At 44.5% G+C, this 64,288-nt stretch overlaps 1 protein-coding gene across 1 annotated transcript; it reads left to right on the top strand.

The window, feature by feature from the left end:
- The first annotated feature begins 3,738 nt into the window (after positions 1-3,738).
- LOC126993010 (uncharacterized) lies at positions 3,739-11,556 on the top strand. The gene is made up of 5 exons (XM_050851831.1): positions 3,739-3,864; positions 5,389-5,501; positions 6,130-6,222; positions 10,133-10,245; positions 10,598-11,556. Exons 2-5 carry the CDS (start codon positions 5,420-5,422, stop codon positions 10,676-10,678), a joined length of 369 nt encoding a protein of 122 aa, XP_050707788.1. The 5' UTR covers positions 3,739-3,864; positions 5,389-5,419; the 3' UTR covers positions 10,679-11,556.
- Positions 11,557-64,288: the final 52,732 nt, after the last annotated feature.

The following is a 64,288-nucleotide window of genomic DNA, read 5'->3' as shown; positions in this document are numbered from 1 at the left end:
TCAGCACATGCAATATCACGTTCATGAGTCCACCCTGAAAAAGATCACCTAATTCTCGTGGAACAGACTTTTTATAGCAGTAGGTTTGCTATTATACTACTACTTCTAGGGTAAATATAACAACGCGTGTTTCATTATCTTTATTAATATACATCAGTAAGACGTATAGGCACCACCTGCAGCTAAGACAGCATTCAGCCGTTTAGGCATGGATGCCACCAACACTAGTTATATCTTGACCAGGTGGACGACGGAGGTGCTCCCATGCTTGCATTGCACTTCTGACGACAGCATCACGGTTCCTTCCCCTGTCCTGCTCAGGCATATGTCGGACCATTGCTGCCCAGACGTGCTCGATGGGGTTGAGGTCTGGTGATTTGGGAGGATGTGGCATCAGAGTGACGTGTGGATGTCGGCCAAACCACTCTCTAACAACCTGGCATGTGTGGATTGGGCTGTTATCCTGGAGAAGGTGAAAGGCTCCCCGTCGGGAACAGCAATGCCTCTACCGTGGGAAGAAGGACCTCCTCCAGGATTTCAACATACTTATCACCTGTTAAATATCCCGGTCCAACATCAGCCAACTCTCCAACGCCACTGGCATGCATCCATCCAAATAACCCAGCAGAGACACGCCCGCTCCTCCTGGTAGCAATTACATTTCCAATGTCGTATCTGAAACATTATAACTATTTATGAACTAGTCACATAAAACCTTCTGTAACCGGTAGTGAGTAGTTGGAGTCACGACAGACACCACACATCTGTTCGGGTGGCTACAGGCACCTGTAGAAACAACCAACTAGTTTAAGTGTCCATGAGAGAGAGAGAGAGAGACTAACCTGGTGCCACATTTCCGCTAAACATATTGTGCTGCTGATGTGCCATCTGAGTAGAAAGTCTTTTCATCAGAAAAGACTACATTCTCCCAAAAGTCTGCTGGCATGTCAGCATACTCGAGCGCATACTCCATGCGCTGCTCCATGTTACGCTCGCTTAGTTTCTGCTTTGTGGCTGGCCTCCGACCTCGGAAATTCCTGTTGTGAAGCCTGTTCCGAATGGTCTGAGTGCTGCACTGCAGACCCTGGTCACGGCGAATGTTGACAGCAGGTGTGAATGAGTCCTCATCGATGGCGTTATTTATGGCCTAGATATAAAACCACAAACACCCAATCAGTATGGTAAGGTGAATGGTGAACAGCAACACGATATATTATATTACAACACATTACCCTATCCAGTTATTGTCACCATGTTACTATTTACATTATTAGTACAGACTAATATTCTACTACAGAATGTAATATTCTACTGTAGAATATTATATCCTTAACCTGGTCTTCGGCTGCGGAGGTGCAGCGTGGGCGCCCGACTCGTGGCATGTCCTCTGTAGCACCAGTGTCTGCGTGCCGCCGAATCCACCGTGCTGCTGTGTTCCGGTGAATACCAAGCTCACGGGCAATACCAGTTATGGTAAAACCCCAAGCATGGAGGGCTACGATAGCCCCTCGCGTCGCCTGCGGTGTTTCCATGTTGACTGGCATGGCCATGGTACGAAGATAACCACATTAACATCCTGTCAGTCTTTGAAACGTTTCGGATTTGGGTTGAAATGTTTCGGATCTGAGTTATGAAACAATCGCTTGTGGTTCGAATCTTGCAGAGAAGCCACAGTCAGGCGTGCCAACCCTCCCACAATATCAGCGGATGCTCGAATGTTTACAGTAGTCATCGCACCCCTTATGCACCGATACTTTTTGTGACGACTGTACCCTCCCGACATGAGCAAGTGCTCTTTATCGTCGATCTATGGGTACTGCCAGGACCCCCTTTGCTCAAGGGGGGATAGTATCCACTCCTACTAAAGGTTTCAGGGGCCGTGTTCCCCTGTTTTTCGCAAATAAAACTTTAACACAGCGTCGGAGAAGGATCCTATTTTGGGAGTGGAAGTTTGAGACCCCGACCTAATGGGAAAAATATGATTTGGTGTCACGTGTGGATAATGAAGCACTTATAATAGCAAAATTAGGGTAAACTTGGCTAAAAGTTAAAGGTACTGTGAGCGAGGCTAGCCCCGCCAACGACAAAGGTGTTGTTGGGTAGTTGGGTGGGGATGATTGTGTGAGGAAGGAAAGGTTGGGTATGGGGGAGGTTGGTGAACCAACAAGGGATGAAACCAGAAACTACTGCTCGCTTACATACATGCAGCATGTACTACCAATAGTCACATTTTTCATGTAAAGGATAAGTAATTTCCTTCGAGTAAAACTGTTTCTCCCCAACTGATAGTCCATATACGGAACATCCATATTTACAGTAGATTATATTGCTACAGTGTGTGTGTGTGTGTGTGTGTGTGTGTGTGTGTGTGTGTGTGTGTGTGTGTGAAGCATTAAGACCTAATTCCCGGTTGGATGGATGATTACTCATACGTCAGAGCTAAACGTCACATCGACGTCACGAGAAGATGAGCCGGGCGGGGCTAGCCTCTCTTACAGTGCCTTTAACTTTTAGCCAAGTTTCCCCTAAATGTACTCCTATAAGTGCTTCATTATCCTCATGTGACACCGAATCATATTTTTGCCCATTAGGTCGGGGTCTCAAACATCCACTGCCAAAATAACATCCTTGTCCGACGCTTTGTTAAAGTTTTATTTGCGAAAACAGGGGAACACGGCCCCTGAAACCTTTAGTAGTCAACGAAAAGAATCCGGCCTGAGCGGGCTCGAACCGTCGCCCTGTCAGACCGTGAAGCCTGGCAGTGTGTGTGTGTGTGTGTGTGTGTGTGTGTGTGTGTGTGTGTATTTCATTTAGCACAGCCCGAGCTCGAGTCTCTCTCTCTCTCTCTCTCTCTCTCTCTCTCTCTCTCTCTCTCTCTCTCTCTCTCTCTCTCTCTCTCTCTGTGTGTGTGTGTGTGTGTGTGTGTGTGTGTGTGTGTCTCTCTCTCTCTCTCTCTCTCTCACACTCTGTGAGAGAGAGAGAGAGAGAGAGAGAGAGAGAGAGAGAGAGAGAGAGAGAGAGAGAGAGAGCAACAAGCTGGCCGTGCAATAAGCCGGAGAGCCTTACTGCACCCACACCTCACCATCACTTGTCATCCTCGTCCATGTAGCTATCCAGTCTACTCTTAAACCAAGCTATCGTCGCTGCACTAACTATGTGATTGCTTAGTCTATTCCAGAGAGAGAGAGAGAGGCGGGCCACACCTGTCATGGAGGTGGGCGGAGCTTGAGAGCCAGCCGGCAAATCAGCGAGGAGTGCGGCGCGGGGCTGAAAAACTGTACCTACCTTCGTAAATATATAAATAATGTATAAAGGAATTGTACTGTACTGTAGTCATGCCCTGCCTGTGGTTCTCCGTCTCTTCCCTGCTGCAGGATAATGTCTGAGGGCGGCAGTCGGGCGACGTGGCAATGAGGGTGATCGCGAACGTCCACAGGCCGGGGTCACGCCGGAGGAGATGGCGGCCGGCTACGACGAGTGGTCCGAGAACTACGAGGAGATGGTGAGAGAGAGAGAGAGAGAGAGAGAGAGAGAGAGAGAGAGAGAGAGAGAGAGAGAGAGATGCCTTCGGTACCAAGTGCCTACACAGAATCATGGGGTATCGCTGGAATGATTTTGCGTTAAACCGGCGACTACTCCGTGAGGTCCGGGAGTGAAGTGATGCGGCCCCTGGGGTACGCACCTGTAATCACCCACTTCCCCGTCCCCTTAGATGATCTGGAAAGGCGAGTACCGTGGCCCCGCCATCACGCTGGAGGAGGCGCTGCGTTGGGTACCCCCGGAGCGGCGAGCCAAGGCCAGGGTGCTGGACGTGGCCGCCGGGACGGGCTGCGTGGGCCGCGAACTCCACCGGGAAGGCTTCAGGTGGGTGCCGCAGGGCCGCAGACAGGGGAATGTCCGGTCACCATACTTAAATATCCTCCAGTCCACTGCCTCCTGCCTGCCAGTGCTTCAGCCTCAACACGAGTCCAGCGCCAAGAGATGAAGATGATGTGTTGGAAATTACAGCAGCTTGTGTAGAGGCAGGGCCGCTGGGTGGGAACTGGGAGCGGGCAGGAGCGGCATTACTATAGTCCATCGACTCTAACTTAAAATTGAGCCCTGAAGCTTGGTCCGGGGAAACCCCCATTGTTTACAGATCTAGCGATGACCTGCGCATGACGTTCTGTCTCACTGTTAGTCTGTACGTTATCTATTTATGGAATTTACATACATTCATAATACGACTGCGTGCTGTTATGAATGGCTTGGGATTAGAGGGAAAGACAACGACTCAGTAAACCTTACATATCACTTGGCAACGTGGCTCATGCAACGTTGCCGCCTGACGGACCGTGGCAACAGGCGCCAGGCCGCACCATTCAACGTTACGCCACAATGGACAAATGAAGTAGATATCACTCTCGCGCCCTGCGCAGCCATGCAGAGAGAGAGAGAGAGAGAGAGAGAGAGAGAGAGAGAGGTAGCCACCCTCTCTGAGGAGAGTAATGGAGTGATGTGGCACCAGCGCGGTCTCGTGGGGAATCCTTGTGTCGCGCCCAAGGGCTCAAGTTAAAATCGATAGACTATACTATGTTAGGAATTTGGCCAGTTAACCGGGGGACTAGACAAATGAACTATTTCCCTTATGGAACTAGTCTCGGGCCGAGAGTTCAAGCCAACTATGAGTATCGTCTGAGCTCAAATAAGCCTTGGATGGTACTTAAATACTTCGGTCATCGGCTCCCAAACCGAGACAGAATTAACTTATTCACTGCCTGAAGACTAACCATATTTACCATGAAAGGAATAATAATAGTGAAGTGTTTCCTTTCATGAAATAATAACTAATTGTTCTTGCTGAATTAAAATTAAAGAGCAAGGATAATTTAACCGATGGAAACAGAGAGGAAAGCCACACCATCTGGCGAGAGAAATTAAAAATATCGCTTCAGAGCCATGTGGTTGGTTTTCTCTCACTCCACCACCGGCCTTCACAAAGTAAAGACCAAGGCACTGCAGCCCACCCATTAACTCGGACGCAGTGTGCCTTATATTACCTGACTGAGGGATACTACACCCGGCAACGAGACTTCAGAGACAACAATATCTTTTGAAACCCGCTTCTCAGCTAAGTGCCCCCAGCAGTTATTTGAGACAGATAGATTTTACTACACGGATCCGGTAGGATTATTATTTGTTCGGCTGTCTGGAGGTGCTTGTTGGATACCTTCACCACCTAATAGCTGGTAAGCACTTGTTTCTTTGGGATTGTCTGACGGGTGCGTTATTCACTTTGCGAGTGACCTAACTGTTGGGTAGGGTAAATTTACTGATTCCCAACAACTACTACTACTACTATAACTTCTACTACTGCTACTACTACAACTACTACATCCACTCCCACAGGCACATAGACGCTGTGGACCCGTCGGAGGGCATGATGAAGCAACGGGAGACTGGCATCTATACCAACGACTTCCTGGAGTTTTTCGGCAGCGGACACTCCACCGTGCCCAAAGGTATTAGTAGTTTTTTTTTTTTTTTACATCAAAGGACACGGCTCAAGGGCAACAAAAAGAGTACAAAAAAAAGCCTGCTACTCGCCGCTCCCACAAAAGATAAAAGTAAAGAGTAGCCAAAAGAGAGGTCAATTTCGAGAGGAGAGGTGTCTTGATACACTCTTCTTGAAATAAGTCAAGTCATAGACAGGGGGAAATACAGACGAAGGAAGGTTGTTCCAGAGTTTACCTCTTGCATAAGGGTTTTGGATAGTATAGGGATGAGCATGAGTAGAAAGTCGTGTGCAGCGGGGCCGAGGGAGGGAGGGAGGCATGCAGTTAGCAAGTTCAGAAGAGCAATCATCATGAAGATATCGATAGAAGATAGAAAAAGAGGCAACATAACGGCGGAATTTAATTAAGAGCTAAAAGGTTGTCAGTAAGAGGAGGAGAGCTGATGAGACGAGGAGCCTTAGACTCCACTCTGTCCAGGAGAGTTGTGTGAGTGGAATTATTGTTATTGTTGTTGTTTCATATGTAAAGATTAATATACGTATTTTTCTTTTACATCTCTCTCTCTCTCTCTCTCTCTCTCTCTCTCTCTCTCTCTCTCTCTCTCTCTCTCTCTCTCTCTCTCTCTCTCTCTCAGACACATACGACCTGGTGGTCACCTCGGGCGGTATGGGCGAAGGTCACATCCCACTCAGTGGCCTCGACGACGTTGTGCGCGTCGCAAAGGACGGTGAGTGAGTAAGTGAGCCTGCGTGCCTGCGTGCGTGCGTGCGTGCGTGAGTGAGTGTGAGTGTGAAAGTGTTTTTACAAAAAAGGAGACAGCTCAATGGCACAAAAAAAAAACAATAATATAAAAAAAAGCCCGCTACTCGCTGCTCCTGAGAAAAAGAAAATCAAAAGAGGTGGCCGAAAGAGAGGTCAATTTCGGGAGGAGAGGTGTCCTGATATTTTCCTCTTGAATGAGTTCAAGTCGTAGGCAGGAGGAAATACAGATGAAGGAAGATTGTTCCAGAGTTTACCAGCGTGAGGGATGAAAGAGTGAAGATGCTGGTTAAATCTTGCACAAGGGGTTTGGACAGTATAGGGATGAGCATAAGTAGAAAGTCGTGTGCAGCAGGGCCGCGGGAAGGAAGGAGGCATTCAGTTAGCAAGTTCAGAAGAGCAGTCAGCGTGAAAATAGCGATAGAAGATAAAAAGAGAGGCAACATCGCGACGGAATTTAAGAGGTAGAAAACTATCAGTTGGAAGGAGAGCTGATGAGACGAAGAGCCTTAGACTTCACGCTGTCCAGAAAAGCTGTGTGAGTGGAGCACCCTCCCCCCCACACGTGAGATGCATACTCCATACGAGGGCGGACAAGGCCCCTGTATATGGATAGCAACTGTGCTGAGGAGAAGAACTGGAGGAGACGATACGGAACGCCCAACCTCAAGGAAGCTGATTTAGCGAGAGTGGAAATATGAAGTTTCCAGTTGAGATTTTGAGTTAAGAATAGACCGAGGATATTTAGTGTTGAAGAAGGTGACAGCTGAGTGTTGTTGAAGAATAGCGGATAGGTGTTTGGAAGATTGTGTCGAGTTGATAGGTGGGGAAATTGAGTTTTTGAGGCATTGAAGGACACAAGGTTTCTTCTACCCCAATCGGAAATGATTGCAAGGTGTGAGGTTAAGCGTTCTGCAGCCTCCAGTCTGGAGGCGTGTACTTCCTGTTGGGATGGGCTTCTATTGAAAGAAGTTGAATAATGCAGAGTGGAGTCGTCGGCGTATGAGTGGACAGGACAGTTTGTTATTGAAAGAAGATCATTGATGAATAACAAGAGAGTGGCTGATAGGACAGAGCCCTGTGGAACCCAACTGTTGATAGGTTTAGGGGAAGAACAGTGACCGTCTACCACCGCAGAGATACAACGGCCGGAAAGGAAACTGGAGATAAAGGAACAGAGAGAGGGATAGAATCTGAAAGAGGGCAGTTTAGAAAGCAAAAACTTGTGCCAGACTCTATCGAAGGCTTTCGATATGTCTAGCACAACTGAGAAAGTTTCACCGAAATGGCTTAAAGAGGATGACCAAGAGTCAGTTAAGAGAGCAAGAAGATCGCCAGTAGAACGTCCATTGCGGAACCCATACTGGCGATCAGATAGAAGGTTGGAAGTGGAAAGGTGCTTTTGAATCTTCCGGTTAAGGATTGATTCAAAACCTTTAGATATACATGAAAGTAAAGCTATAGGGCGGTAGTTTGAGGCATTGGAACGGTCACCCTTCTTAGGCACAGGCTGTACAAAGGCATACTTCCAGCAGGAAGGATAGGTAGATATTGATAGGCAGAGACGAAAGAGTTTGACCAGGCAGGGTGTCAGCACGGAAGCATAGTTTTTAAGGACAATAAGAGACTCCATCAGGTCCATAAGCCTTCTGAGAGTTGAGGCCAGAGAGGGCATAGAAAACATCATTTGGAAGAATCTTAATAACGGGCATAAAGGAGTCAGAGGGGGGTGAGTAGGAGGAATATGCCCAGAATCGTCCAGGGTGGAGTTCTTACAGAAAGTTTGAGCCTTAGAGACAGATGAGACGGCAGTGCTGCCGTCAGGGTTAAGGAAAGGAGGGAAAGAGTAAGAAGTGAAATTGGAGGAGACATTTTTGGCTCAATGCCAGAAGTCACGAGAAGAATTAGAAGAAGCAAGGTGTTGACATTTTCTATTGATTAAAGCAGTTTTCGAAAGTCAGATAATAGAATAAATTTAAAAGCCATAGTTAGCGGGAGTTCGAAGGCTCTGGAACTTTTTGTGAGCTGCCTCTCTATCTTTAATAGCACGAGAAGAAGCACGATTAAACCAAGGATTTTTAGTATGAGGAGTAAAAAAAGAACGTGGAATGTATGCCTCCATTCCAGAGACAATCACCTCTGAGATGCGCTGGGCACACACAGAGGGGTCTCTCTCCTGGAGGCAGTAATCATTCCACAGGAAATCGGAAAAGTACATCCTCAGGTTGTAACGGTGTAACGCTTGGTTGCGGGGACTTGCGGGCGTGAAGGGAAACTCTTGCTGTCTTAGAAGAAATATATTCTTACCCTAAGATACAGCGTAGCGTGGGTGAGAGAGACGAGACGCTAGGTGTGTGTCGTGCGAGCTCTCTCGAAGGAGTGACGATTTACAGAGTGGAAAATAATGAAGTTACAATTGGTCACGTATGTCAAGGTGACCTCTAAGCTTGATGAAATGCTTTGTATACAAACTGAGATGGTAAACACTGACAGCTAACATTCCTACAAGGTGGCGTGATCTATCTGTCGTGTTCTTTTTTCCATTGATATACTGCAATTACTATAACAAGGTCATCCCACCGAGCTGAAGCAAAATGCCAGAAGCATCGCCTCTTCGGTGGGTCCAGAGGATGTACAGGAGCGATAGGACAGGAAACAGAAATAAGGTTATGGTCGGAGGAACCCAACGGAGAGAACAGTTTGACAGAGTAAGCAAAAGGATTAGAGGTAAGGAAGAGGTCTAGAATGTTGGGCCTGTCTCCAAAACGGTCGGGAATACGTGTAGGGTGCTGAACCAACTGCTCTAGGTCGTTGAGGAGAGCAAAGTTGGAGGCTTGTTCACCAGGCTGGTCTGTGAAAGAGGATGAGAGCCAAAGCTGGTGGTGAACATTCAAATCTCCCATGATGGAGATTTCAGCGAAGGGAGAGTGGGTCAAGATGTGCTCCACTTTAGAATTCAAATAGTCAAAGAATTTTACATAGTTAGTAGAGTTAGGTGAGAGATAAACAGCACAGATGTATTTAGTAATAGAATGACAATGAAGTCTTAGCCAGATGGTGGAAAATTCAGAAGAGTCAAGGTCGTGGGCACGAGAGCAAGTGATGTCGTTGCGCACGTAGGCGCAACATCCAGCTTAGGATTAAAATTTAGGATAGAGATAGTAGGAGGGAACAGAGTAGAAGTTTCTGTCAGTAGCCTCAGTAACCTGTGTTTCGGTGAGGAAGAGAAAATAAGGTTTAGAGGAGGAGAGATGGTGTTCCACAGTATGAAAATTAGAACGAAGACCACGAATGTTGCAGAAATTGATAAGGAGGAGGTTCAAGGAGTTATCAGGACACCTCTCAAGTCGGCAGCCAGAAGGGGAATTTATGGTCCCCCCCCAGGCGGGGACTCCGAGGCATTGTTATTTTTCGCCATTTTGAATTTTCAATTTTGTGAAAAGGTGTGTGTGTTGTGTGAATGTAGTGTGGTGTAGAAAGAGAGAGGAACTGTCTTTAGAGAGCATGCTGAACTGCTCTCTGGTGTTGATGAGACAAAAGGGAAACGGTTAGTGAGGACATGGTCTTTGGAGGGCTTCAGCACCCTCCTCGCTTCCCATATATCCTCACCGAGAGTAGGTCACGCCCGTTCGGTAGGGGTCTTCCTACCTACTCCTACTATAGGATCGCAAAACAGTTCATGGTAATCCCAGCAACTTTTACGAGAGGCTTTTCAAACAGGCGAACTTAGGCGCCGTTTAGGATGGGAAAGAGCCTACATAGAGACTTCAGATTTGCCTGGAGTAAACCTTGAGGCGGTCTTCCTAGGGTGGGCTAGACGACGCTCCCCTAGCGTATGCCCCATTGATTAATTTATTTCCTCCTCTCCGGTACTCCAGGAGGCTTCGTGATCATCGTGATGCGCCATGAGTACCTACAGACCGTGCCTTCCTACAAGGACAAGCTGGAGCCTTACATGGACCAGCTGGAGGCGGACGGGAAGTGGAAGAAGGTAGCACCGTTGCCAGATTATCGTACTCAGAGCATAGTATTTACTGTTTTTTGACACCGAACTATTGCCAAGAAACATCAGGAATTCACTATTTTAACGATAGATATAAATGAATCTAGTTATTGAGCCCCAGGAGACAGTTTTGGGGTCGGAAGTTGGTAAATATAAGAGGCTGAGTACAACTATCTGGCAACATTGGTACAAGAAAACATTTACTCTAATCGAGGTTTCTGTCTGGCGGGGCTGTTCACTGTATGGGCGCCTGTCACGACACTCTGGTATAAGGAGATTGGCAGGAGCTGGCCATGGGGAGAAGGTCACGTATTTGAAATGATGGTCATAATTCCTTCAGGTGGAGCGGCGCATCGTCCCAAACTATTTCTGTGACAAGGAGGGTCTCGTCTTCGTCTTCCGCATCACTAAGCCTGAGTGAGGAGGAAGAGGAGGGAAGGGAAAGGAGAGAGATGAAGAGGAGGAGTTATAGTGGTGCTGTGCCAAGGCCGTCTCTGTGTAACAGCCTTGGCTTTCGTCGCGGCACCCGAGACTGAGGTGTGAATTATCGTGGTATCATGGCGTATACGATGTTATATGATAGTCTACGCATAGGGCACATTTGTCAGTATTAATCATATTATTGAAATTGTCGTAAAAATCTGTTTTAGTTTATAAGACTGAGGCTGCAGAATCCTTAACCTCAGACCTTGCTATCATCTCCGATTGGGATAAAAGGAAACTTTGGGTTTTTGTGTCCTTCAATGCCTCAAAAACCCAATTTATCCACCTTTCAACTCGACACAATCTTCCAAACACCTATCCCTTATTCTTCAACTACACTCAGCTGTCACCTTATAATTCTTCAGAACTAAATATCCTCGGTCTGTCCTTAACTCAAAATCTTAACTGGAAACGTCATACTCTTCTTTCACTAAATCAGCTTCCTCGAGGTTGGGCGTTCTGTATCGTGTCCTCCAGTTCTTCTCCCCCGCACAGTTGCTCTACATATACAGGGGCCTTGTCCGCCCTCGTATGGAGTATCCATCGCACGTATGTGGGCGGCTCTACTCACACAGCTCTTCTCTACCTTTCGGCCACTCCTCTGTTGTAAAAAAAATAACAAGGTCGCTAATTATGTAACTGTATGTGTGTGTGCATGTGTAATGGCAAGTTGCCAGAGCACGATAACGAAGACCTCAGACTCATGTGCTGCGACTATAGTATACGTTTAGGAATGCTTGGTCTGGGTCTTGGGGTCTTGATGATGTACAGACATGTATATATATATATATATATAATAAACGGGTGCCTACTTCCCCTCAGAATCATGTTAATCTTTGTTTGTTTCTCAAGTTAATTTAAGTGATTACTCTTCCTAATTTTAAATGCGTCTGCTGTTCCTAATTTATAATGCTTCTGCTGTTCCTAATTTTAAATGTGTCTGCTGTTCCTAATTTTAAATGTGTCTGCTGTTCCTAATTTTAAATGTGTCTGCTGTTCCTAATGTATAATGCGTCTGCTGTTCCTAATTTATAACGTGTCTGCTGTTCCTAATTTTAAATGTGTCTGCTGTTCCTAATTTTAAATGTGTCTGCTGTTCCTAATTTATAATGTGTCTGCTGTTCCTAATTTTAAATGTGTCTGCTGTTCCTAATTTATAATGTGTCTGCTGTTCCTAATTTTAAATGTGTCTGCTGTTCCTAATTTATAATGTGTCTGCTGTTCCTAATTTATAATGTGTCTGCTGTTCCTAATATATAATGTATCTGCTGTTCCTAATATATAATGTATCTGCTGTTCCTAATGTATAATGCGTCTGCTGTTCCTAATTTATAACGTGTCTGCTGTTCCTAATTTATAATGTGTCTGCTGTTCCTAATTTATAATGTGTCTGCTGTTCCTAATTTATAATGTGTCTGCTGTTCCTAATGTATAATGTGTCTGCTGTTCCTAATTTATAATGTGTCTGCTGTTCCTAATTTATAATGTGTCTGCTGTTCCTAATTTATAATGTGTCTGCTGTTCCTAATTTATAATGTGTCTGCTGTTCCTAATTTATAATGTGTCTGCTGTTCCTAATTTATAATGTGTCTGCTGTTCCTAATGTATAATGTGTCTGCTGTTCCTAATTTATAATGTGTCTGCTGTTCCTAATTTATAATGTGTCTGCTGTTCCTAATACTCACCTCAAAACAAAACAACGTGACTGAGAAAGATTAAGGGAGGAGAGGGAGAGAATGTAAGGGAGGAGGGAGGTGGGAACTGGGAAGGGAGGAGAGGAGGAAAAGGAAGGAGAGGGAGATAAAGAGTAAGGGAGGAGAGAAGATGAAAGAGAAGGGAGGGGAGAGGGAGAGAAAGGAGGGGATGGAGTGAAAGGGAGGAGAGAGAGAATGAGGGAGGAAAGGAGGGGATGGAGGGAGGTAAGGAGTAAGGGAGGTGATAAGAGGGAGAGAGGGGTGTAAGTAAAGGAAGGTGAGGGAGAGAAAAAAATAATGGAGGAAAGGAGGGGATGGAGGGAAAGGAAGGAGGTGAGGGAAATGAGTAAGGCGAGGTTCCCACTATTCTGTTTTGACGGATCCGTCGACGTTAATAATGACCTCAAAATGACGTCAGCGAAATAGCGGCCGCTCTGCACGGATGATCCACTCCGTCGGTCCATCGCTCATCATTTGTTGACAAACATATAGACAGCATTAACCACAATGACTTCTTGTATATGTTTCTATTTCATATTTTCATGATATCTAGAATACATAATTTTCATTCTGTGGAGCACCATCTCTCCTCCTCTAAACCTCACCTTCTCTTCCTCACCGAAACACAGGTCTCTGAGGCTACTGACAGCAATCTCTACTCTGTTCCCTCCTACTATCTCTATCCTAAATATCAATCCAAAGCTGGATGTTGCGTCTACGTGCGCAAAGACATAACTTGCTTTCGTGCCCACGACCTTGGCTCTTCTGAATTTTCCACCATCTGGCTAAGACTTCATTGTCATACTATTACTAAATACATATGTGCTGTTTATCTCTCACCCAACTCTCCTAACTATGTAAAATTCTTTGACTACTTGAACTCTAAAGTGGAGCACATCTTGACCTACTCTCCCTTCACTGAAATCTCCATCTTGGGAGATTTCAATGTTCACCACCAGCTTTGGCTTTCATCCTCTTTCACTGACCAGCCTGGTGGATAAGTCTACAACTTTGCTCTCCTCAACGACCTAGAGCAGTTGGTTCAGCACCCTACACGTATTCCCTACCGTCTTGGAGACACGCCCAACATACTAGACCTCTTCCTTACCTCTAACCCGTCTGCTTACTCTGTCAAACTGTTCTCTTCGTTGGCCTCCTCCGATCACGACCTTATTTCTGTATCTTGTCATATCGCTCCTGTTCTTCCTCTGGACCCACCAAAGAGGCGATGCTTCTGGCATTTTGCCTCAGCTCGGTGGGACGTCCTGAGGAAGTACTTTTCCGATTTCCCGTTGAATGATTACTGCTTCCAGGAGAGAGACCCCTCTGTGTGTGCCCAGTGCATCACAGAGGTGATTGTCTCTGGAATTGAGGCAAACATCCTACGTTCTTTCTCTACTCCTCATGCTAAAAAGTCTTGGTTTAGCCAGGCTTGTTCTCGTGCTATTAAAGATAGACAGGCAGCTCACAAAAGGTTCCAGAGCCATTGCACTCCTACTAATCACAAACTTTACATTTCAGCCCGGAATCGTGCCAAATCTATTCTCCAACTTACCAAAACCTCTTTCATCAACAAAAAATGTCAACACCTTGCTTTATCTAATTCTTTCCGTGACTTCTGTCACCTAGCCAAAAATATCTACACCAATTTCACTTTATACTCTTTCCCTCCTCTCCTTAACCTTGACGGAAACACTTCCGTCTCATCTATCTCTAAGGCAGCTCACAAAAGGTTCCAGAACCTTCGAACTCCCACTAACTTTGATCTATACATTTCAGCCCGGAATCATGCCAAATCTATTCTCCGACTTACAAAAACTTCTTTCATAAATAGAAAATGTCAACACCTTGCTTCTTCTAATTCTTCCCGTGACTTCTGGCATCTATCCAAAAATATCTCCTCCAATTTCACTTCTTCCTCTTTCCCTCCTCTCCTTAACCCTGATGGCAGCACTGCCGTCTCATCTGTCTCTAAGGCTGAACTTTTAGCTCAAACTTTCTGTAACAACTCCACCCTGGACGATTCTGGGCATATTCCTTCTACCCATTCCCCCCTCTGACTCCTTTATGCCTGTTATTATGTTTCTTCATAATGATGTTTTATGTGCCCTCTCTAGCCTCAACTCTCAGAAGGCTTATGGACTTGATGGAGTGCCTCCTATTGTCCATAAAAACTGTGCTTCCGTGCTGACAAACTCTTTCGTCTCTGCCTATCAACATTTTGTACAGCCTGTGCCTAAGAAGGCAGACCGGTCCAATCCCTAAAACTACCGTCCTATAGCTTTACTTTCCTGTCAATCTAAAGCTTTTGAATCAATCCTTAACTGGAATATTCAAAAACACCTTTACACTTCTAACCTTCTATCATTCTGATCTCCAGTATGGGTTCTGCAAGGGGCGTTCTACTGCCGATCTTCTTGCTCTATTAACTGACTCTTGGTCATCCTCTCTTAGCCGTTTCGTTGAAACTTTCTCAGTTGCGCTAGACATATCGAAAGCCTTCGATAGAGTCTGGCACAGGTCTTTGCTTTCTAATCTGCCCTCTTTCGGATTCTATCCTTCTCTCTGTTCCTTTATATCCAGTTTCCTTTCCGGCCGTTCTATCTCTGCTGTGGTAGACGGTCACTGTTCTTCCCCTAAACCTATCAACAGTGGTGTTCCACAGTGCTCTGTCCTATCACCCACTCTCTTCTTGTTATTCATTAATGATCTTCTTTCCACAACAAACTGTCCTGTCCACTCATACGCCGACGACTCCACTTTGCATTATTCAACTTCTTTCAATAGAAGGCCAACCCAACAGGAAGTACACGACTCCAGACTGGAGGCTGCAGAACGCTTAACCTCAGACTTTGCTATCATTTCCGATTTGGGTAGAAGGAACCTTGTGCCCTTCAATACCTCAAAAACTCAATTTATCCACCTATCAGCTCGTAACAATCTTCCAAACACCTATCCCCTATTCATCGACAACACTCAGCTGTCACCTTCTTCAACACTAGATATCCTCGGTCTATCCTTAACTCAAAATCTCAACTGGAAACTTCATATCTTCTCTCTCGCTAAATCAGCTTCCTCGAGGTTGGGCGTTCTGTATCGTCTCCGACAGTTCTTCTCCCCCGCACAGTTGCTATCCATATAAAGGGGCCTTGTCCGCCCTCGTAAGGAGTATGCATCTCACGTGTGGGGGGGCTCCATTCACACAGTTCTTCTGGACAGAGTGGAGTCTAAAGCTCTTCGTCTCATCAGCTCTCCTCCTCCTACTGATAGTCTTCTACCTCTTAAAGTTGCCTCTCTATCTATCTTCTATCGCTATTTTCACGTTGACTGCTCTTCTGAACTTGCTAACTGCATGCCTCCCCCCCCTTCCACGGCCCCGCTGCACACGACTTTCTACTCATGCTCATCCCTATACTATTCAAACCCCTTATGCAAGAGTTAACCAACATCTTCACTGTTTCATCCCTCGCGCTGGTAGACTCTGGAACAGCCTTCCTTCATCTGTATTTCCTCCTGCCTACGACTTGAACTCTTTCAAGAGGAGGGTATCAGGACACCACTCCTCCCGAAATTTCGGCCACTTCTTTCGATTCTTTTTTTAGGAGCAGCGAGTAGCGGGCTTTTTTTTTTTATTATTGTTTCTTGTATTTGTGCCCTTGAGCTGTCTCCTTTGTTGAAAAAAAAAAAGTGTTTTACGTTGTTCTGTAGGATGTTTTGTACCAATATACAGGCGGAGAATCCAATTGGCTGTTGTGAACCATATGGAGTGGTTTAGGTTTCCAGAATTTCTCCTTGACAGTGTGTCAGGAACAGTCCCGTTAGAGATTGCTTTTCCCAATTGGTCCTGCGAAGCCATATGGCCCACTTGTTTTACCATCAAGTTTTTCAAATAGGTGACGTAGTGACAGCTCATTGCCATGGAGCTGATAAATGAACCAATGAACTGGGTGAGCAAGGCTTTTCTCGACTTGACAAATCACCCCAGATTTATTCCCGGTATTTACAGCTGTACCATCACATCCAATCGCCAGTACGTTTTCCGTGGAAATTCTTTTTCTATTAGCAAACTGTTTTAGCTCAGTGGCAATACTCTTTGCAGAACCAGTGGCAGGTGAATACTGGCCTAGATATTCTGAACCTGGTTCAGCCACTATAGCAATTTGCTCTTCAATTACCTTTCTCCTATAGTCACTATTTCCAATCTTCTCAGTAGTAAGAGTTTTATCTTTCCTTCCATCAAAGTAGATGCCTGCAACTTATACTTTCCCATGTGCATCCTTTGTCAAATTTTGTCCGTTTGATTGCCTCGATCTCCGTACTTTGTTCCTATCTATGACTTTGGAAGGATCCTCTTTTGTAATAACCCCTAAATCTTCAAGGATTGCACTAGATAGTAATGCAGCACCACGATCAGACAGTCCAACCCAGTCACAAACCTCATGGAAAGAAGAGAACAGACGTTTTTGTTCTCTATTTTTTTTCTTTTTCATTTCTTCATTGTTGTCCCACAGCTCCACCTTCTTTTGGTTTTCTATGATGGAGCTGGTACTTGGAAGGGGTGTATTCATCTTCCGAGTCAGTCAAATTTGAGGACGAGGTATCACTTTGAACAAGACATCCTGATGCTTGTAACTGGCTGATGGTCTTGCAGCATATTGATTTCCTCTTTCTTCCCTTCTCCTAATGGCTTCAGTTGTTCGGTTGTCCACTCCTCCAATGAACATTTTACGTTCATTTATTTGGTCCTCTACAAATTCTTGTTCTATTTTGGGGACTTTCTTCTGTCGAGGACAGGCACAGTACTGGAATTCAGGGCACCTGCAAGCTGTTGCTTCAAATAATCTAGCAGCATCTCTGATGAACTCTTTAACTTTGTTATCATAACTTGGGCATTTTTTTTTTCGGTCTTTGAAAGGTTTCAGGAAGTTCCTGTATTTGTTGTGATAGGCTACTAATTTGTCAACAATGCATTTCTGACTGATTATGGGGATGTTTTCCTGGCTGTAAATGCTAACTATCTTTTCTGCAACACACTTAGATATCATGTGAACTGAAGGACTCTTTGATGATTCAAGCAGTTTATATTTATGCCACAGAACACATGATAGAACATCTTTGTATGTAGGAAGTTGGTTTTCTGGGAGATCATCCACTTGCTTAAAGATAGGACACATGTCTGCTTTGTCTAAACGAACACAGTGTCGTTTTTGTGTTTGACCTTGGCTGTTATGGGACATCTTGATTTGTGGTACGTCAGCAGAGGCCGAGGAGCAATACAACCATCCTCTACGTCTGCCAAAGAGAAAATGAGCTATCACCATACTTCAGGTGCCCCAGCAGCTTCTAAAAAGTGTTATATGCTCTTTTGAACTTGTTTACTGCATACCTCCCCCCTCCCGGCCCCGCTGCACACGAGTTTAATCAAGCTTATCCGTATACTGTCCAAATCCCTTATGCACGAGTTAACCAGCATCTCTACTCCTCCGCTCCTTACACTGGCAAACTCTGCAACAATCTTTCTTCATCTGTATTTCCTCCTGCTTATGAGTTGAACTCTTTCAAGCGGAGAGTATCGGGATGCCTCTCCGAAATTGACCTCTTGTTTGGCCACTCTTCTAACTCTTTTTATAAGGGCAGTGATCAGGGGGCTATATTTTATTCCCTTATGATTTTTTTTTTTTTGCCCTTGAACCCCCCCACAAACACACACACACACACAGGTATACAGAAACAACATAAACACGGGTAGGAAACTATTGATTAAGCCTAAAACCAGAGTGAGTTTTGTGATCTCCGGAAAACCTATTTTGTGGAACCCGGAATGACGATAGCTATTACAAGAGAGGGATCCTATAAAACATAGAGAAAAACGGCAGATATCCCAACTTCTAGTCTACAAAGTGTCTAGGCTGCACCAGCAAAATGAAGGAATAACACGTGGAACAGTCTAATGAAGCGATCGAGAACGGCGTCAGCAGCGCCACCTGGCCACAGGTAGAGGAAGATGCCGCCAGTCCCACACCTCATTCCTTCAATGCGCTTCGACAGAGACTGGAGGAACCTTCTCAGGGGAAGGAGGGGGGGAAGTAAGGAATGTGCACTAGTCATTCCGGGTTCCCAAAAATAGGTTTTTCAGAGATCAAAACCGTCATTTTGTGAACCCTTCATGACTAGTGCACGATAGCTAACTCCCACTTGGAGCTGGAGAAAAGGGAACTCTCTCGAAGTACCACGTACTTGAGTCTACATCTGGGTTCCGCCAAGTTGGTAAGTATAGAACCGACTGAGGTTGTTACCCTTTTTAAGTGTTACTTTTAAAGTGGTTGATGTTAAGTGTTAAGTGGCCGGTGTTACCGTGGCCAGCTTCACAAGTTGATTGTAGTAGGTGAGATAACACAATAGCCTTTAGTTAAGTGAGGTGTGTGGCCGAGCGGTAGCCGTTATAAGTTCACTTTAGTTTACTTTAGTTCTCTCTCTCACAGGGACATTAAAAGGTGTGATGAATTTTAACTATATTAACAGTTTTACACAATAGTTATGTGAGCGAGTCGCACGAAACGAGAGCCAGCCACACCACAGAGCGCGGACGGAGGATATCACCGTCCGCCACCCGCTGCCCACTGTCTTCTCTCCTAATCTCTGCGTCATCTCTACTCCTCCGTTCCTTAAACTGGCAAACTCTGGAACAATCTTTCTTCATCTGTATTTCCTCCTGCTTACGAGTTGAACTCTTTCAAGCGGAGAGTATCGGGACGCCTCTCCTTCCGAAATTGACCTCTTTTTTGGCCACTCTTCTAACTCTTTTTATAGGGGCAGTGATCAGGGAGCTATATTTTCTTCCATTATGATTTTTTGTTTTGTTTTGTTTTACCCTTGACCACCCCCCTCCCCACACACACATAAGCACACACAGGTATACAGAAATAACATAAACACGGGTAGGAAACTATTAAGCCTAAAACCAGAGTGACTTTTTGATCTCTGAAAAACCTATTTTGGGGAACCCGGAATGACGATAGCTATTATAAGAGAGAGATCCTCGCTCTCGCGATAAACCCTAGAGAAAAACGGCAGATATCCCAACTTCTAGTCTACAAAGTGTCTAGGCTGCACCAGCAAAATGAAGTAATAACACGTGGAACAGTCGAATGAAGCGATCGAGAACGGCGTCAGCAGCGCCACCTGTGCACAGGTAGAGGAAGGTGCCGCCAGTCCCACACCTCATTCCTTCAATGCGCTTCGACAGAGACTGGAGGAACATTCTGAGGGAAAGGAGGGGGGGAGTAAGGAATGTGCACTAGTCATTCCGGGTTCCCCAAAAAAGGGTGCACGATAGCTAACTCCCACTTGGAGCCGGAGAAAAGGGAGCTCAATCGAAGTACCACATACTTGAGTCTAGAAGTTGGTAAGTGTAGAGCCGACTGAGGTCGCCCGGACTTACCGTAGTGTCAAAGTTAAGTAATCCACTCCGTTACCCGAGAGAAATACCAGCAGAATACATCTCCAAGGTAGTCGTGAAACTTCATTTGACCCAAATAGTAATAACAAAAATAGGCACAACGATCTGTAGCGTAGCACAAAAAAAAAAAAAAAAAAACGCAAGGGAGAAAGAGGAACATATATACAAGGAGGGAAGAGGTAGGAGTGCACCTTTACCCTCCGTTTTTTTACCTTGCTGCCGAGGAGTAAAAAAAAAAAAGGTTAAATTTCTTCCTATTCCATCTCCCTCGACGGGGGAAGTCCTAACCCAACGCAGGGGGCGTCGTCCACAGACGGAGAGATAGCGGGTCACAAAACAAGAAGTAGTGCTCCACTGGAAGCTCTCCTTGACCCGGTCCAGGGAATGGGTCCTAAGGAAAGCCAGGGAGGCAGCTACCCCTCGGACATCGTGAGCGCGCTGGTCATGTCCCGGATCTCCATCCTCTATGACGGTCCTTAGGAGGCCTGCAATCCTCCTGATTGACAGAGGGAGGGCTGAAGCGGGATCACATAAAAGGTGATGTTGATCGTGCGCCGTAGAATTTGTTATGTAGTTCCTTAAGGCTGACACGGGGCAGAGTGGGTGAGACTCGCTTTGCAGGCACCAGACTGGTATGACCACTGGTTGGAGACGGTGGTCGAGGCGCTCATTCTTGGCTAGCGATTTTGGGGAGGAAGCTAAGGAGACTGCAGGTCCATCTGTCGTGAATGTAGTGTACCTGGGAAAACGCGTGAGAGTCCTGAGCTGCGAGGACCTGAACCCAGAGGCGAGGGCGACGAGGAACAGGGTGCGTATTAGGAAATCCATTTCTGAAGGTCTGTCCTGGTACCTAGTGGAAGATAGAGACGTTATAACCAAAACGGATGTCTCTTCTAAGGGGAGGATCATGGTGAAAGAGGCCACGTTTAAGGAGCTGAACTGAGCGGGGTCTAGGACAATTCCCCAGCCATATTTAAGAGGGTCAGCAAGGGCGGCAAGGTGAGTTGCAATTGTTTGTGGCGCCCTCTTTTTCGTGTGGGAAAGAACAGAAAGAAACTCCAAGACAGTGGCCTCGGTGATTCTGTCTACACGCCTTTCTTTCACAAAGGATCGGAAACCTCTCGAATTAGATTCATATTGCCTTACTGAGGAAGGACGAAAGGCAGACAACATGCCCTCTACAGCTCTCGAGGGATTGAGGCGTCCTAGGGAGACCCGGAGAAATTCCATGCGTGAAGCGCCAGCGTGGAAAAGAGCCTGCCATGGCGAATCCCCTCGAGAGTATAAGGTTCTAGCGGGAGAGGGGAGGGACACCGTTTGTGAAGTTCCGCGAACCAGGGTTGTGCCGGCCACCACGGCGCTGCCAATATTACCCTGCCTCTGAAGGACCTCAGACGATGCAGTACTTTCAGAAGGATGTTCGTACATGGAGGAGGGAACAGATAAATGAACTCCCACCTGTTCCATCGTTCGGTAAATGCGTCCGGACCGCTCTCCGTTGTCCGGACTCCTCTGGCGAGGAACTTGGGAAGCCTGACCGATGTCTTGGAGGCGAAGAGGTCGATCTGCGGTGTTCCCCACCTCCTGCATAGGTCGTCGAAATACTCTCCTCTGAGGGTCCATTCTACTGAGGAACCCTTGAAGCGGGAGAGGGCATCCACCCACTCGTTGTCCTCCCCTGGCAGGTGCATGGCCGACTGGGAAACGCGACGAGGCTCCGCCAGTTCAAATATCTGTTCCGAGAAGGACAGGAGGGTTTCTGAACGGGTGGTGCCCTGCCTGGCGAGGCAGTGGACAGTAGGGTGGATCGTTTTTATGAAGATCTTAAGTTTTTTTTTCAGAAAGTTAGCATGGGGAGTCTTATTTCTTTGAGAATTGTCCCCAAAAGCATTCCTATGACATTTCAAATATATTCTTCAACATTTGCAGGTGCCCCAAAGCATTCGTCTTTCGTTTTATGTCAAAATGTTGAATTTTCTTTACATTTTTTGCCTATCCCTATGCCTTTTTCTTCAGAAAGTGAGGATAAGGAGTGTTATCTCTGAGAATTGGCCTGAAAAGCACTCCTATGAAATTTCAAAAATATTGTTGAATATTTTCAGTTGGCCCAAACCATTAGTATTTTAATTTCATGCCAAAATGTTGAATTAACGTAATACTTTTTACCTATACGTTCCAAATTGTTTTATATACTGCATATGGGTAGAATACTTGTTTCAACATTGGTTCACAAACAATGCCTATGATATTTTAATGTTTGTCATTTTCTAGGGACGGTCCCATTATAGTTTGAGGGGAAATTGCACAAAGAAATAATTTATTTAGTTTTGTTATGTAATATTGTTTATAATATACAACAGCTTACCCACATTTCAAGTAATCATAAGAAATTAAAGTTTGTTGATGCTCTAAATCTAGCTCTTATTTGCAGTTTAGCTGTCTTAGTGGATTACAATTAGTAATGAGAAATTAGAGTAACCCAGAACTCACCACGTGGAGGTAGCTGTTATGGAGTTCCACCCTAGCCCAACCCAGCCACCCTATCTTGTGAAGGCTAGTTAGTATTTACTTTGGTGTATACTGTTTTTTTTTAGTCAAAATATGGCATGCGTTTGCGTGAAGTCAGTCGGGACCTGATCCAGCCATCTCTACGATCAGAGTCACAAACTGCCAATGATGCTTCTGTCACAAGTTTAATGTCTTTCAACTGTTTGGGTATGATTTGGGAATTTTTCATGTACAAAGAATTTTCCCGTCCTGATGTTGTCAGTTATGTCAGCATCTGAAAGATGCATTGTCATCGGAGGTTCTGTTACTTTGGTGTCTTGCCAGTCAATCATTTCTGTATAATATTGACAGTGAAATTTGAGTGTTGGAATTATGAACTGCCGTACATCACCTTCTTGGAGATCATTTATGGCTTTTAGGATACGCCGCCATCCAGGCATACGCAATATCTCCCTCTCATCTTGAATAATTACAAGCAACAGGTTCTCTGAGTGTTCAAAGAAAGCATTCCGCTGAATTACAGGTAACACCACACACTTCACTTCATCATCAAATGTTTGAAGCAAGTGCAATGTCTGAAACAGATGCTTTGGTCCAAATTCAACCTGGGGCTGCATTTGAATTTTGAACCACATCGGGGTGTAGGCAACCATTACAAAATGTACCAGTGTTTTACGTTGTTCTGTTGGATGTTGTGTACCAGCATACAGGCGGAGAATCCTATTTGCTGTTGTAAGCCATCTGGAGTGGTTTAGGTATCCTGGATTTCTCCTTGACAGTGTGTCAGGAACAGTCCCTTTAGATATTGCTTTTCCCAATTGGTCCTGCGAAGCCATGTGGCCCACTTGTTTTACCATCGAGTTTTTCAAAAAGGTGACGTAGTGACAGCACATTGCCATGGAGCTGACAGATGAACCAATGAACTGGGTGGGCAAGGCTTTTCTCGATTTTACAAATCACCTGTTGCCGCCACCACAAAATATCTCAGAGGGGTTCAACTTGCTCACTGTTTCTGTATTTCACTCCCCGCTCACCAAGATCACAAGTGGACAAACTAGAACAAAACCAGGGAAATCAATGTTTTTCCTGTTGTGTATTCCCCCAGTGAGCATGCATGGTGGACAGCACTGACACTTATTTCTGCCAAGAGGTATTTCTCGCAACACCGGCCCGTGTAATGGGCCACCGCCGTCATGTCCCTTCCTGCACGGCATATTTTCGTCGCCCCGCAGTGTCGAATAAATTTAAACTACTCCAACCTAACTTGGCTGACCTAGCTAACAGGGTTCTTCCCTCTCTCGAATCCCATGGGTGTTACGCTCTCCCTACCAGCCCCCCCTCCCGCATTGCGCCCGCAAGAAACTAACTTTTAAAAAATCGTTTGTGCGTTTCTAGCCGTTTGCGACGCAGATATATGGGGTTCAAAATACATAGAATAATGTTTGAGTGGAGCCCCCCCCACACGTGAGATGCATACTCCATACGAGGGCGGACAAGGCCCCTGTATATGGATAGCAACTGTGCGGGGGAGAAGAACTGGCGGAGACGATGCAGAACGCCCAACCTCGAGGAAGGTGATTTAGTGAGAGAGGAGATGTGAAGTTTCCATTTAAGATTTTGAGTTAAGATTAGACTGAGGATGTTTAGTATTCAAGATGGTGAAAGCTGAGTGTTGTCGAAAAACAGGAGATAGGTGTTTGGAAGATTGTGTCGAGTTGATAGGTAGAGAAATTGGGTTTTTGAGGCATTGATGGACACAAGGTTCGTTTTACCCCAATCGGAAATGATAGTAAGGTTTGAGGTTAAGCGTTCTGCAGCCTCCAGTCTGGAGTCATGTAATTCCTGTTGAGAGGGTCTTCTGTTGAAAGAAGTTGAATAATGCAGAGCGGAGTCATCAGCGTATGAGTGGATAGGACAGTTTGTTATGGAAAAAAAAAATCATTTATGAATAACAGGAAGAGAGTGGGCGATAGGACAGAGCCCTGTGGAACACCACTGTTAATGGGTTTAAGGGAAGAACAGTGACCGTCTACCACAGCAGAGATAGAACGGTCGGAAAGGAAACTGGAGATAAAGGAACAGAGAGAAGGATAGAATCCGAACGAGGGCAGTTTAAAAAGCAAAGACTTGTGCCAGACTCTATCGAAGGCTTTCGATATGTCTAGCGCAACTGAGAAAGTTTCACCGAAACGGCTAAGAGAAGATGACCAAGAATCAGTTGAGAGAGCAAGAAGATCGCCTTGCGAAACCCATACTGGCGATCAGATAGAAGGTTAGAAGTGGAAAGGTGCTTTTGAATCTTCCGGTTAAGGATTGATTCAAAAGCTTTAGATATACAGGAAAGTAAAGCCATAGAGCGGTAGTTTGAGGGATTGGAACAGTCACCCTTCTTAGGCACAGGCTGTACGAAGGCGTACTTCCAGTAAGAAGGAAAGGTATATGTTGATAGGCAGAGGCGAAAGAGTTTGACCAGGTAGCACAGTTTTTAAGGACAATAGGAAGCACTCCATCAGGTCCATAAGCCTTCTGAGAGTTGACGCCAGAGAGGGCATAGAAAACATCATTCCTAAGAATCTTAATAACGTGCATAAAGAAGTCAGAGGGGGGATAATTAGGAGGAATATGCCCAGAATCGTCCAAAAGTTTGAGCGAAGAGTTCAGCCTTAGAGATATATGAGACGGCAGTGCTGCTGTCTGGGTATAGGACGGTAGTTTGAGGATTGGAACGGTCACCCGTCTTAGGCACAGGCTGTATGAAGGCATACTTCCAGCAGGAAGAAAAGGTAGATGTTGACAGGCAGAGGCGAAAGAGTTTGACCAGGCAGGGTGACAGCACGGAGGCACAGTTTTTAAGGGTAGGCGGTGGCCGAAGTGATAGCGTACTGGACCCACATTCGCCGCGTGATGGACGACGCGGGTTCGAATCCTCACGCTACCACTCGGATTTTTCAGTCACCGCCGAGTGGCTTAAAACTACCCACATGCTGTCCTGAAGACCACCCATCAACCCGGACTCTTGAGGAAGCCGTCCAAGCGAATCAAGAACGAGTTCCGGGGGGCAGCATGAGCCAATGCAAGATGGCGCCACTATAAACACTCGCCTGCGCCAGAACGGGCTGGGCCGACCATCAGGCCCCACCTGGAAGAAGCCTTGGGCCGACCATCAGGCCCCACCGGGAAGATGCCTACCGGCGCAATAGGCAACAACGTAAAAAAAAAAAAAAAAAAAAAAATAGGAGGCACTCCATCAGGTCCATAAGCCTTCTGAGGATTGAGGCCAGAGAGGGCATAGAAAACATAATTTTGAAGAATCTTTATAACAGGCATAAAAGAGTCAGAGGGGGGATGAGTAGGAGGAATATCCCCAGAATCGTCCAGAGTGGCGTTTTTAGAAAAAGTTTGAGAGAAGAGTTCAGCCTTAGAGATAGATGAGACGGCAGTGTTGTCGTCAGGACTGAAGAGTGGAGGGAAAGATGAAGAAGTGAAGTTGGAAATGTTCTTGGCTAGATGCCAGAAGTCACGGGAAGAGTTAGAGAAAGCAAGGTTTTGGCATTTTCTATTAATGAAAGAGTTTTTGGTTAGTCGGAGAATAGATTTGGCACGATTCCGGGCAGAAATGTAAAGTTCATGGTTAGCATTAGTTCGAAGGCTCTGGTACCTTTTGTGAGCTGGCTCTCTATCATTGACAGCACGAGAACAAGCGTGATTAAACCAAGTCTTTTTAGTGTGATGAGTAGAGAAAGTACGTGGAATGTATGCCTCCATTCCAAAGACAATCACCTCTGTGATGCGCTAAGCACACACAGAGGGGTCTCTATCCTGGAAGCAATAATCATTCCACGGGAAATCGGAAAAAGTACATCCTCAGGTCGTCCCACCGAGTTGAAACAAAATGCTTGATACATCGCCTCTTCGGTTGGTCCAGAGGGTGTACAGGAGCGATAGGACAGGATACAGAAATAAGATTGTGATCGGGGGAGCCCACGAGCATAAGCAGAAGGGTTAGAGGTAAGGAAGAGGTCTAGAATGTTGGGCCTGTCTCCAAGACAGCCAAAGCTGGTGGTGAACACTGAAATCTCCTAGTATGGAGATTTCAGCGAAGGGAGAGTGGGTCAAGATGGTTGCTGCCTATTGCGCCGGTAGGTATCCTCCCGGTGGGGCCTGATGGTCGGCCCAATGCTTCTTCCAGGTGGGGCCTGATGGTCGGCTCAGCCCGTTCTGGCGCAGGCGAGTGTTTATAGTGGCGCCATCTTGCATTGGCTCATGCTGCCCCCCAGAACTCGTTCTTGATTCGCTTGGACGGCTTCCTCTAGAGTCCGGGTTGATGGGTGGTTTTCAGGACAGCATGTGGGTAGTTTTAAGCCACTCGGCGGTGACTGAAAAATCCAAGGTAGCGTGGGGATTCGAACCCGCGTCGTCCATCACGCGGTGAATGTGGGCCCAGTACGCTACCAGTTCAGCCACCGCCTACCCTAACTTTAGGGTTTAAGTATTCAAAGAATTTTACATAGTTAGTAGAGTTAGGTAAGAGATAAACAGCAAAGATGTGTTTAATAATATAATGACAATGAAGTCTTAGCCAGATGGTGGAAAATTCTGAAGAATCAAGATTGTGGGCACGAGAGCAAGTGATGTCGTTGTGCACGTAGGCGCAACTTCCAGCTTTGGATTGAAATTTAGGATAGAGATAGTAGGAGGGAACAGAGTAGAGATTGCTGTCAGTAGCCTCAGAAACCTGTGTTTCGGTGAAGAAAAGAAGGTGAGGTTTAGAGGAAGAGAGATGGTGTTTCACATAATGAAAATTAGAACGAAGACCGCGAATGTTGCAGAAATTGAGAAGAAAGAGGTTTGAGGAGTTATCAAAACACCTCCCGGGTCGGCAGCCAGAAGGGGAGTCCTCCCTGGGGGAATTTGTGGTCCAAGCGGGGACTCCGAGGCAAGATGAAGGTGCGCCATTTTGAAATTTGAATTTTGGGAAAAGGTGAATATATTGTGTGAATGTAGTGTGGTGTGGATAGAGAGAGGAGATGTCTTTAGAGTGCATGCTGGACTACTCTCTGGTGTTGGTGAGACAATAGGGAAACAGTTAGTGAGGACATGGGAAGGGTCTTTGGAGGGCTTCAGCTACCTTCTCACTTCCCACATATACCTCACCGGGAGTGGCTTGCTCCCGTTCGGTAGGTGTTTTCCTACCTACTCCAGCCTGTCTCAGTTTGTCTCTCTTGTTACTCGTTTATCTTCCACTGTCTGTCCTCGTCCTCCTATTGTTAACTCATACATATTGTTTACTACACACACTAACATTTATATGTCATCTACACCATACACACGCATACACACACAAACACCTTTTCTATGTATTTTGTTTGTTCTTATGACCTGTACGATTTTTATGTCACTAAAAAAGCCTGACGGATATTGACTTTCTCTATCCACGAACCAATTAGCACGTAGAACACTCGCTACCGGCTACACGTGTAGGGTGCTGAACCAACTGCTCTAGGTCGTTGAGGAGGGCAAAGTCGTAGGCTTGTTCACCAGGCTGGTCAGTGAAAGAGGATGAAAGCCAAAGCTGGTGGTGAACATTGAAATCTCCCAAGATGGAGATTTCAGAGAAGGGAGAGTAGGTCAAGATGTGCTCCACTTTAGAGTTCAAGTAGTCAAAGAATTTTACATAGTTAATTCAGTTGGGTGAGAGATAAACAGCACAGATGTATTTAGTAATAGTATGACAATGAAGTCTTAGCCAGATGGTGGAAAATTCAGAAGAGTCAAGGTCGTGGGCACGTGAGCAAGTGATGTCGTTGCGCACGTAGACGCAGCATCCAGCTTTGGATTGAAATTTAGGATAGAGACAGTAGGAGGGAACAGAGTAGAGATTGCTGTCAGTAGCCTCAGAGACCTGTGTTTCGGTGAGGAAGAGAAGGTGAGGTTTAGAGGAGGAGAGATGGTGCTCCACAGAATGAAAATTATGTATCCTACATATCATGAATATGAAATATAAGTACTTAGCTACAAAATAACATATACAAGAGGTCATTGTGGTCAATGCTGTCTATATGTTTGTCAACAAATGATGAGCGATGGACCGACGGAGTGGATCATCCGTGCCGAGCGGCCGCTATTTCGCTGACGTCATTTTGAGGTCATTATTAACGTCGACGGATCCGTCAAAACGGAATAGTGGGAACCTCGCCTTACTCATTTCCCTCACCTCCTTCCTTTTCCTCCGTCCCCTCCTTTCCTCCCTTATTTTTTCTCTCCCTCACCTTCCTTTACTTACACCCCTCTCTCCCTCTTATCACCTCCCTTACTCCTTACCTCCCTCCATCCCCTCCTTTCCTCCCTTATTCTCTCTCTCCTCCCTTTCACTTAATTCCCTCCTTTCTCTCCCTCTCCCCTCCCTTCTCTTCCATCTCTACTCCCTTACTCTTTCTCTCCCTCTCCTTCCTTTTCCTCCTCTCCTCCCTTCTCAGTTCCCACCTTCCTCCTCCCTTACTTTCTCTCCCTCTCCCCTCCCTTCTCTTCCATCTTCTCTCCTCCCTTACCATTTATCTCCCTATCCTTCCTTTTCCTCCTCTCCTCCCTTCCCTGTTCACACCTCCCTCCTTCCTTACATTCTCTCCCTCTCCTCCCTTACTCTCTCTCAGTCACGTTGTTTTGTTTAGAGGTGAGCCGAGTACCGCCCCCCGCCCCCCACCGTCCACCCTTGACCCGTTCTATTGTTATATATTTCCATTATTTCCGTTTCCCTTCCTTCTGTCTCCCCAATTCCTTCTTTCCTCTTCTTTATTATTCTGTAATTCTCTCCTTTCTCCTTTTTTCTTTGATGATGATGATGATATATAATAGAAGAAGAAAAGAAAAGAACTAAGAACATTAAGTGACCTGTGGAAAGGATTCAAGCACTTCTGCTACTCTCGGATACGTTCAGTTCACTCCCGACGCAGTAAAGTTACTGTCAGTGGAATTGGAGTTGATCGTTTCCGCACTGACTACTTCTGCGGGGAGGCTGTTCCAGTGGCGGACGACTCTGTTCGAGGAAGGAAGTATGGAGGAGGGAGGGATGGGAGCGAGAGTTTTTATTCTTTTCGTTAATCTTTGTTCTCTCGTTCCATCTCATCCTTCCACATGCTCACTGCCACATATACTTCACTGCTCTGTTACTTAACTTTACCTTCAGATCATTTCACTTTACTTTCAGATTAAATAAGTAACTTCCTCTGCATTACATAATAAATTAGAACAGACATTATAAATTAAAATTAAGTAGACACACACATATAAATTATGAACAGCAGACGCATTATAAATTAGGAACAGCAGACGCTTTTAAAATTAGTAACAGCAGACACATTATAAATTAGTAACAGCAGACACATTATAAATTAGGAACAGCAGACACATTATAAATTAGGAACAGCAGACACATTATAAATTAGGAACAGCAGACACATTATAAATTAGGAACAGCAGACACATTATACATTAGGAAGAAAATTAACTTGAGAAACAAACAAAGATTAACATGATTCTGAGGGGAAGTAGGCACCCGTTTATTATATATATATATATATATATATATATATATATATATATATATATATATATATATATATATATATATATATATATATATATATATATATATATACATATCATCAAGACCCAAAGACCCAGACCAAGCATTCCTAAACGTATACTATAGTCGCAGCACATGAGTCTGAGGTCTTCGTTATCGTGTTCTGGCAACTTGCCATTACACATGCACACACACATACAGCTACATAATCAGCGACCTTATTTTTTTTAACAACAGAGGAGTGGCCAAAAGGTAGAGAAGAGCTGTATGGGTGGAGCCCCCCGCACGTGCGATGCATACTCCATACGAGGGCGGACAAGGCCCCTGTGTATGGATAGCAGCTGTGCGGGGGAGAAGAACTGGAGGAGACGATACAGAACGCCCAACCTCGAGGAAGCTGATTTAATGAGAGAAGAGATGGTAGGTTTCCAGTTAAGATTTTGTGTTAAGGATGTGTAGTTGAAGAATAGGGGATAGGTGTTTGGAAAATTGTGTCGAGTTGATAGGTGGAGAAATTGGGTTTTTGAGGCATTGAAGGACCCAAGGTTCCTTTTATCCCAATCGGAGATGATAGCAAGGTCTGAGGTTAAGCATTCTGCAGCCTCAGCCTTTTAAACTAAAACAGATTTTTACGACAATATCACTAATATGATTAATACTGACAAATGTGTCCTATGCGTAGACTATCATATAACATCGTAGACGCCATGATACCACGTTGCCAGAGCACGATAATTCACACCTCAGTCTCGGGTGCCGCGACGAAAGCCAAGGCTGTTACACAGAGAAAGCCTTGGCACAGCACCACTATAACTCCTCCTCCTCATCTCTCTCCTTTCCCTTCCCTCCTCTTCCTCCTCACTCAGGCTTAGTGATGCGGAAGACGAAGACGAGACCCTCCTTGTCACAGAAATAGTTTGGGACGGTGCGCCGCTCCACCTGAAGGAATTATGACCATCATTTCAAATACGTGACCTTCTCCCCATGGCCAGCTCCTGCCCATCTCCTTATACCAGAGTGTCGTGACAGGCGCCCATACAGTGAACAGCCCCGCCAGACAGAAACCTCGATTAGAGTAAATATTTTCTTGTACCAACGTTGCCAGATAGTTGTACTCAGTCTCTTATATTTACCAACTTCCGACCCCAAAACTGTCTCCTAGGACTCAATAACTAAATGCATTTCTATCTGTCGTTAAAATAGTTAATTCCTGATGTTTCTTGGCAATAGTTAAGTGTCAAAAAACGGTAAATACTATGCTCTGAGTACGATAATCTGGCAACGGTGCTCCCTACCTTCTTCCTCTTCCCGTCCGCCTCCAGCTGGTCCATGTAAGGCTCCAGCTTGTCCTTGTAGGAAGGCACGGTCTGTAGGAACTCATGGCGCATCACGATGATCACGAAGCCTCCTGGAGTGCCGGAGAGGAGGAAATCAGTTAATCATTGGGGCATACGCTAGGGGGCGCGTCGTCTAGCCCACCCTAGGGAGACCGCCTCAAGGTTTACTCCAGGCAAATCTGAAGTCTCTATGTAGGCTCTTTCCCATCCTAAACGGCGCCTAAGTTCGCCTGTTTGAAAAGCCTCTCGTAAAAGTTGCTGGGATTACCATGAACTGTTTTGCGATCCTATAGTAGGAGTAGGTAGGAAGACACCTACCGAACGGGCGTGACCTACTCTCGGTGAGGATATATGGGAAGCGAGGAGGGTGCTGAAGCCCTCCAAGGACCATGTCCTCACTAACCGTTTCCCTTTTGTCTCATCAACACCAGAGAGCAGTTCAGCATGCTCTCTAAAGACAGTTCCTCTCTCTTTCTACACCACACTACATTCACACAACACACACACCTTTTCACAAAATTCAAAATTCAAAATGGCGAAAAATAACAATGCCTCGGAGTCCCCTCCTGGGGGGGGACCATAAATTCCCCTTCTGGCTGCCGACTTGAGAGGTGTCCTGATAACTCCTTGAACCTCCTCCTTATCAATTTCTGCAACATTCGTGGTCTTCGTTCTAATTTTCATACTGTGGAACACCATCTCTCCTCCTCTAAACCTTATTTTCTGTTCCTCACCGAAACACAGGTTACTGAGGCTACTGACAGAAACTTCTACTCTGTTCCCTCCTACTATCTCTATCCTAAATTTTAATCCTAAGCTGGATGTTGCGCCTACGTGCGCAACGACATCACTTGCTCTCGTGCCCACGACCTTGACTCTTCTGAATTTTCCACCATCTGGCTAAGACTTCATTGTCATTCTATTACTAAATACATCTGTGCTGTTTATCTCTCACCTAACTCTACTAACTATGTAAAATTCTTTGACTATTTGAATTCTAAAGTGGAGCACATCTTGACCCACTCTCCCTTCGCTGAAATCTCCATCATGGGAGATTTGAATGTTCACCACTAGCTTTGGCTCTCATCCTCTTTCACAGACCAGCCTGGTGAACAAGCCTCCAACTTTGCTCTCCTCAACGACCTAGAGCAGTTGGTTCAGCACCTACACGTATTCCCGACCGTTTTGGAGACAGGCCCAACATTCTAGACCTCTTCCTTACCTCTAATCCTTTTGCTTACTCTGTCAAACTGTTCTCTCCGTTGGGTTCCTCCGACCATAACCTTATTTCTGTTTCCTGTCCTATCGCTCCTGTACATCCTCTGGACCCACCGAAGAGGCGATGCTTCTGGCATTTTGCTTCAGCTCGGTGGGATGACCTTGTTATAGTAATTGTAGTATATCAATGGAAAAAAGAACACGACAGATAGATCACGCCACCTTGTAGGAATGTTAGCTGTCAGTGTTTACCATCTCAGTTTGTATACAAAGCATTTCATCAAGCTTAGAGGTCACCTTGACATACGTGACCAATTGTAACTTCATTATTTTCCACTCTGTAACTCGTCACTCCTTCGAGAGAGCTCGCACGACACACACCTAGCGTCTCGTCTCTCTCACCCACGCTACGCTGTATCTTAGGTTAAGAATATATTTCTTCTAAGACAGCAAGAGTTTCCCTTCACGCCCGCAAGTCCCCGCAGCCAAGCGTTACACCGTTAGAACCTGAGGATGTACTTTTCCGATTTCCCGTGGAATGATTACTGCCTCCAGGAGAGAGACCCCTCTGTGTGTGCCCAGCGCATCTCAGAGGTGATTGTCTCTGGAATGGAGGCATACATTCCACGTTCTTTTTTTACTCCTCATACTAAAAATCCTTGGTTTAATCGTGCTTGTTCTCGTGCTATTAAAGATAGAGAGGCAGCTCACAAAAAGTTCCAGAGCCTTCGAACTCCCGCTAACTATGGCTTTTAAATTTATTCTATTCTCTGACTTACGAAAACTGCTTTAATCAATAGAAAATGTCAACACCTTGCTTCTTCTAATTCTTCTCGTGACTTCTGGCATTTAGCCAAAAATGTCTCCTCCAATTTCACTTCTTACTCTTTCCCTCCTTTCCTTAACCCTGACGGCAGCACTGCCGTCTCATCTGTCTCTAAGGCTCAAACTTTCTGTAAGAACTCCACCCTGGACGATTCTGGGCATATTCCTCCTACTCACCCCCCCTCTGACTCCTTTATGCCCGTTATTAAGATTCTTCCAAATGATGTTTTATATGCCCTCTCTGGCCTCAACTCTCAGAAGGCTTATGGACCTGATGGAGTCTCTTATTGTCCTTAAAAACTATGCTTCCGTGCTGACACCCTGCCTGGTCAAACTCTTTCGTCTCTGCCTATCAATATCTACCTATCATTCCTGCTGGAAGTATGCCTTTGTACAGCCTGTGCCTAAGAAGGGTGACCGTTCCAATGCCTCAAACTACCGCCCTATAGCTTTACTTTCATGTATATCTAAAGGTTTTGAATCAATCCTTAACCGGAAGATTCAAAAGCACCTTTCCACTTCCAACCTTCTATCTGATCGCCAGTATGGGTTCCGCAATGGACGTTCTACTGGCGATCTTCTTGCTCTCTTAACTGACTCTTGGTCATCCTCTTTTAGCCATTTCGGTGAAACTTTCTCAGTTGTGCTAGACATATCGAAAGCCTTCGATAGAGTCTGGCACAAGTTTTTGCTTTCTAAACTGCCCTCTTTCAGATTCTATCCCTCTCTCTGTTCCTTTATCTCCAGTTTCCTTTCCGGCCGTTGTATCTCTGCGGTGGTAGACGGTCACTGTTCTTCCCCTAAACCTATCAACAGTTGGGTTCCACAGGGCTCTGTCCTATCAGCCACTCTCTTCTTGTTACTCATCAATGATCTTCTTTCAATAACAAACTGTCCTGTCCACTCATACGCCGACGACTCCACTCTGCATTATTCAACTTCTTTCAATAGAAGCCCATCCCAACAGGAAGTACACGCCTCCAGACTGGAGGCTGCAGAACGCTTAACCTCACACCTTGCAATCATTTCCGATTGGGGTAGAAGAAACCTTGTGTCCTTCAATGCCTCAAAAACTCAATTTCCCCACCTATCAACTCGACATAATCTTCCAAACACCTATCCGCTATTCTTCAACAACACTCAGCTGTCACCTTCTTCAACACTAAATATCCTCGGTCTATTCTTAACTCAAAATCTCAACTGGAAACTTCATATTTCCACTCTCGCTAAATCAGCTTCCTTGAGGTTGGGCGTTCCGTATCGTCTCCTCCAGTTCTTCTCCTCAGCACAGTTGCTATCCATATACAGGGGCCTTGTCCGCCCTCGTATGGAGTATGCATCTCACGTGTGGGGGGGAGGGTGCTCCACTCACACAGCTTTTCTGGACAGCGTGAAGTCTAAGGCTCTTCGTCTCATCAGCTCTCCTCTTCCAACTGATAGTTTTCTACCTCTTAAATTCCGTCGCGATGTTGCCTCTCTTTTTATCTTCTATCGCTATTTTCACGCTGACTGCTCTTCTGAACTTGCTAACTGAATGCCTCCTTCCTTCCCGCGGCCCTGCTGCACACGACTTTCTACTTATGCTCATCCCTATACTGTCCAAACCCCTTGTGCAAGATTTAACCAGCATCTTCACTCTTTCATCCCTCACGCTGGTAAACTCTGGAACAATCTTCCTTCATCTGTATTTCCTCCTGCCTACGACTTGAACTCATTCAAGAGGAAAATATCAGGACACCTCTCCTCCCGAAATTGACCTCTCTTTCGGCCACCTCTTTTGATTTTCTTTTTCTCAGGAGCAGCGAGTAGCGGGCTTTTTTTTATATTATTGTTTCTTTTTTTTTGTGCCATTGAGCTGTCTCCTTTTTTGTAAAAACACTTTCACACTCACACTCACTCACGCACGCACGCACGCACGCAGGCACGCAGGCTCACTTACTCACTCACCGTCCTTTGCGACGCGCACAACGTCGTCGAGGCCACTGAGTGGGATGTGACCAGCGCCCACACCGCCCGAGGTGACCCCCAGGTCGTTTGTGTGTGAGAGAGAGAGAGAGAGAGAGAGAGAGAGAGAGAGAGAGAGAGAGAGAGAGAGAGAGAGAGAGAGAGATGTAAAAGAAAAATACGTATATTAATCTTTACATATGAAACAACAACAATAACAATAATTCCACTCACACAACTCTCCTGGACAGAGTGGAGTCTAAGGCTCCTCGTCTCATCAGCTCTCCTCCTCTTACTGACAACCTTTTAGCTCTTAATTAAATTCCGCCGTTATGTTGCCTCTTTTTCTATCTTCTATCGATATCTTCATGATGATTGCTCTTCTGAACTTGCTAACTGCATGCCTCCCTCCCTCCCTCGGCCCCGCTGCACACGACTTTCTACTCATGCTCATCCCTATACTATCCAAAACCCTTATGCAAGAGGTAAACTCTGGAACAACCTTCCTTCGTCTGTATTTCCCCCTGTCTATGACTTGACTTATTTCAAGAAGAGTGTATCAAGACACCTCTCCTCTCGAAATTGACCTCTCTTTTGGCTACTCTTTACTTTTATCTTTTATGGGAGCGGCGAGTAGCGGGCTTTTTTTTTGTACTCTTTTTGTTGCCCTTGAGCCGTGTCCTTTGATGTAAAAAAAAAAAAAAACTACTAATACCTTTGGGCACGGTGGAGTGTCCGCTGCCGAAAAACTCCAGGAAGTCGTTGGTATAGATGCCAGTCTCCCGTTGCTTCATCATGCCCTCCGACGGGTCCACAGCGTCTATGTGCCTGTGGGAGTGGATGTAGTAGTTGTAGTAGTAGCAGTAGTAGTAGTAGAAGTTATAGTAGTAGTAGTAGTTGTTGGGAATCAGTAAATTTACCCTACCCAACAGTTAGGTCACTCGCAAAGTGAATAACACACCCGTCATACAATCCCAAACAAACAAGTGCTTACCAGCTATTAGGTGGTGAAGGTATCCAACAAGCACCTCCAGACAGCCGAACAAATAATAATCCTACCGGATCCGTGTAGTAAAATCTATCTGTCTCAAATAACTGCTGGGGGCACTTAGCTGAGAAGCGGGTTTCAAAAGATATTGTTGTCTCTGAAGTCTCGTTGCCGGGTGTAGTATCCCTCAGTCAGGTAATATAAGGCACACTGCGTCCGAGTTAATGGGTGGGCTGCAGTGCCTTGGTCTTTACTTTGTGAAGGCCGGTGGTGGAGTGAGAGAAAACCAACCACGTGGGTCTGAAGCGATATTTTTAATTTCTCTCGCCAGATGGCGTGGCTTTCCTCCCTGTTTCCATCGGTTAAATTATCCTTGCTCTTTAATTTTAATTCAGCAAGAACAATTAGTTATTATTTCATGAAAGGAAACACTTCACTATTGTTATTCCTTTCATGGTAAATAATTATGGTTAGTCTTCAGGCAGTGAATAAGTTAATTCTGTCTCGGTTTAGGAGCCGATGACCGAAGTATTCAAGTTCCATCGAAGGCTTATTTGAGCTCAGACGATACTCATAGTTGGCTTGAACTGTCGGCCCGAGACTAGTTCCATAAGGGAAATAGTTAATTTGTCTAGTCCCCCGGTTAACTGGCCAAATTCCTAACATAGTATAGTCTATCGATTTTAACTTGAGCCCTTGGGCGCGACACAAGGATTCCCCACGAGACCGCGCTGGTGCCACATCACTCCATTACTCTCCTCAGAGAGGGTGGCTACCTCTCTCTCTCTCTCTCTCTCTCTCTCTCTCTCTCTCTCTCTGCATGGCTGCGCAGGGCGCGAGAGTGAGATCCTACTTCATTTGTCCATTGTGGCGTAACGTTGAATGGTGCGGCCTGGCGCCTGTTGCCAAGGTCCGTCAGGCAGCAAAGTTGCATGAGCCACGTTGCCAAGTGATATGGAAGGTTTACTGAGTCGTTGTCTTTCCCTCTAATCCCAGTTCGAGTGCCCCAGTCTGCGGGATCTGCGAGAGCAGTACCTCTCCCGGTGTCGTGATGTACATGGGAATGTTTCCCTTTCCCTAATGCTGGGAGAAAAGGCGTTCACCCCTGGACATGACGTCATGGGGTATCTGCAGGAGATGGGCATCCTCCATCTCTTGTAGGGTCTCTTCAGAGAAAGTTCTTTGTATTTCACTAATGCATTTTTAATAAACATTTTATTATATTTTAAACTAGTGCTATATCTGAATGGACCATTTCAAAACTATCTTCCTAATAACTTTTATCACCCTTAGATTATTTTAATTATTTGCCTTCCATTTTATTACCCCGGTGCCATATGACCAAGATGTTGCGGCGCCATGAAAGAAACTCTAAATCAATCAATCAATCAATCCCTCTAATCCCAAGCCATTCATGACACCACGCAGTCGTATTATGAATGTATGTAAATTCCATAAATAGATAACGTACAGACTAACAGTGAGACATAATGCCATGCGCAGGTCATCGCTAGATCTGTAAACAATGGGGGTTTCCCCGGGCCAAGCCACAGGGCTTCATTTTAAGTTAGAGTCGATGGACTATAGTAATGCCGCTCCTGCCCGCTCCCAGTTCCCACCCAGCGGCCCTGCCTCTACACAAGCTGTTGTAATTTCCAACACATCATCTTCATCTCTTGGCGTTGGACTCGTGTTGAGGCTGAGGCACTGGCAGGCAGGAGGCAGTGGACTGGAGGATATTTAAGTATGGTGACCGGACATCCCCCTGTCTGCGGCCCTGCGGCACCCACCTGAAGCCTTCCCGGTGGAGTTCGCGGCCCACGCAGCCCGTCCCGGCGGCCACGTCCAGCACCCTGGCCTTAGCTCGCCGCTCCGGGGGTACCCAACGCTTGGTTTAAGAGTAGACTGGATAGCTAAATGGACGAGGATGACAGGTGATGGTGAGGTGTGGGTGCAGTAAGGCTCTCCGGCTTATTGCACGGCCAGCTGAAGTTGCTCTCTCTCTCTCTCTCTCTCTCTCTCTCTCTCTCTCTCTCTCTCTCTCTCTCTCTCTGTGTGTGTGTGTGTGTGTGTGTGGGAGAGAGAGAGAGAGAGAGAGAGAGAGAGAGAGAGAGAGAGAGAGAGAGAGACTCGTGATCAGTGTGAGATGAAAAAAAAACACACACACACACACACACACACACACACACACACACACACACACACACACACACACACTCCCAGGCTTCACGGTCTGACAGGGCGGCAGTTCGAGCCCGCTCAGGCCGGATTCATTCCGTTGACTAGGAGTGGTTACTATCCCCCCTTGAGAAAAGGGGATGGGGTGTGTGGTGTGTGAGGTCCTGGCAGTACCCATAGATCGACGATAAAGAGCACTTGCTCATGTCGGGAGGGTACCTGCTGCTGGCGATTACGAGACCAACACGTGATCAGGTCGTGGTGAATTACACACACACACACACACACACACACACACACACACACACACACACACACACACACACTTTACACGTGGCAATTCCTGGCCGGCAATACAGCCGCGACGATCTAGCGGCTAGACCGGCTGGGTGCTCTCGGGAGAAAGTACCTTCACACGTGGGAGGAGCCGCCGGGAGCATCAAGACGTAAACTGCTAGTAAATGCAAGGGCATGAATTCACCCAAGACACCCCAAAAGGCTACTACCATATCTTAAAACCACAATGAGTTTGGTCCATCAGCCTAATATTGTAGAAATACTTTAAGTAAACGAGTTTTATCATAAGTAGTATTGATTGATTGCCTGATTGTTTATTGTTGCATTTAACAACAAAGGAGAAGGGAGGAACATGCCAAATTACGAGGGGCTTCGAAGACATGTTGAAGGGGTAAACTTGGATAATTTAGGGATTCATGAGAGCCAGAACTGTGGGTTGGAGAGCCAGGAGAACCAGGTAGAAATGTCTTACAATAATTTAGTTAGAGTAATAGTAGAGGGGCAAGGACAGCATAAACCACAGCGAACACTTAGAAAAGAAAACAATGACCCTAAGTGGATGACTCGTGGACTAAAACACGAGATAGGGTTAAAGAAGGGAATTTATCAGAAAATAAAGAATGGTGAAACACTTCTCAGGGGCCGGTATGTCGAACTATCTAGATTAGTGAAGAAAAACACCAGGATAGCAAAAAGGAATTATGAGATCAAAGTAGCAAATGAGGCGAAAAGTAATCCTAAGGGCTTCTTTCAGATGTATAGAACAAAACAAGGGAGAAAATTGAAACGCTGAAAACAAACACAGGGAGCTAGTAGAAAATTACGAAAATATGAGCACATTGCTGAACGACTACTTACTTTCAGTATTCACACAAGAGGATCGAACGACTATTCCGGAAAGGGTTCAGGTGTACGAGGGCGGGGATGGCGATAAATTGAGGGATATAATCATTACCAGGCAAGTAGTTCAGGATGAAATAGATAAGCTTAAGCAGAATAAGTCGCCAGGTCCTGACGGGATATTTCCAAGGGTATTAAAGGAATTAGGTGATGCACTCAGTGACCCACTAACCGACATCTTTAAGATGTCGGTAAATACTAGTTATACGCCCAGCCTATGGAAAGTAGCTAATGTGACGCCGATTTTCCAAAAGGGGGACAGGTCAGCTGCTTCAAACTATTGACCAATTAGCTTAACATCGGTTATAGGCAAGATGCTGGAGTCCATAATAGCCAGGAACATTCGGGAGCATCTAGAGAAACATAGCTTAATTCACGACTCGCACCATGGGTTCACTGAAGGTAGGTCCTGCCTCACCAATCTTTTGTCCTTTTACAATAAAATATTTGAGGCGGTAGACAGAGATGAAAATTATGATGTAATCTATCTTGATATTAGTAAAGCGTTTGACAAAGTTCCTCACCACCGACTGTTGCTTAAATTACAGGCTCACGGAGTGGAGGATAAAGTTTTGAACTGGGTCAAGGCGTGGCTTAGCAATAGGAAGCAAAGAGTGCAAATCAATGGTAAAAGATCTGACTGGGGATGTGTTACGAAAGGGGTCCCACAAGGTTCGGTATTAGGTCCACTTTTGTTTATTATTTATATCAATGACTTAGATACAGGAATTAGTAGTGATGTCAGTAAGTTTGCAGATGATACCAAGATCGATAGAGTAATTGAGTCGGATCAGGACGCTAGTATTCTCAAGGATGAACTAAACAGATTGTACGACTGGGCGGATAAATGGCATATGGAGTTCAATGTAGGGAAGTGCAGTATTCTGAGTGTAGGTAGGAACAACCCATCTCATAACTATTGCTTAAATGACATTCTCATAAGCAGGTCTGGGTGCGAGAGATATTTAGGGGTCTTAGTGAGCTCTAATCTCCGTCCAAGGGCACAATGCATTCAAGCTAGAAATCGAGCAAATAGGGCACTGGGATTTATTTCAAGAAGCGTAAGCAACAGAAGCGCCGAAGTCTTCCTCAAACTATATTTAGCATTAGTTAGACCTCATCTTGACTATGCGGTTCAGTTCTGGTCACCTTACTATAGAATGGATATAAAAATGTTAGAATCGGTGCAGAGGAGGATGACTAAGATGATTCAGGGGTTGAGAAACTTGCCATACTAGGAAAGACTCAAACAGTTAAACTTGCATTCTCTAGAAAGGCGAAGGGTGCGTGGATACATGATCGAGGTTTATAAATGGATGAAGGGCTTTAATAAGGGGGATATTCATAAGGTTTTGTTGGTAAGAGAACCGGGTAGGACACGAAGTAATGGGTTTAAACTGGATAAATTCAGATTCAACAGGGACGTAGGCAAAAATTGGTTTACTAACAGGGTGGTGGATGAGTGGAATAGGCTTAGCAGTCATGTGGTGAGTGCCAATACAATTGTAACATTCAAAAATAGATTAGATGAATTCATGGACAGCGATATTAAGTGGGGTTAGATACACGGGAACTTAGGTTCAAAGGAGCTGTTTTGTACAGGCCTACCGGCATCTTGCACAGTCCTACGTTCTTATGTTCTTATGTTCTTAAAGATGGCAGAGGTGAAGAATAACAGCTTCCATAGAATTTTCACAAAAGAAGAATTTGTACAACCCCCGGGCCAGGAAAAAGGAAGGGTTATGCAAGATTTTCAGTTAACGGTGCAGAAGGTTAAAGAAGGTTTGAACATACTGGATGTAAGAAAGGCGACGGGGCCGGATGGAGTATCAGGGTGGATCTTGAAAGAATGTAGTGATCAACTTGCAGAGAAACTGCACTTCATAATGAGTGCCTCTCTGAGTGAAGAAAAGGTACCACAAGATTGGAAGAGAGCAAACATAGTACGGCACCGATTTTTAAGGGAGGACCTATTAAATTTCAGACCGGTATCAGTCACTAGTGTGGTTGCGACGAAGATATGTAAGAGACTGGTTAAAAACAGGTGGTCGGATTTATTAGAAAGTGAGAAAATTTTATCGGATTTCCAGTTTGGATTCAGAAAAGGAAGATCTTGCGTCACCAACTTGTTGTGTTACTACTTAAGGGTGACAGATTTAATACAGGAGAGAGAAGGCTGGGCGGATGGAGTGTACCTGGATTTGAAAGAAAAAAAAATTACATAGTACCGCACGTGGGCAACCATGGACTTCCATCTTCTTCTGTTCCTCGTGGCCCTGATGAACTGTCCACCCGTCATATTCCCCCGTGCCAGCTTTACCAATCCGTCCATGTATTTCACTCTCGTTCTTCCTCTCCCTCTGGTTCCCTCCACCATTCCTGTCATTATCAGATTCTCCAGCCCCTCTCTCCTCATTACGTGCCCAAAAAATTTCAGTTGTCTCAATCTCACCGCCCCCATCAGCTCCCTCCTCTCTCCCACCATCTCCAATACTTCTTCGTTCGACCTTCTTGCCGTCCACGTGATCTTCATCCTCCTCCTCCACAGCCACATCTCCATCGCCTCCAGCCTATTCACCATCGTCTTTGATAGAGTCCAACTTTCCACACCATATAACATTGTTGACCACACACGAGTTTTTATTAATCTTTTCCGTGTTTTTTCTTTTTTTTTATAAAAAAAACTTTTTGTCAATAGGTTCCTCATATTGCAAAATGCGGTCTTTGCTATACCTGTTCTCCTTTTCATTTCTGTATCACACCTTATATCCTCGGTCACAACACTTCCCAAATAATTGAAGTTCTCTACCCTCTCCACCGTTCATCGCAGCTCCATTCGTGGTATCTGTGCATTCTTTGACATTACCAACCACTTCGTTCTCTATACCTTAATTGTCAAACCTTTGGATTCCCTTTCTTCTTTTACTCGGTTGAGCATTAATTGTATTTTTTCTTTATTGTCTGCTATCAGCACAGTGTCATCGGCATACCTTATGTCATTTACATTACGTCCTCCAATACTTATCCCCTCACATTCTCTGATATTCCGCATTATTATTTCTCCATACAATGAAAACAGATCCGGTGACATTACACAACCCTGCATGACACCTCTTCTGATGTTCCGCCACTCTGTCTCTTCGCCATCCCACTCTTACACACGCCTTTTGTGCCCAGTATAGATTCTTTATCACTCTAAGTTATCTTCCGTTCACCCCAATGCTTTTCAATATTTCCATTAAGTCTTCATGTCTACCTCTATCAAAGGCTTTTTCATAGTCAATAAAGCAGACATACAGGAATCTTTGTTTCTCTATCACCCTGTCAGCCATTGTTCTCAACATAAATATTGCATTACTCGTGCCTTTTCCTTCCACAAATCCACATTGTTCGTCCGAGACCTCACTTCTTATTCTTCCACGTAATCGTTTGAGTATAACTTTCAGTACGATTTTTGTTATTTAGCTCATGACACTGATGGTTCTGTGCTTATCGCAGTCAAGCGTTCCGCTTACTTTTGGTATTGCGATAAACACGGATTTACACATTTGTTCAGTTATCTGTCCAGATAGCATATCAAAAGCCTTTGAGAGGGTCTGGCACAAATCTTTGCTTTCCAAACTACCCTCCTACGATTTCTATCCTTCTCTCTGTACCTTTATCTCAAGTTTCCTCTCTGACCGTTCTATTTCTGCTGTGATAGACGGACCACTGTTCTTCCCCTAAACCTATTAATAGTGGTGTTCCGCAGGGTTCTGTCCTATCTCCCACTCTCTTTCTGTTGTTCATTGATGATCTTCTTTCCAAAACGAACTGTCCTATCCATTCTTACGCCGATGACTCTACTCTGCATTACTCAACATCTTTTAATAGGAGACCCACCCAACAAGAACTGAATGATTCCAGGATGGAGGCGGCAGAACGCTTAGCCTCAGACCTTACTATTTTTTCCGACTGGGGCAAGAAGAACTTGGTGTCCTTCAACGGCTCAAAAACACAGTTTCTCCACCTATCCACTCGACCCAATCTTCCAAACAACTATCCCCTATTCTTTGACAACACTCAGCTATCACCTTCTTCAACACTAAACATCCTCGGTTTATCCTTAGCTCAAAATCTCAACTGGAAACTTCATATCTCATCTCTTACTAAATCAGGTTCCTCGAGACTGGGCGTTCAGTGCCGTCTCCGCCAGTTCTTCTCCCCCGCACAGTTGCTATCCATTTACAGGGGCCTTGTCCGCCCTTGTATGGAGTATGCATTTCACGAGTGGGGGGGCTCCACTCACACAGCTCTCTTGGACAGAGTGGAGTATAAGGCTATTCGTCTCATCAGCTCTTCTCCTCTTACTGTACTGATAGTCTTCGACCTCTTAAATTTCGCCGCCATGTTGCCTCTCTCTCTATCTTCTATCGATATTTTCATGCTGACTGCTTTTCTGAACTTGCTAACTGCATGCCTCCCCGCCTCCCGCGGCCTCGCCACACACGATTTTCTACTCAAGCTCATCCCTTTACTGTCCAAATCCCTTACGCAAGAGTTAACCAGCATCTTCACTCTTTCATCCCTCACGCTGGTAAACTCTGGAACAATTTTCCTTCATCTGTATTTCCTTCTGCCTACGACTTGAACTCCTTCAAGAGGAGGGTATCAGGACACCTCTCTTCCCGAAATTAACCGATCTTTCGGTCATTCCTCTAACTCTTTTTAGCATTTTTTTTTTTAACATTTGTTACCTTTTTTATGCCCTTGAACTGACTCCCCTGCTGTAAAATAAAATATTTATACGTATATATATATATATATATATATATATATATATATATATATATATATATATATATATATATATATATATATATATATATTTATTTATTTATTTATTTATTTTTTTTACGTCGCGGCCTATAGCGCCGGTAGGCTTCTTCCCGGTGGGTCCTGATGGTCGGCCCAGCCCGTTCTGGCGCAGGCGAGTGTTTATAGTGGCGCCATCTTGCATTGGCTCATGCTGCCCTCCCGGAGCTCATCTTTAATCCTAGAATCTAGAGTCCGGGTTGATAGGTGGTCTTCTGGACAGCATGTGGGTAGTTTTAAGCCACTCGGCGGCGGCTGAAAAATCCCAGCTTGGTGGCACCGGGCGGGGATTGAACTCGCGTCCTCCTGAACGTGGTGGTGTTACTCTGTCGATTCAGCCACCGCCTCCCCAATATATCTATATATATATATATATATATATATATATATATATATATATATATATATATATATATATATATATATATATATATAAAAAATGTGTGTGTGTGTGTGTGTGTGTGTGTGTGTGTGTTATTCACGTACGGGCTTGCAGATTATTGTGGATCCCTGTGAGCCACCATCCTCTGGGTGCGACCTTTGAGCTCATTATTTGACCGGTCTATGGATGGGAATGAAGCCAATACACACACTCACTCTCCGGGCTACGAGATCACAAATTCTCGATTTACATCCGGTATTAAATTATTGCCATGTGAAGTGGGGTTACACGTGAAAGGAAACATGCCCAAGTTTTTCCGTCCAGCCAGGGAATCGAACCTGGGTTCTTTTTACGTGTGTGTGTGTTTTTCTCTCTCTCTCTCTCTCTCTCTCTCTCTCTCTCTCTCTCTCTCTCATTCACTTAAAGGCTACTATCCATCCTTTTTTTTTATTTCACCATTATAATGATTTCAGCAGGGTAGGGGCAGGTCTATCTGAATGAGGAATGCAGCGCCCTCAACCTCCCCCGAACTGTCTTTCCCCGCTTTCTCTCTCTCTTCTGTTCATGCTCCTTTCTTTGGGTAACCGGGGGATTAATCCCCTCAGGGGTCCTGCGTCCCTTCCGTATGGCAAGCAGTCAGGCCAGCACCTGATCTAGGCTTGTTGGGGGGAGGGGTTTGCACCCCCTCCCCCCACAAAAAATTACCTCAGCCAAAAACAAATTAAAAAGTATAGGTCGGGGTCGGGGCGCGGGCCTTGACCCCGATCCGGTCTTGCTTCCACGATGCATCCGCATCCGGGGAGCCTGCCGTCAGTGACGGGTGCAGGGCAAAGCCTACGGGACCCCTGCACCTCGAAGGAGGAAGGGCCCCCTAGCCCCTCTTTTTGTTTTGGGGGTGGCCTGGGTGGTGCAGAGGCTGCGCTCGCCCGCAGAACCAGGCCCGGAGCCTCTAGGACGATGATCGACTGCCCTACCTATCAAATGAGCTCAGAAGGCTGAGGGTGGACATAGTAGCACTCTCTGAGACAAGGAGGCCTGGCAGTGAAGGGGGGCACATCTTTTACTGGTCCGGCATGAGCAATGGCTTCCATGTCAGGGGGGTAGCTATGGGCATCTCCAGCCAACTGCTGCCATATGTGGTTGAGGTTGCTCCGGTTGATGAGCGTATAATGCGAGTGAGGCTGAAGCACACACTGGGCTTCATGTCTCTTGTTGCTGTGTACGCTCCTACTGAGATGCGTGAAACTGAAGAGATGTTCTACGCCAAACTCGACTCCGTATTAGACCAGTGCCCCCCCCGAACACACTCATTGTCCTGGGCGACTAAAATGCTATTACTGGCACTGACAAGGTTGGCTACGAGATAGGTGTCGGTCTCCATGGTTCTGGTTCCAGGAACATCAACAGCTCTCTCCTCCTGAATTTTGCCTTCCTCTTGCAGACTCCTATGTTCTTATGTTTTTATGTTCTTAATACAAGGCTCTGTCGCGTAGGACTAGAGCTCCCCTGAGGAGAGACAAGGAGAGGTATGTCAGGAGTCTCGCTGAGGAAATCGAGGGCCATTTAAATGCGAATGACCCCAGACCTGCTTATCGAGCCGTGAAGAAGCTCCGTTCCAAGTCTCCCTCTAAGGTGAGCGCTATCCGAACAGCTGACGGCTGCCTCGTGTCTAACATGAATGGGCAGAGGGCACGTTGGGGTGAGAACTTTGAGCAGCTGTACATGGTGGACTCTCCACGTCGGCAGCTTCCAGTTGCTGGATTGCAAGTGGTGGATGCTGACCCACCCATTGACGAAAGCTCATCCTCTCTGGTTGAGGTCAGAGAGGCTGTGGCTAAGTTGAGGGGTGGGATGGCACTTGGCGCCTGTAACATCAGTGCGGAGCTGCTCAAAGCTCCGGTACCATTCCTCCTGACTGGAAGAGGGGGTTGGTCGTCCCTATCTGGAAGGGAAAAGGGGACCGCCATGACTGCAATAACTACCGTGGTATTACACTGCTCAGTGTGCCAGGCAAGGTGCTTGCCCACCTATTGCTGATGCGAATTTGCAGCCAGCTGCTGAAGCTGCAGAGACCTGAACAATCTGGGTTCACGCCTGGTAAGTCAACAACTGACCGTTTCCTAGCGCTTCGCGTATTGGTGGAGCGCCGACGTGAGTTTCGACAGGGGATGCTTGCCGCCTATGTCGATCTCAAGAAGGCGTTCGATTCAGTGCATCGTGAGGCACTCTGGTATCTTCTGCGACTCCGTGGGATTCCTGAAAGGACTATTGGTTTGCTGACTGGCCTGTAATCTGGGACAGAGTGTTGTGAAGTGTTTGTGTGTGTGTGGGGTTGTCCAGCTTATTTCCCGTGAATGCGGGAGTGAGGCAGGGCTGTGGCCTTGCCCCATTGCTTTTCAACACTTGTATGGAGTCATTGTGGACCATCCAATGGCAATGCCAGGGTCACTGACCTTGTTTTAGCTGATGATGCAGTGATCCGGGCGGAGTGGCTGGAGGTTTTGGTGATGGCTCTCGAGGCACTGCACGAGGAGGGGAAGCCCTTGGGACTCCAGGTCTTCTGGACCAAGACCAAGGTGCAGGTGTTTGGAGGCTTGCTGGATGACACAGTATAGTCTGTTCATTCGTGTAGCGAGGACGTTGAGATCTCAGAAAGTTCCACATATCTTGGTAGCGTAGTACATAACAACGGTGAGTCTGGCCAGGAAGTCTTACGGCGGATTGGTCTGGCCCACGGTGTTATGGACTCGCTCAACACGAGTATATGGCGTTGTCGATACCTGTGCAGAAGGACAAAGATCCGGATCTTCAAGTCCCTTGTGCTTCCTGTCTTACTCTATGGTTGTGAGACATGGACACTAAATGGGGACTAGGAGAGGCGGATTGATGCCTTTGGTAATAAGTGTCTACGCAGAATCATGGGACATCGCTGGAATGATTTTGTGTTAAACCGGCGACTACCCCGTGAGACTGATTCGACATGTATTACCTGCATAGTCCGTCAACGCCAACTCCGGCTATACGGGCACGTGACACGTTATCCGGAGGCTCATCGGGTTGTCTCTGTAAGAGACAATCCTGAGTGGAGGAGGCCAAGGGGACGCCCACGGAGTTCGTGGCTTGAGCAAGTCATTAGATCCTGCCGGAAGGTATTCGGGTTGGGAAGGGGGCCTGCATGGAGACTCCCCCGGAGTGAACCCCAGGGCTTGGCGTCGTAGGTGGGCGAGGCAACGCGCCCCCCGGCGTATGCCCCCATTGATTGATTGATTGATCTATCTGCCTCTCCCTTCAATGTACTCTTGGAACAAAACCATCTGTCATTAACCTACACTCCCATTGCAGTCTTTCCTCACCTTCGTCATTCCTCCTATTCAATTTCTTCTTCCTAACAACCCTCACCTCATCTCACAATATTACTATACCCCAACTTTCTCTCTCATTCTAGTCCTCCTTTTCCTCTTCTGTTCGACGCAGCCTTGACCTAATTTCACAAGCAGGTTAAGGTTACGAACAAGCACTCCTCATGTTAACTTGTCTCTTGCCCCCTTGGACGCGGCCCCGCACTCACCCCGCGGCCTCCCTTCCCTTGGTGCGCAGGGCGCGGTGGTGGCGCACAACCAGACCTAGGGCGTGATCGTGAGCAGACAGAGCCTCGTTCTGCAGCACCTGAGGCGGGAACACGCGGGGAACTACACGTGCGGGGCCACCAGCCACGAGGGTCACAACACAAGCAATGCCGTCATAGTACCCATCAAACGTTCTGGTCTCTCTCTCTCTCTCTCTCTCTCTCTCTCTCTCTCTCTCTCTCTCTCTCTCTCTCTCTAAGTTCACGTAGCTCTCATAAAGAACATAAGTGCACAATTTTTCTTCTCCGTCTTCTATCTCGACAGTATCGGCGTCACTGGGGGCCGCTTTCACAGTCATTTTGTTTGTTTTGATCGTTACCAATGGCTGTTATCGCCGCTATAGTATTCCCACGTAAAACTGTCCGATGGCGTAGTGGCGGCTGCGGGGTTAGCCTAGCACCGCACCTTACCACACATTCTCAACAGCTCTCCCTTCCTCTGCAGTCGCCACTACCCCATAGGCCAGTTTCACGTGGAAAATTATAGCGTAACGATCTAAACAAACAGTGACTGTGAAAGCGGCCCTGAGTGTCGGGGCTTATTTCCTATCATGGTATTCCAGGGCAGAAGACAGACAGACGGACACGGCGCCTGTTGAGTAGCTCTCGTGTCAGTGGCTGCAGTGCTGTAATGTACATCACTTCATTTTTCATTTAAACGTCAAAAACGAGACCATTTGAATTTACATCTAACGTAACAAACCTTTTCGTCAAATTTGTCTATAGTGAGACTTTCAATCCTCAATCTCCTCAAAAGAAAATGGATGAAATGTTTAACTCAAACACGGCAACATATTACGGTGCTTCTATTACTATTCCTAAAACTTTTGATTTTCTTATTATCACCAAGATGATGATTACTGTACTTGTAATTTATTACTATACTCGGTCATCAATACCTATTTCTGTTAACTTCGTATATGATTCCAGTAATCGCTGTTAATTTTTTTTAAAGAATATGTATCTTTTACAATCGTATTGTGATTACAAAACACTATAATTGAATTTAATTAATTATTGTTAAAAGTAAACAACGATTAAATAAATGTTAAACAAGATAATGAAAAAATATCTCGTCTACAACACATAAAAACATACACAAGAACATAAGAACGTAGCAGTCTTCAAGAGGCCGGTAGGCCGGTACAAGGCAGCCCATGTGAACCTGTGAATCTAACCCCACCTAATATCACTGTCTTTGAATTTATCTAATCTATTTATGGATATGACAATTGTATTGGCACTCACCACATGACTGCTCAGCCTGTTCCACTCATCTACCACTCTGTTAGTAAACCAATTTTTGCCTACGTCCCTGTTGAATCAGAATTAATCCAGTTTAAACCCATTACTACGTGTCCTACCCGGTTCTCTTACCATCAAAACCTTATTAATATCTCCCTTATTAAAGCCCTTCATCCATTTATAAACCTCTATCAAGCCACCTCACACCCTTCGCCTTTCTAAACAATGCAAGTTTAATTGTTTGAGTCTTTCCTCGTTTTGCAACATGATGTGTCCTAATCTACTACATCTAATACAGTCGAAAAATTGCATTCCGTTAAGATCACAAGAAAATATAAACCTTATACTTGTAATAGTCATTAATATTACTATATCATTACTAATAACCCATGTCTGATGTAACTATTTTTTTTCATGTCTAATGTCAAAAGACAACTCGAACCAACTGCTTCTTCTTCTTGTCTTTGATTCAATAATGTGGTCTTGCGAGCACACGTGTGGGCCAAGGAATCCTGCAAGCAACTGGTGGATAAGTCAAGACAAACTTTCCCATAGACGAAAAAGTAAAACTACAAGACAAACTTCCCCATAGACGAACATAGAGTAAAACTACAACAGACGGAAGGAAAGACTGCTGGTATAATGTACAGTCGCGATATGAAGTGATGTCGCCGTGTACGTTTATTTTCGATCACCCAAGTATCGTTATATATTTTCAAGAGTACCATTATTTTCCTGCATCTTCATCATAACTTAACTAAATATATTTTAGAAGCTAGAAAAAAAAATAGAAAAGAAATATTCAATGATGTCTTACGAAGACTTGTCGAAATATTTTGACACAGTGTTTTCGTTCACCAAGGAAAGAGTCAAATGAAGTCCAAATATCGACATATTACTCAAACAGAAAGTAAAATTATCTTTTCATGATCATTGTTGACAACACTAAATCTAACATATGCGCAATATATAGGACATGCATAATTAGTCGATATCCTAAACTAGGATGACGTAATTGATTTAATTTATACTCGTATGATGATGACGTCATCGCCCGCGCACCATACCTATTATTCAGCCCTGACTCATTCTTTGCCTTTCGTGGTCAACATAACGATAACAAAAGCTGTCCGTGGACTTCTAATGCATGATAGTGATAAAGGGAAGATGCCCACAGCCTATAACTACCGAGGGATAGTGGGAGATGGAAAAATAAGAATAAATAGCCTCAGAATAGTCGTGTTTTGTAACTCCAAGCTCCTCACTCTTTGCCGCCGATCGCAAACATCATTGACTTTCTTGGTCAATATAACGATGACAAAAGCTTCATGTAGACTTATAATGCTTGGAGGTGATCAGTGGAACATGTCCACAGCTTATAAGTGCCATAGAATAATCGAGGAAGGTGGGGAAATAAGAAAATATGGCTTTGAAATGGAGGTGGTGGTCGGGCGGGTAGGCTAATCGCAGCGCTGCCAAACATTAGGCTATGGTCGAGTGTTCGTAGAGGCGTCCGGAATTTTGATAGTTCAGATATGGCAACCCTACCTATGAAGGCATTCTTCATTCATCATCGTCACTGAGCAATTTTACTATATATTTCAGTGCCCATGCTTATGATAAGAAGCCACAATAGTGAATAAAAGGTGTTTAATGTGAAACCTTATTATTTGATCGTTTCTTAATCAATAAAACGCAAAGTAATGCCAGCAACTGTCCATTCGCTTCGTGTCACACTGTGCGTGTGTATTAATAACTGCAGAAGACAATTCATGGAATGACCCAGAATATATATATATATATATATATATATATATATATATATATATATATATATATATATATATATATATATATATATATATATATATATATATATATATATATATCGCCTAAATCTGAACAACGTATAACAACTGTTTTGCAAAGATAAGCACACGACGTGAGCTAAATCATTTCAAGGTTGTCTTCAGTACTTCAGCACTGAAGACAACACATGACATTCGCAGTTGCATTTTTTAAAGCAAATGAATGTATAATTGTAATTCAGGTACTACTATGTTATTTTACCGTGTTTTACATCACAACGTATTATAGATTATTATTAAAAGGGAACATTATAACATAAACAATAAATACACATCGCTTCCGTTACCTTCAAATGCTCCCGTACGAAACATTTTGAGAGCGGCGACATCACTTCATATCGCGACTGTATATCGTTCACTCTCTCCCCGCGGATTACGTGTGCCAATTTGGGCATCACTAACCCCTAAGTCTATATACACGAAGTCAAGTCATATGCAGGTTTATGGGAGGAGACAAGGCCGAGGCGTGGTTTATGCGCGACACTGCTTGGAGCCAAACTAGAGAATGTAGAAACAGGGATTTAGAGAAAACGAGGAAAGGGGGACTAATTTAAATCAATCACTTCATCATGCCCTCCTTCACATCCAACACCGCCGTTTGTAGTCATTGAAATTACAGTCACGCAATAGCACAATAAAAAGACATTTTTTCGTCAGTGGCTTGCCTGAACGCGCTGTGAAAGAAGACAAGAATGCACATCCAAAGTGCACACACGGCCCCAACTTTAGTCACCCCTGAACTGGCGGGTATTTTTTTTTTAGCTCCAAGTGACGTCATCTCGCTGCTCCGCCCCAAAACCGCCTCCTGCGCGTACCGGTCCCAGTTTTGGAGCAAGGTGACTTGACTTGGTATATATAGACTTAGACTAACCCCAATACTAATGAAGCGTGCTCGATAAACGGGAATAAATGGCGGCGTGACTCTGGCTGGCCGCTCATATTTATCCTCGCGGCCGTAAATATGGACTTGAACACAACCCGCTGAACGGAATTAATGAATGATGACGTATCGTTCAACCCCAAACCTAAAGCCACACACCCCTTTTTTTTTTATTTATCACGAAACATTAGAAAAAAAACCGACTACCCCTTTCCTCTGATAACCACGGGTAAGGCTGCACATGGGAATAAGTAAAAATGGAATACAACACAACACAACTTATGGGTGATGACTTAATAATACAGCTCTTTACTGCATTGGCGAGAGAGTGGCAGTGGGAGACGATGGCTGAATGGATACCATGACGGCGCCGCGTTCGGGACGACGCGGGTTCAATCCTCGCCCGGTGCCACCAAGCTGGGATTTTTCAGCCGCCGCCGAGTGGCTTAAAACTACCCACATGCTGTCCAGAAGACCACCTATCAACCCGGACTCTAGATTCTAGGATTAAAGATGAGCTCAGGGAGGGCAGCATGAGCCAATGCAAGATGGCGCCACTATAAACATTCGCCTGCGCCAGAACGGGCTGGGGCGACCATCAGGCCCCACCGAGAAGAAGCCTTGGGCCGACCATCAGGCCCCACCGAGAAGAAGCCTACCGGCGCAATAGGCCGCGACGTAAATAAAAATAAATAAATAAATAAATAAATAAATCCCCCCCCCCCTCCCGCGGCCTCGCCACACACGACTTTCTACTCAAGCTCATCCCTTTACTGTCCAAATCCCTTACGCAAGAGTTAACCAGCATCTTCACTCTTTCATCCCTCACGCTGGTAAACTCTGGAACAATCTTCCTTCATCTGTATTTCCTCCTGCCTACGACTTGAACTCTTTCAAGAGGGGGTTATCAGGACACCTCTCCTCCCGAAATTGACCTATCTTTCGGCCACCCTTTAACGCTTTTAGAGCAGTGAGTTTCGGGCTTTTTTTTTTACATTTCTTTTCTTTTTTGTATGCCCTTGAACTGACTCCTCTGCTGTAAAAAAAAAAAAAAAAAATGCTGTCTGGATCTTCAATCAACCTTAACTTCAGCAACTTCGGTCAAGAGCACCGGGAGGCAGCATGGGCCAAACAAGTCATACATCACGCCAGCCACCATAAATAAAATTAGCTTGCGCTACTAACAGGCTGGGGCCGTCTATAACGCCCCTCAAAAAACCCTACCGGCGCTACAGACAGCACAAAAAAGTGTAGTCCATCCGATCCTGATCTGCGCATGCGCAGAACCCAATGTTTACTATCACACAGTGTTGATATTCTAGTTTGTCCAGGCAAGATGGCGGCAATACAGCATGCTAGTTTTTATGAGAGAATGGCCAAATTCCAGGATGACATTCAAGGGTTATCACATTTATCACATTTACCGACATACAAGGGGTATAGGTTATCACATTTTTCACATTTACCGACATACAAGGGGTATAGGTTATCACATTTATCACATTTACCGACATACAAGGGGTATAGGTTATCACATTTATCACATTTACCGACTTACAAGGGATGCAAGTCATCTCACCAATCACATTTACCGACGTACAAGGGGTGCAGGTTATCTCACCAATCACATTTACCGACGTACAAGGGGTGCAGGTTATCTCACCAATCACATTTACCGACTTACAAGGGGTGCAGGTTATCTCACCAATCACATTTACCGACGTACAAGGGCTGCAGGTTATCTCACCAATCACATTTACCGACGTACAAGGGGTGCAGGTTATCTCACCAATCACATTTACCGACGTACAAGGGGTGCAGGTTATCTCATCAATCACATTTACCGACGTACAAGGGGTGCAGGTCATCTCACTTATCACATATACCGACATAGGGGAAGGTGGGGCAAAACGGCACCCTTAAGGTTTCACTCCAGATTTTGCAGCAATTTTGTAGTATATTCAGAGATAGTTGGTGTTTTTGCAATCTTTATTCATCATTAAACAAAATAAACTCTCTTTGGAAGAACTACTTTGGATCCTTTACTCATGAATTAAAAAATAAAATAGCCACAAGTGGACGACCATTTTGTACAACGGTCGGGGCCAAACGGACCTCACGTATGGGGCAAAATGGCCCTCATATGGAAATGCTTGGTAACATGCCAAACATACGTTTTGACGGAGAATCACATTAGAAAGATTACTTAGCAAAACTAAAATAATCTAGTTCTTATTCCATTAGAAAATAATTGCTCTTAGGCTCAGTAACATGAACAACAATTAGTTCCTATAAACTACTCACAAATGAAAAGTGATATTACCTTCCTGAACATAAAGTTCTTATTCCCTTACAAAAATAAATGATCTGTGGCTCAATAGCATGAACACCAATGAACTCTCATGAAACTACTCACAAGTGAAAGTGAAATTACCTGTCTGAACATAAAAGTTCTTAATGCATTACAAAAATAATTGTTCTTTTGCTCAATAGCATGAACAACATGAACTCACAAACGAAAAGTGACATTACCTTCCTGAACATAAAATTAATATTCAAATAAAAGAAACAGAGAACACTTTGTCCTTATCTTTGTTCACTGAAGTTGTGAGTTAGTTAGCAGCAAAAAATAATTATTATTGTTAAGTGGGCCGTTTTGCCCCAAGGGCAATGAAAATGTTAACAACAATCTCAGCGGAACAATGGTGGTGCAGAAAAATGTTTCAGTAGTCAGACTCATTCACAGAGTAACACCAAAGAATCATGCAATAACACATGAAATTATGAGTCACAGTATTCCTACAAACACGATTTTATCAGACCCTTACCAATAGATCGTCTGGTGATAAAATATTCTGGGATTTTTCGCACACAAACAAACGACGGCGTCCAAACTTGCCCCGATGTTACAGCTGACTAATGAGCCGAGGAGTAAGTCCATATCATTATCAATAGCTGGCAGAAGCTAAAAACACAGAAAACGGGGTGGTCCATATTACCCACCTATGCCATTTTACCCCACCTTCCCCTACAAGTGGTGCAAGTTATTTTATTTATCACGTTTACCGACATACAAGAGGTGCAGGTTATCTCATTTATCACATTTACCGACATACAAGAGGTGCAGGTTATCTCATTTATCACATTTGCTGACATACAAGAGGTGCAGGTTATCTCATTTATCACATTTGCTGACATACAAGAGGTGCAGGTTATCTCATTTATCACATTTGCTGACATACAAGAGGTGCAGGTTATCTCATTTATCACATTTGCTGACATACAAGAGGTGCAGGTTATCTCATTTATCACATTTGCTGACATACAAGAGGTGCAGGTTATCTCATTTATCACATTTGCTGACATACAAGAGGTGCAGGTTATCTCATTTATCACATTTGCTGACATACAAGAGGTGCAGGTTATCTCATTTATCACATTTGCTGACATACAAGAGGTGCAGGAATCAACTTTCATATTTCATGCATTTTCCAAATTCAAAACATACGTCATCATTTACTTTCATAAAAACAAATATAAACTCGGGTGGGACAGATCACAATAAGCAAGCGAGAAAAGACATGGTACCGTGCCGAAAATAATCCACCCTGTGTATGTAAACAAAGTCCGCGCATGCGCAGATCAGGATGGGATGCTCACCCATAGCGGATCGTTGGCAACACTGCTTACATCACAATGGCCGCTTCCCCCGCTCCAACCAAAACAAATGTAGGCTATGCCTCTTCACTGGTGTTCTAATACGCTTCTGTTGATTTATCGACCTCATTTGAAATACATATTAGTCGATTTCATGCTCCCCCACCCAGAAACCCCGTGTTCCCACAGGTCCCCCAAGATCGTTTAGGGAAGGGGATAGGCATAACTTGAAAAGAGGCATAACTCGAACAGTAGACATTTGCGACGGAAATGAGGAACAAAATCACGGAATTCTCTACATCTATCACCAGAAAAACATGAACCACGTGAGAAAATCGTTGGTTGGGTGAAACCGTATATTGACCAAAAAAAGTTACTGCAAAATAATAGCCTAGTTTTCTTAAATGCATAATAATAACTTAGTATTCGTAAATGCAAAGTAATGGCTTAGTTTCATAAATGCAAACGAATCGCTTAGTATTCTTAAATGCAAAATAATAGCTTTGTAATTCAATTCAATTCACAATAGCCTACTAGTTTCCTAAATGCGCCGGCTGGCATGGTCGATGACGTCATTACATAATATTGTCAAGCGATAGTTAAATGGTGGTATCATTATATATTTTTAGATCATATCAGAATATTTGTGCACGTTATCAATAATGTTTTCTTCGTATTTTCTTAGGGAGGACGTTGCAGGAATGAATACAACATTTATTCAAATGCATAATAGCGTTGTAAACAACTTTAGCTGTCCTTGACTAAATTTGAACGAAATGTAAAAAAAAAAAAAAAAAAAAAAAAAAAAGAGACATTTTCCTCCACAAATTACAAACTTGTTATCAGTGTGCACAACTGACAAATTCATATATAATAAATTATTGAGAGTGTATATGTAGTGACATATCTGAACATTAGCCTCTTTCCATGCGGTGTATATATTTTAAAGTCAGGGCCGGTGAACGAAACTCAGTGGACAGTGTGTCAACACTTGTGTACCACGATTGTACAACAGTAGTTTTCCTGGGTTATTGGTCATGGAGTTCTCTGACTTTAGGCACTGTAAAGCCAAAGACAGGGAGGGGATGGTACCTGAGGTAGTGCTAATTGCCATTTGAGCTATGTAAAAAAGCAACGAAAAGGGGGTGGGGGGGGGGGGTGAAAAGGGGCAGTGTACACGATTTGCCGTTTCTGTTGTAACCGACGGTGGAATTTACGAGCTCACATGACTATACACGGAAGGAAGTACTCTTGTAGGTGATACAATCCTTTCACTTTCTTATTCCTGAAACATCAGTACAAACCTCTTGTGCTGCTACGAGGCAACCCACGGAAGTACTTACCAGGAATCGGTGTTCGGTCCCTCAGGCTGCCCCTCCGTCGCTGCGTCAATCTAGGTTACACGCGACACAACAACTGGTCACATGCGTTCGGAAGAGTATTTAGGAGCCTCAAAGGGTACGTGATGGTTACACTTATGACAGGGCACGCGCCACTACCGCCGGACTCCCCATATGTGAGCTCCGTCACCTCAGGCAGCCGTGCGACACCCTGCAGTGTTGCCACCGGCCGTTGGGGTAGATTCCCTGGGACAAGGTTACCCGCGGTCTCCTCAGAATAGTATACTCAGTATGACTTGATTAACGATGAGTGAAGGGTATTTGCTTTGGAGACTATTTGAGAAAATATCACCCGCTAAGAGTTAAAAAGTAAAGTTGATTATGGCGGAATCTGAAAACTTTCCATCGCCTATAGATGACTGAACTTCTGTTGGAGAAACAAGCAATGAAACCTACTCGTCCCCGGAACCGATGCGCGTTAACAAACAACGTCGTTGTCTGAGAATTACAATGCATTTCTTATACATTTGAATTTTCTTGAAAATGAAGTTTACGAGGATTCAAAACAATTACTTCCTTAAAACGCTGAGCTGCATACACAAAACAAAGCAAATATTACAAGTGTAAACAGAAGATTTACTTATGCTCGTTAAGTGCTTGCTTCGTGCCTACGTGTGGAGCGCTGCCACCACTAGTGGAGGGGTACAGTGGAAGTGATGCAACATCTTGTCAGGATGACACGACAATGTAACGCAAGTCATATGTAACACTTACCTCCCATAATGGAGGCTCGTTACTCTTCATAAATTAGTATACCTACCCTTCGTGATTTCCCTCAGTTTAGTGAGGACATACAGGTCAGTAGACGGATGATTTACTCTCTCTCTCTCTCTCTCTCTCTCTCTCTCTCTCTCTCTCTCTCTCTCTCTCTCTCTCCACTGCCCACCCCACACGTCAGGCCCGTCGGGTTATCAATTTTTTTTCCCGTCCGCTGCTGATTGTTAATAAAAAACTTGACTTTGGAAATAAGCGAGATACGGGCATTTTCAATTTAGGTCCGTTTGCTTGAATTACACAGTACGTGTACGTGTGTGTGTGTGTGTGTGTGTGTGTGTGTGACTGAGGACTGAATATATTTGTTGGCTCGGAGCTCCTAGTTACTCGTATTACAGAGGTATCTGACACAACCACACTTTTGGATCCTTCTTTTCTTGTATTTAATCTTTATATTTTATTTCATTTGCATTAACTTGTATTAAAACAATTATTTTATCACTCATTAATTACTCCATAAATGACCGTCTCGTATCCCTGGTAGCGTGATCCGGCTTAAGTTGTTATTGGAGACTGGTGTTCGGGGATAAACAAGGAAAAAAAATATAAATTTATTTGAAATTAAATGAAAGTAATTGCCTTACGCAATATTCTATGCTCAGACGATCATAACACTGGCATATTCAGCAATGAATGCAACATATAACAAACGACATGTCTTAAACATAATACTACAATTGCTGCCAATAATAATAACACTCGTCGTTCCACAAGCAGTGGTTTGTATCTCTCTGCTTACATCACAATCATTATGTACTCTCTTCACAAAATCCTAATAACACATTCCTATAGTATAATCTACTACAAGTCACGGAAACACCAAATTATACCACACCCAGTGGTTTTACCTTTGGTTTACATCGCAATAAAATAATCACAATCCTGTCCCACTCACAATCCTACTACACATCTCCTAAATCATAATATCCAGGACAATACAGTCGGTTTTCCTTAGTCTCGAATTTCTACTCACGATTAAGATCACAACAGCCATTCTCAGCTGAGTGAGTAGCAGGTCTGCTTGAGGCGAGAACCAAGCTCGGTCTGCCCATACCACTGATTTCTAGGTCACATTTTTCTTTCCTTTAGGCGGACTTACATCCTTGACACGCCTTAATTTTCTACATAACCAGTGGCCAATACTTCCTGTCACACCCATTGGCTCGCTCATTATGTTGTATTGTTTTACTTCTCCTGCTTATTCGTGATTCACTCTTAAGACACTCCCACAGTGATTTTTCTTTTAAGCTATTGGTTTATAACATGTCGCCACGAATGACGTCACAGGTTCAGAGTCTTTTTCAATGGTTGTTCACACTTTCTGACCACGCCTACTGGGTATCTGTTTTCTGTATCTGAGTCTGGGTATCTGTTTTCCTTGTTTCCCTTTTTTGTTATCGTTTGTCCTATGAGATGTTTACACTGTTATATATGTCACCCTTATTGTTAGTGTTTGTCCTGTCAGATGTTTACACAGTTGTATATCTGTCATTCCTTTCTGGGTATCTGTTTTCCTTTACCCTCGTTGTTTGATCGTTTTTTGGATCCCGACATACTTCCCCTTCCGGAAGATCTCGCCCCTGAGATCTCACAGGTGTTGGTTGAGAGAGAAGATACGCCTTTCAATGTCTGCAATTGGCTCTATTCTGGAAGTAGGCGGCGTCGTGCGTAGCGCAGGACATAGGAATACCCACGGCTGACGTCATCAGCAGAAGAACCCGGATCATGACAATGGCGAAGACAGTCCACCAATGGATTGCTGGTTGAAAGGGCTGATCCGCCTCGACCACAGAATTTAGGGGCTGCAAGCCAGCTGTTAGCTCCTGTAGGGGGATGGACTCAGCACTGCGAAGAGAACCTTGCCGAAGAGTCAATATTCCATTACCCGCCAAGCTGACAGTATGTTTGTTTACAGGATGGGTAGGGCATGTGAGTGTCAGAATGATGGGGGAGGCAAGTGAACAGGTCCAGTAGCCAGGACCTTTTATAATCATGGGGGAAAATGTTTTCAAGACTATTGTGTGGAAGAGGTTGATCACTGACTCATGATTCAAGGAAGCAGCTGATTCACAAGAGGCTGCGTCACTAGCCTCATAGACGGGGCCTGTGGGAGGACAAACTAACATATGGTTATTCTTGTTACTGTGTTCTGTACTAGAAAGCAGAAAATATATTTTCCTATTCTCACTGAAGGCAATATATCGTGAATCAACACTATACATAAGAAAGTAAGTGCTATTCTGCACAGAAAATGGAAGGGAGTCGATTCGAAAGACATCAAAGGTGTCAGGCGGATCGCCTCGTAAAGGTCTGGTGAAACAGAAATTACGAGAATCGTGCAAAGCCGTTGTCCTGGAGAACAGTTATTACATCCCTATATAAAGCTAAAAAATCAAGAACTGCAAGGCACAAAAGACCTGGAGGCCGAACCTAGGCTTCCTTTAATGTACTGAACAACTGTTTGTCGCACATAATGGTTGGAGTTATGTATGTTTGCAGGGGAGCCTGCAGACTCAACTTTAAATCTTGTATACCTGGTCTTGTGTGTCTCAATGCTAAGTCAAAATACAACAATGCTTGTAGGAGCTTTTTTCTCTTCCTAATGCCAAAGTCTATAGAGAATTGGCGCACAACTTGGTTCAATACATCTACAGCTGAATATAGCCTATTAAAGGCAGATTGCATGGCATGCATATTACTTAACGATGTTGAGTTTTCCATAATAAACATTTAACTATATAAAATTTTCTCAGTTAATGACTCTAGTACACTATTTTTCCATGAATAGCATCAACTTGAGCCTGGGTCGCGGTACCAAATAAGATATTAGACAAGGATCCTTAAAAAAGGAATTATTTCGTTTTTTTTTTTTTTTTAATTCATAGAAGCATGCAGCTTGTTTAGATTAGCAGTCATCACATAGCCTAAAACTTTTCTTAGATGATGCAACAATGAACTGAAGTCATTTTCAAAATTAAAGAGTGTGTATTTTATTGCTTTTACAGCTGGATACTCAGGTGACATTTGAATAACATTTCAAGCTAAAGAAGCAGTTAAATTCCGTGCTTTATATAATGCAGCTAAAACATCTTCTGTGAGGCTAAACGGTACTATAGTCTCTGTCTGTGAGGACTATAATATAGATAGTATGTTGGTGTGAAACTTTGGCCAGCACGTGTTGGGGACTCCTGTTGTGTTATTGAGTTGTACACCGAAAGAGTCAACTCAATCTGTGGTTTATTTCCTCATATTTCCGCTTAATCATTGCATTTTCATCCTTATACATTATTCCTGTTTTATATCGTATTGGTTTTGACATTACATTAGGCAACTCTTGTACCGTCGAGGAGCGAAGGCTTTATCTATGCTGAGGTGGCTCTGAAAGTTTGGGAGTAACCTGAGAAGGTAGGGCCTGTGCATCAGCTGTTTATTGCTGTTGTAGAACGAACATTATTTAATGTGTTATGAGTAGCAGTCACCTCTCCGCTGCGAGTTATCATTTTCGGTATAATTTTTCTCAGCGATTTCAGGGTTGAGCAATGCAAAGAATAGACCAGTGTCTGTCTCTGGATTTAAGGGTATGCTCGCCTAACCGTTGGACATTGCTGCACATCGATGCAGTCTTCATGAAGGACTTTCATTCTATCTGTGTGGACCGTTGAAACCTTACTAGTCCTGAGGTTCCTAATTTTTACCACTATATCACTGATCTTCTCTATTACCCTGTAGGGTCCATCAAAAATAGGTTGCAACTTTTTATTTTATTTTATTTTTGGTGTATGTTTGAGGAACACTGTCGCCAACGCTGATAGTTTTGATTTTTGTAGCTTTGTATTGCTTTTCCATTTCTTCTCTACCTTCTTCAGTGTAAACCTGGCATCTATCATAAACTTTCTTTGCAATTGCAGCCATTTCCTTTTCATAGGAGTCAATATCGTAAACTTTCCTTGCAATTACAGCCATTTCCTCTATATAGGAGTAAATATCATAAACTTTCCTTGCAATTGCAGCCATTTCCTCTTTATAGGAGTAAATATCATAAACTTTCCTTGCAATTGCAGCCATTTCCTCTTTATAGGAGTAAATATCATAAACTTTCCTTGCAATTGCCGCCATTTCCTCTTTATAGGAGTAAATATCATAAACTTTCCTTGCAATTGCCGCCATTTCCTCTTTATAGGAGTAAATATCATAAACTCTCCTTGCAATTGCAGCCATTTCCTCTTTATAGGAGTCAATATCATACCAGGGCTCCTGAGGTTTATATTTTTTTCTAACGTAGTGTAGGGCATACGAGGATCTCTAAAAATCCTCTCTCTGTCTCGATAAAAAGGGGACTCCTTTATGGTGCGATGATACGCAGCATTATAGGCCAGGGTGACTGCAACTAAGTAACACCTCCCTAACGGACACATTTCCTAGAACCATTGTCCTCAAAATGTTAACAACGGTATAATGTGCGCGCTTTATTATTCCATTTCCACTTGTATGGTAAGCCGTTATTTTCGCGTGTCGCACAGGTAGCTTCTAATTTATCTCCTGCATCACGGAATTAACGAACTCTGAACCTTGATCTGTAACAACTGTCTGAGGAACACCGTCTACACAAACAACATCCATGTACACTTGTACAGTCGACGCTAGAGAGTAGTGTCACGGTTTTCAGAATGTTTAGCCTGGTGGCGGTATCTGGCAACTATACCACGGTGGCGCATTCACTGGTGATGTTAGTGACGCGCATCAGTGTGTACCGTGTGTGTGTGACCGTGAAATTATAATATTGTATAATATTATATTATATTGTAATATAATGTAGTTAGAAATATACCAGATTACATGAATTCTATTTAGAAATGCGATTATGAATGTCTTCTACATGATGATGATGATGAGGTAAAACATCACGAACAGTCTGAGACACTTTTTCTTATTAAACTTTGAAAACACCGTGTGCAATGTTGTCCTTCACAGAGGCAGGCAGTGACTAATGCTCCTTACCATCAAACAGCAAATAGGCTTGAGGGTCTGTTTAACTCGCAGCCTTAATTCCCGTCACTATAAAGCCTCAAAGACCATTCATATCATCAAAAATCTAAAATCATTTCTCCGTGAAGATTACGTTATATCTAAGTATAATTACCTGTGTGTGTGTGTGTGTGTGTGTGTGTTGAGTGCGAGCGCGGAAGAGCCCGTGGTCGACGACGCCATCATGTGAACGTTTATAGCCTATTCTTACGTATATATATTTTTTTTAATAAAGAACAAGATCTCGGCTGTCAGGGATTTTTTTTTTTTTATCTCCCTTAATAAGTGCAGTATATTTTTTAATGTTTCATAGTTTGATAAACAACTTAGAATTGCTCTTGACTAAATTTGACCGAAACTAAAAGCTCGTGTCAAAATGTAGAGACAGAGCCTAGAGAAACCATATTTATTAAGCGTTAGCGACGGGCACTTTTGATAAATATCTATCTTAAAATTATGGAGAGTGCACCTGTGACCACCGATCACCACAACAGTACGATTTCGATAGGATGTAATAATTTTCATGTCGCGCGGAGGCGTTGCCAGATGTCGCTTTCTGAACGAAACTTACTGGACAGTGTGACACTACTCTCTATAGCCGACTGTACAACGCCCTTGTCATTTCGCGGGCTTCCTTACTCCGTAAGGGTACTGTAATCAAATACCTTTTAAAAACATCAACTATGAGCATTACGTATCGAACCCCATTGTCCGATACACCCATGGGACCCACAAGGTCCATGTATATTCTTCCAAAATGAGCGGTGACGTCTGGATAATGCCGCCAAGGAGCAGGGTGCAAGTTCCCAACTCACTTTTAAAACGACTACCATGACGCACTTCCTTACATAATTTTCTACATCCCGTTTCATTCCAGGCCAGAAAGCGAACTTTCTACACCGAGATAA

This window comes from Eriocheir sinensis, unplaced genomic scaffold (genome assembly GCF_024679095.1).
Source record: "Eriocheir sinensis breed Jianghai 21 unplaced genomic scaffold, ASM2467909v1 Scaffold541, whole genome shotgun sequence".
NCBI lineage: Eukaryota > Metazoa > Arthropoda > Malacostraca > Decapoda > Varunidae > Eriocheir > Eriocheir sinensis.
Note: the sequence above shows the minus strand (reverse complement) of the source record. Positions and strands in the feature narration are given on the sequence as shown.

Bases quoted from the DNA above. Each gene is read 5' to 3' on its own strand.
- LOC126993010 (XM_050851831.1), top strand. From the start codon at position 5,420: ATGATGAAGCAACGGGAGACTGGCATCTATACCAACGACTTCCTGGAG. The intron at 5,502-6,129 runs GTATTAGTAGTT...TCTCTCTCTCAG, and splicing joins ACACTCCACCGTGCCCAAAG to ACACATACGACCTGGTGGTC. The intron at 10,246-10,597 runs GTAGCACCGTTG...TAATTCCTTCAG, and splicing joins CGGACGGGAAGTGGAAGAAG to GTGGAGCGGCGCATCGTCCC.